Source organism: Mastacembelus armatus, chromosome 10, assembly GCF_900324485.2.
Source record: "Mastacembelus armatus chromosome 10, fMasArm1.2, whole genome shotgun sequence".
NCBI lineage: Eukaryota > Metazoa > Chordata > Actinopteri > Synbranchiformes > Mastacembelidae > Mastacembelus > Mastacembelus armatus.
The window spans coordinates 17,433,896-17,504,178 of record NC_046642.1 but is presented as its reverse complement, the minus strand read 5'-3'; the positions used below and the strand labels follow the sequence as shown (position 1 = coordinate 17,504,178).

Below are 70,283 nucleotides of genomic sequence, written 5' to 3'. Positions count from 1 at the left end.
CCGTCTGGCTATGTCCACTGAGATGGACGGATGGGAAACAGAGGACGAGAAGTAGGGTTCAGTGTGCCAGGTTTCTTTTAACTTCAGGAAGGCCGGCAGCAGAGCAACTTTTTTTCTTCCGCCAACAATGAGGAGGCACATATCTCAAACAGGGACAGTTAATCTTGAGAGCGTCGGACTAAGAGGCTCTGTCTCGTGATTGACTGCCCCTTTCAGTCGGTCCCTGGGTGACCCTCAACACCACAGAGATGAATAAGGACCAATACAGCTCCAACTCGGTAATAACTCATCATATCCCTATACGTTTTCATTTACAGAGCGATATAACCACATTACCAGTTATAAATCAACAGCTAATGAGATATGTGAAGCCTCAAATTGTGATCTTTGATATGTGTACTGACCACTGAAGTGCTAAAACAATTTTCAAGACAGTCTTGCCTCAGGCCACTGTAGTATCTGTGTCTGACCACCTTCTCTGATAGTACTAGTATTAACAGAACAATGTACTCAAAGGAACAGCTTAACATTTTGGGAAATATACTTATTCACTCGCCAAGAGTTAAGGAAGATGATTGATACCACTTTTACATCACGTAAATGCAGCTAACGCCAGCATTTACTTAGGTTAGCTTAGCAGGGAATATTAGACAACATCTTACTTTCTTATCTCAAAGAAAACAAAACCAGCCTATAAACACCTTTCAGTCTTATTCATTATAATATGTTAGATTTGTTTAATTTATGGAAAAACCAAAGTCAGAGCACACAGGTGTTTCCTAAATGGGCCCTTCTCAACATAATGCATGATTAACATCCCTACCAGTGTGGTGCTAGGCTGGGATTCTGACCCTGTTATAACTGTTATTAGTGCATGCAGTTTGATGACATAATTTCCAGCCTATTGTAGTTCCACCTAATTTACACTTGACTAAAGGTCTAATGAGTAATTGAAAAAAAAATCTTGTGGTAGTGGTGGGTGCAGAACTAAGTTCGATTTAATCGATGTTTGCCTGGAAATAAACTTTATCCTGCTGCATTATCCTGTTTAATTCACCTGAGAGGAAAATAATAACAGAAGGTTTTACAGGAAATATAGCACACATAAATTACTTTAATTATCTACTTTCAGTAGAAACATTCACAAATGTTTGAGTTAACATGGAAGGTATGGAATTAATTCCTCATATTAAGCGTAGGTTATGTACACAATTCATTACATTTGAGACAAAGCAATTCATACAATTTCAAGCACAAGTTTAGGTTTAGTGTCTGGTCCCTAGCTGCGATCATGTCTCTCTGCCATGGCACAGAGCTGGCAGGGCTGTTGAAGTACAGGTGCAGGTACTCTCTTTGTCAACGGGGCGAGTAGAACGGGACTTAAATGGCGCCGGTGCCTCCGGTGTTAATGAAGGGGTCATTGGCGGTGGTCCCTCACTCCCAAACTGATACCATCCTGGTCACGCTGTTGGTGATCAATATCACTTAACTTCCGTCCCATTCCCATTTCACTTCCACGCTTCCCAACCCATTCATGCTTTACTGGCACTCTCTAGAGGTCAGGAGCAGCTTTGAGCAGCTCCCAACTATCCCACTCTTGCCAACTGAGGCTGCTCCGTTATCATTCGAAGCTGCCCATTTACCGTTTAGATCCCAACCAAAGCCGCTTTATTCCTGTTCTCTTGGGAATGCCCAAAATTTCAGGGTTGGGATTACAGCAGGGATTTGTGGAATGTTTGCATTAGTGTGGCAATGCAAGAAATGCTGCTCATCTCTGTTTTGATTATGTCGTGCTTTGAGACATGACCCACCAAAAATGGTCATTCTGTTGAGATAAATCAGTAATTTTTCTATTTAATTGCAGATGAAACCTTTTTTGATGGATACATATTTAGAAGTCAACCGAACTGCCACATTTCAAGTGCACACATGACACTCGTTTCACTTTACAGGAAGGCCTAGTAGATTATACTAGATTCCTCAGTGTGTGATACCACTAAACCTGGCTATGTGTCTGTTGAAGAGAATGCAAATCCCACAAATGATGCGATCATTTGTCCCACACAAAAAGTACATGGGAAAAGGAAGTATGATAAAAAACATTACTGCTTATAATGCAGTAAACTGTACTCCAAGATCGCAAGACATCTTGAAAGTGCACACCATGACAAATCTAATGTGGCTAAAGCCATCAGCCTTCCAAAGAATTCCTGAGAGAAAACAACTGATAAAATATAGCAATATAGCAATGACAGGACCGACCACCGCCGGCGCCTGCAAGCCCTGACATGTCGACATCTAATATTGCAATCTCAACATGGGATGTCCATCAAATGTACAAAACTAATGAGAGTATGCCAAATTTCACAGCCTTTAGACACAAGAAGCACTAATTGCTAGCTTGCCACATGGTGGCTCTATGTCAGTCTGCTGTGTTGCACATGTGTATATCATCATAGTCATTCTCAGTAACCACTTAAGTTGACTGTCAAAGAATGAATTTTAAATTTATGACATTTACTGTTTATTTGGTAAAGCATTGAAATTCATAGTAAATTTTGTCACATTACAACATATCAAAACAATTGTTTGCAATATGTTGACATAAGGTACACCAAATTTGACACAAATCTCATAATAGATGTAAGAGAAGTATCTTAAATTCCATTGTGTGTGAAAACACACAAAATCCCAAATATCTCACTTCGTGCTGGGCGTGGCTATAGCAATGTATATGCAGAAAATGAGAGATTAATTGTGATTAATCAGTTCAATTCAGTTCAATTCAGTTTTATTTGTATGGTGCCAAATCACAATTCACTTATCTCAAGGCACTTTACAAAAAAAAAACAACAAAAACCCAACAATCAGTCCATGACTGTGATTAACGCAATTAAATGTTTTAAGCGATTGACAGCACTAATGTAAACTAAAGTTCCCATTACACATTTTTAATGTTTTTGTGTCCCCAGAAAACATGTTCAGAACATCTGCCATCAGAAAGACCAGAATTGTGAGTATTTGAAACTGTGCATGAGCTCTTTGTGCAATGGCAAATTTACCTGATTTTTTTTTAGACCTCTAGGACTTGGAGAAAGGGTAGTCCCACTGCTAGTGATGGTTAAAATAATTCATCCACAGTATGCATGAAAACCCATATGTGTGTGTGGGTGAGAGACGTGTATATACCGCTATATGTGTTTGGAAATCAAGCGAGCACTAAGACTGTCCTGAAGCGATTTCTTTGTCTTGTCAGTATGTCGTTAGCTGTCTTCTGATCTCATCCTGCTGCCAGTGCCAGTCACTCAGACTGAGACAAACGGCCTGAGGGCTGGATAGATGAGAGACATGAGGTGCTACATGCTATTGAGAAGGGTTTTAGTCTTGCAGCATCTCTGTGGGCTGAGTGTGTGTGTGTGTCCTTGAGCTTATGTGCACCCATGTGTGTATGTATGTGTATATGTCTTTGCTCATGTATATGAGCAAAAGAAAACTCCCACACAGAAATGTGCACAGCCACCGCCTGCAGCTGCTTGTGGATGTATGTAACACACAGAGGAATAAGGGACAGGCACAAGAAAGGGGAAAAGGGGAAAAGGTGAATTACACTGACTTGAAAGATAAAAAATAATAAGAGTCTGCATCTATGAGGATACATGTGATTCTGTCCTTTTGCAACAGATTGAGGCAGTTTACTGAAGCAGTTCCAAAAAGGAGCAAGCATTTCCTCCCTGATGGCTGTGAGCCTTTACTCGGCCCCTTTGAAACAAACTGGCAGAAATGTCTTCACCACTATTGATTTCCTTTCCTCCTCTATTTGGAAAAACATTGCTCACCATGCCAGGAGGACACACTGCAACAAAGTTAGACTACATCTCTTCATAACAGCATTGTTGAAATGCAAAGAAAGAAGGAGAGAGTTTGGGAACAGACCTGATTTAGAAAACAAAACGCCTGCAGCAAAAATCAATAGTAAGCTCCACCATGACACATACACACAGGCAATATATTCAGCTAAATTAAAACTGACCAAATTTATGACTTAATGAAAATACTCTAACACTAGCACCTGGGCCCGTATACACACACACACACACACACACACACACACACACACACACACACATAGAGTTATCATGTAAAGGACAACAGGTAGCATCTACAATGTGTTCAGAGGTTCATGGAATACCTGATACCTTCACAGACATCTAAGCTTACACTTCCATCTGTCTAGATGACAACCTGACTAGAGCAAAGAGCAAGATCAAAACCTCCTTGTGCACCATAATCACTATCCCAGATACTGACTCAGTACTCGCTGCATCACATAAATGAATACTGACAAATGTTTTGCAGTTGTTTGATCATAAAGAGGCATCACTTTTGCCATCTCAGGTCACTGGTGCAAGGGATTTTCCCCCAGACAATGACTAGGTTCATTAGCTTAGTTTAATTAGGCATGGCATGTCACGATTTCTGCCCCAGTCCTGTTGTCCTGCATTTATAATGAAGTTTCCACATTCCTCCGTCATTCACCAGATGCCCTTGGGGTGCATCACAGTTCTATTTACGCCATCCATTTTTTTTTCTTGCTTGCTTTTTTCCTTGCATCTCTGCCACTGGAGATGCTAATCAGGATGCAAGGAAAATATGTGAAATGAAAGGAAATATGTTTTTTTAGAGAAATTATATGTCAGTTCTTTATTTACAACATTCAAAACATTTGTTTCCGATGACGGTGACATTACTGGAACAGCTGTAATTTTGATTTTAGCACTCCAGGGCGAATCCTGTTGGTTTACAGATTCAATACTCAATTGTTAATTAGGTTCCAGCATCCAGTATTGGCAGAGCTTTGTTTTTCTTATTTTCTCTTTCTGCGTGATTGGATAGGTTTAAGCTATTTGACAAACATCTGAATATTTATTTAAAGCCTTCATTCTGTATTTAAACTGTCAGGTCTAATGCACATGAACCATATTTATGCATCAACACATTTTAAAATGTAATCAGCATTTACTGATATTGTGTAAACGAATTATTCAATTATCCAGGTTAGAAAGTTTTAATAAGTTTTGCATTTATTTGTGCAAATGTTTTAGACAGACTGTAAGACTGAATTTCTCTCACACACAGGGATTTTGTAGTCTGGCTAGCCAGACTAACTCTTTTCCTTTTCTGTACAAAGAATAAGTCTGGAATGTCTTCGGTTGAGATCGATTTCCAGGGGGCGGAGCAATGGACGCAGAATAAACCAATCAGAGAAATGAATGATAAGCAAAGCAACAGTGAGATCAGCGAATGGTGTGTGGTAGCACAGAGACGCTACCACAATCTAGTTGTTTTTGTTAAAAACATGAGAATATACGGTGTTATCATCACTTCTGTACATATTTCTGAATGGAGTAAACAGCAAAAGCCAGTTGTAGAAAGATTTGTGGACTTGGGACTGACACTGAGAAACGTAATGAACAAGTCATGCATAAAGCCAGTCCCATTGCAGATAAATGGCTGTGATTGGCCCGGATTTTTTGACTCTATGGCAGGGGGTCCAGACCCACATTGGTATCCTTAAGAAAGGAGTGGGTCTGGTTTGCCAGGCTAGGGATTTTGGGCCTCACATAAGACTAAATGGAAATGACAATAGAAGTATTTAAAAAAATACAGATTTTACTCTTTCTGACTAAATATAATTCATTATATTCAGATGTAAATGGAAAATGACCGATCAGAGAAATCATTCACTAAAATTAAGAGAAAAAAATTTCTCTTTATAATATTTAGAATATTATATTCCCTATCATAGAATTCATTTGTCAGTCAGAACCACAGATCTGCTACTTTAAACAAGCAGCTTAATCTGAAAATAAACCAAATTTAAATCTTTGTATCAATCCTTTTAGAGTTTTGTGTTGCAGTTCTATGTCAGTGTCTTCAACTGCAATGTCCAGTCACTATCCCATTTCAAATAAAAGGGATGGTCTGGCTGTTGCCATACTTTCATGAAAAATGGTCTTGTGTATCCTTGCTTAAGGCTCTTTAGCCAAGGAAACTGAACTTGAACTTGAACTTTCCCTCCTTTCCTTGTCTGCTTCTCATTACCTTATTTCCCAGCTCCTCACTCCTCGAGTGACCCAGAAATCACTACAGTCCACAATCATGAAGGGTGGACTGTAGCCTCCTCCCTTCACAGATGGTGGAGGGAGGAGGCTGCCTGGAGGAGTGCACAAAAGGCCATCCTTCTCTGGAGAGTTTTAATGGTTCAGCACACTGTGTTATTAGAAATCTTTTAGTGACTGGACACCTCAGCTGATACGACATCGCTACACTGCCCAAAGATGAAATTTAACTCGGGTGTAATGTCTCCACTCAGGTAAACAGTTAATTTAAAACCAAAAAAAAGTTTTTGGCTGAGGTATTCCTTTTTTAGGTCACATGACACCTCTATAACAGATTCACGTACAAGACTAAAATATTTAGCATTCCTGTGGGAGTAAGCCCACACCTGTGTTTGTCTGGGTGTCTTGGAAACAGGCCCAGCTGCTAATCAACTGTCTCTATCACAGAATCTGTGAATATACTTATTAGTGTGAGTACGTTTGTGTGTGTCCACTTGTGTAGGTATGAGGCTGCTGCTCATCAGCAGCTCTCTAATGAGAGACACAAAGTGTGTGAGAAATCTGCACCTGGACACAATTAACCAGCTTTCACTTTCAATGACTCTCCAGGCTGGAACAAGATACTCCCCCTGTACTTTTATTTTCTTTCTCACTTTCTAATCATTTTGAATGTTTTCTGGTCTCACATCACACCTACACAGGGTTTCTGCTGCCTTCACCATTATCTGCACACCTGACAAGCTTAATTATTTCACTGCCAAATGCACCTTTTTATTATACGTCTGATAACATTATAGTTTCAGAGGACATCGAAATTTTAGGATTTGATTTTCTGGTCTTCAAAGATGCAGGACAGGTAAACCATCCAGATTTAATTTTAGATAAGGACCGATTACTTGGGCACTTAAAAACTGGGGACATAATTATATTATCCTAAGATAAATTACATCAGTGTGTGAGGTTGAAGCATCTTTCTTAAGTCCGGTGGGCAGTCCAATACATGTACCAGACCTATAGCAAGGATGGAAAGTTAGCACAGGCCCATTTGGTGCCACGGAAATCACATCTGAGTGTTTGATACTCTCTTCGTCCACTTTGTTTTTTGGTCAGAAAGGAGAATGTTGGTGAATTGAGGGTGAGAAGTGATAAACAAAAATGCAAAAATCCTGAGACTCTTAGAACACCTAGCTTGGAAAGGAGAAAATAAAAAGAACTACAGAAAGAGAGATGTTAATTATACAGTAGGCCTTTGGCTGTCAGAGCCAGAAAGAGTGGGGCCTCTCTGGCTGTTGATGTCCCTAATCATGGGGTGTGACACAGCAAGACACCCTGCTATCTCTATGTAATGCACAAGCACGCACGTATGTACACAACAAACACTACAGCACACAGTGACATATCCCCTATTTGTATATTTATCATGAAAATAATTTCTTCTTCCAAGCTCAAAAACAATTTAAGATGGGTTTTGCATAAATTGTTCCTTCGTGGTAATGAAAGTACATTTTTTTGTTTTCACCCAAATAGAATGTAGGAAAATTGATGTGTTTGTGATTGTGTTTGCAGACACAGTAAGATGTGTCTACCTCCAGCAGCTTCACTGGCACGTCACAGTCAGTCTTTCAGTCAGTAAGACTGACAGTGCTGTAATGTTTTGACTTGTCATCTGTATTCTAAAATGGCATAAATGTACACTCGATGTTTTGAGCATTGCTGAGGAAAAATTCACAGACACTACTCTTTTTCTAGTTCAGCATCAGTGAAACCTGCAAGCCAGTTCAGGCAGTCAGCTGAAATCTGCCACTACACTCAAATGGCAGATCCCTTGACTGTAACGTATGTTCAACACACCATGTTTGTCATGTCGATGTACTTAAGCTCTCAGTGCTCTACTCTTTTGTTGCCATGCCAGCTGCCACACCACCACATCTGAAAGCTAGAGGTATGCTAATACTTTTACATTTCCCTTGAGGGTAAATTAGTATCATCACTGTCCATTCCCCGCTGTGCTGCTCCTTGTGCGGAGTGATGAGGTCAGATATTAGGTACCAACCATTAATGCTGTACACATTCTTCCATTAGAGTAATAATCTAGGCCACACGAGTTGCCTGACTGAATTAAATAAATTCATACATCACAGCTGAACCGTTTGCAGTACTATATATCTATATTATGTTGTATAGATATATAGAGGACACAAATGTGTGATATATGGTGAAGGTGGGTTGAACATTATAAGGGATGAAATATTTAAAAGAATCATCAAACCAAACAGTTTTCTTAGTCTCAGTTTGACAGTAATGTTTGTTGAAAGGTGAAACAGTTAAAGCTGCTAGACTCAGTATCTTTGTATTAACAATGGAAAAAAAAAATGTGTAAAGTGAAATATGTGTCGCACAGTGATGAGCCCATAGGGAATTACCACCTTACTGCAGTGTTGATTTGCAGTTCAACTGTTTTGATTGAAAAATCAGTGACACAATGTCACTGATTTTCTTCTTCTCCCCATTGTCAGCAAGCTCATTTCCAGCAGCAGGTGGCTGATAAAGGGAGCTCTAGAAATCCAGTGTATTCAAACTTCCAGACTAAGATGTGAACATAGTGGAGAATTTGGCTGCAGGAGCTAGATATTTCCAACAGGAGTGGGTGGAGACCAAAACAAACCTGAAAGGAGAGTGAATGGTGGAAATCTACAATAAAAACTCAATAACTACACATCATTGGCCACTGGTTGCTAACATCTTCACTGTATCAGCGTTACAATATGACAATGCATTGTGTTGTGTTTCCAGCTGGTTGAAATGACCCCAGCATGGCTCAAAAATATGCAGGTTTGCAATAACCAAAATATAAAGCTCTTTGTTTGATGGGAGAACATTGAGAATTAGAAACGAATCGAATTTGTTCTGTCACACCGACTGTGCAAGTCAATGTACCTGTTTTTATATAATGCAAATGATGTATACATATAGATGCAAATGACTTAGAGTGTAGATGAAAGTGACGCCTAATTAAATGTTGTCTGCTCACTAATCTGTAAAACCTTCATAAGGACCATTAAGTCGACACAAGATGGTTCTTTTTAATTGTTTTTCAGCTCATGCAACACTGGCTTTTTCTTCTTCTTCGTTCACATAAGGCAGACTGACTGAGATTATTTTTTTGGATCACTGCCCTCCTTTCAGACCCAGACAGTGTTTTATCCTCCTCTGCTTGTAATATCTAAAGTCACATCCCATCTTCCCAAGGCACAGAGTGAGATACACGACTCCCATTGAAATAAAGCTGAGCAAATGTACATAGTTTATTCTTTTATTCAGTTACAAAAGCATGATGACTTCCTTCCAAGATACTTTGGTTAGAAAAAAAAGGTTATTTCTCAAAAGTCAGATTTCTTATAGCTGTATTCTCTTTTATTTTTTTAAGATGCAAACCCATTTATTGACCATTGACTGTTTTAAATTTTTAAAACTCAATAACACCCTTTTCAAAGTCTAAAAAACAACAATAACGATGTTTCTGGTGAACCAACTGTGATTAGATTCCAGTAGTAACCTAACGTGAAAAAGGAAAGTGACAAAGAAATATTCAAAGGCTGTTAAATTTCAAGCACTTAAAAAACACCAACAGGAAATAATTTTGAAAACTTGCAACAAATCAAAATGAAATGAACTAAAAACTGGCTTTAAACAACATTAGCATCTACAGATTATTCAACATCAGTGTGTGTTTACTTTTTTTTTTTGTTTTTTTTTTTTTACACCCTTTGAAAGTGTATAAGACTTATCCTGGCACCCAGACCATCCTTTGTAATACAAACATTGAGTGTATTTTTTTCCTTTTCTTTTTTTTTTTTTTTTAAGAAATCCGTTATGGCGTATAAAACATCTTTCTGAAGGTAAAGCCTCCATTGAAGAGTGCTGTGCTGTGTGCTAATTAATACAACATCTGCAAAAAAAAAAGCCTCATGAAATAAAGGAAAATTACTCACGCAGTAGGTAACTAATTCAGGTACACTGAGGCATGATTTGTAGTAGAACAAACATTTTCACTGGAGGAGAGAAAAAGCCTTTTACTGTATATACATAATAAATGGAGATATGTATGATTTCAGTAAACTCTGCTCATTGTTCTTGCTTGTATGTCGATGTAGAGAAAGAAGAGGTCATACATTACATTTGGTACTATTTTAAAGCAAAAACTCAGAGGAGATAAAAAAAACAAAAAACAAAACAGATGACCAGTTGTGGAAGCAGAGGGTGAGTGCTGCCTTTGTACAGGCGCTTGACTTTTGATGTGAAATGAGAGGTCAGCTGGAGTGTGCGGTACATACTGTAATCTAAGGCTGACCTCTGGCATCCAACGGTGAGAAAATCCCATTTCGAACAACAACCTTCAAGTCACCTTAAAGTAAAATCACACCAAGCTGTCGACCATGTGCAACGACGATGATGGTGATGTTCTGTGCATTTCAGGACACGTTAGGTCAAAATATTGCAACTTGGCATTCATATAGGCTTATGGATTTCATATATTTTTTCTTCAATTTCTCAAATTGCTCTATTTAGCAATAGAATATTTGTGTAGGTGGAGAGAGCAGAAGTGATAGGTAAGAGGAAAGGAGTGAGATTTTTATGTTTTCAAGAAGACACATAATGTACCCTTTAGCTTCTGGCTGTGATGTGTTGAGAAAAACTGTTATTCTCTCCTGCTCTGACATTTTCAGCTATGATAGCTGTTAAGTTTAAAAGATAAGGCTGGTGATAATGCATGTTTTTCCAAATCCTGTGAAAAGCCAAAACAAGTACTGCCTGTGTAGTCCGTGTTATTAGTCTGTGTAATTTTGTTACTAATAATTAATAAAAACAGCCTAAATTCTCGTTGTTTTTAAGAACTTACTGTTCCTAAGTATGTAAGAGGAGCTCAGATAAGAACAAAAATACAGATGTCTTTCAAATGAAATAATTAAAATGATTAAACTTTGGGGAAATAAAAAACAAAATAAAAGAACAACAGATGTTCATGTAGGTTTCATTGCTCAATTTAAGAAGCTGTTTTAAAAACAGGCCTTCTGGGCCTTTAAGAGATGAACTAATGCAGAACTGTTATGTGCTTTTATGGGATTTGTTGTGGAAAAAAATGATGCTAGCCTTATTCTCTTCGCTGTCCTTCTGCCCGACTGTCCAACAGAATGAAATGCAGAAATGCAAAGTACATCATCAAAAGTCATTTTCATTTCCACCATAGAAACGTTTTGGTGTGGAATTTTCCTTTAAGGCCTACATGCCAAATCAAGGCTGTCCACACTTTGTCATCTCCGCCCTCTACTGTCCAGGGCCTGCCACTCCGATTTCTGTTTACTTGACAAGATCTGCGAGGGAAAACTCTACATCAGAGCTATGCAGTGACCAGCGTAACCTTGACTTCCAATAAACAGACCGTGAATCTTTCTATCATACCACCTCCTTCCTGTCCTACAGCACCAGTGAGAAGCTGCAGACTTTCCTTTTATAGGCTGCTTACAATCTGCACTGCCCATGTTATTAAAAGTGAATACAGCTGAAAATACATGACGAGAGTGAGTGAATTATACAGCAACAGCTCTTACAACAGTTTGAAGGATGTCTTCTCCAGAGTGTCTGAATCTGTCAACCTTTAACGCACACCTCAAATAGACTCTGTAGTACATCAAGATATGCTATGAATGTCACAACAGTAAAATACAGTGTAAGGTCACTCAGTACTGTACATAGCCACAGAGTGTTGTCTGTGTGTTTTCTCTATTGCCCAACCTTTCTAATACAGGGTCAATGTCAGCATTTCTGAATCTGCCCTGTGATGCTTAAGATCATTAAATACTGAAACTATCTATATGTTGGCCAAAGAAATGACCCACTAGCAACAAGTGTATAGTGTATTTGTGTGAATGGTCATATGGCACAAAGACAAGGCATGGCGTGTTAAATGAGGTCTAGTAGCAGCGCATGTTTGTTGTAGCCTGTAACCACTGATTTAAACAGCATCCACCTTCATTCAAGGATAAATTATATCAAACTACTTTTGACAAAGGCCTTTGAGCTATTACAACAGTGTAAACCATGTACTATATCGTAAAAACCGCCTATGCTACACAGACCACTTTGTCCTTCCAAAATGGTGTGTAAATGTGAGAATGAAAAAGAGCAGGAATGTCCCAAAACAATATCGAATCATCACAGCAGTCACAAGTGTTTGTCCTCCCCTGCCACATCTGTGCAAAGACATGTTCCATCAGCCATCAGAAAACATCGAGCTTGTACAAGGTCAGCAGTGGAGGTGAAGATATTGCACACGCAGACTAACGTCAACAGCTCCATCAAAATGGCACAGCGCAGGCGTCACACTGAAGAATAGGGTTCTTTTGTTTTCACATAAATGAACACTGTAAAAAATTCAAAAACACGCCTCACTGACAGCTTCTTTATTGCAGCACATTTCCCTTCTTTTTTTTTCCCCCAACGTCTTTTTTCAAACATCCAGTTATTAAAAAAAAGTTGCGAGTCTGTTTGTAGTTTGCAAGGAGCGGTTTAAGAGTGCATTTTGGCAGTAAGTGAAGTCTTGTACGGGTCTTGTACGAGTTGGGCGCGTTCACAGCCAGGAGAGTAGATGTGGCAAACCAGACAGCCATGATTTTTGAGGCCCTTAGAGTCTTGTGCTCTTCTTCTGCCCCACCCTGCCTGTTCCTCTCCGCCAGCACGGTGACATGGTGATCACATGCCAGAGGCACCCAGTCCCATGCTGGCGGTGTGGCTCATACAGGGCAGCGTCTGAACAGTCTTGGGGAAGTCATGGGTGAGGATTCGTCCATTCTCTCCACCGCTCCCGTTGCCACTCATCCTGGTCAGGGTGGAGCAGTGCATGGCGTCGTTGATGGACTGCTGTAGGCAAACAGATTACAGTTAGTCTGCGGACCACAATTCTGTATTAATTAGTAGACATGATTTACAGTGTAGCTAGCAGCACACAGAAATATTATCAAAAGATCTTAACACTTTAGATGAATGTAAGTAAGTCTGAAAGAATGTTATGCAGTTCCTTTATTACATGAATATATGCACATTTGTAGCTGTTTATATCACTATCTGAATGTGGTGCTGACATGCCAGGAAATTCAGGAACAGAATGAGCTGTCAGGAGTCACAGACTGCTGGTTTTCACCCTCTTTATCTGGGGCTGAGTGATATTCGAGGGTGGTAAACCGTGGTGCCGGCCAATGTGCATCAATGTCCTAATTTGTAACAGGAGGAGCAGAGTGAGGTGTGGGCAGTAAGAAGGTAGCTGATGCTACACTCATTGGTTTAATAGCTCCATTCTCCAGTCTAGCGCAATAAAAGCCACTGGGCTCAAAAGTCAGCCTAATGATGTGTGAGCCATGTGTGTTTGTGTGCACACGTGCTCTTTGGTGGCTGCCCGCATCCCCTATTCTGTAGCTGATTAAACTGGGCAAAGCGAGTGCGATCATAGCAACTGGTGAGTGTTGCATGGGGAGTGGAGATTTACACCGGTCTCTAATTGGAACAGCGTGTTGTTTCTTTCAAACCAAACAGCATAAAGGCGCCCAGGACTAACAGGCTCCTTGTCAATCTCATCAGCATACTGATCAGATGCCTCTTCACAGGCTGATTAAAACACAAGATCCATGTAGAAGATCACATCTTGTCTTGGCCCTGAATTTGCTTGTTTCTAATATTTTTTTTTTTTACTGTTTACATGAAGAGTATATCAATGTGCCCTGAGGGGCTTTGATGTTGGAAGAATGAATCACGGGTTGTTGTAAATTGATCCAAGAGGCAGATGACTAACAGCTACAATATCGCAGGTGCTGGAGGAGAAACCTCCCATCTCCCAACTGAAGTATAAAACAACAAGTCCTTACTTTATGATTTCTGCACATACAACATTTCGAGTTAGACTCTTCTAGGTTGAAACAGTGATGGAACACATGTGAGCCGCACCAGGACTGCCTTATGGTAGACATAAAAAGGATGTTCACCACAATGGGCCCTGCGTTTGCGAGACAGTCAGCAAAAAGAGAAGAAGGAGCAGGGAAGAGATCTGCTCAGAGCGACAGAAGTAGATACATGTACCACTGTGATTCAAATTGCCTTTATACACATGCTGCAAAGTGAAGTTTCTTCATTTGGGAGTATGTATTATGAGAATTGGGGTTAAACCTGAGGCCTGAGATAAACATTCATGTAAAGTGAATTAAGAAAGTGAAATGTGTACTAAACTAGTCAAATATAAATACGCAGCATAAACAAGCGAGAACTTTAGAGGCGAACTAATATAAAATACTATGCGCTAACCAATGGTGCCAAACAATCATATCGTTTTCTAATGATGGGCTAAAAAGACTAAACCTCACATGAACAAAACACAAGAAACAAGTATAAGGGCAATTTAAAATCAAGTGGTTCGACAACACTGGAGGAGATCAGTGACGTAAAGACTGAGCGAGGGAGCGGCAGAGGTAGAGAGAGGTACAGGAGAGCGTTTGCACTGCGGTGGAAGCCTTGAGAGGCCCTACTGTGATCACGGTTAGATGGGCGAGGGGTGAGGAGGTGGATGTCATCATCATCATCATCATCATCATGGCTTGATCACAGCGTTTCCTACCCCGTGGCTGTGCTCTGCCCTTATATCTTAACAGTGTTGTTGGCGTACAGGCCGTAGCTCTGCAGCTCTGTGTAGGGGGCGCTAGCACCACTGTCTAAGGCTGAGCAGTGAAAGGCCTGAGCGGCTGAGGCAGCAGCGGCTCGCGCGGTGGACACCTTCATTCGGCGCGACTCGGTCCTGGACTTGTAGCAGAACTCCACTAGTGCCACCAGCATGGCCAGGCCCAGGCCGCCAATCAGGATGTAGAAGACTCCTGCCACATTGCTGAGGCTCAAAGCACTTGTCTTGTCCTGTGCGAAGCAGGGGGAGGAGAGGGGAGAGCGGTGGGGTGAGGAGTGATAGTGGTGTGGAGCCAAACAAAAAAAGAGACTACAGATATGCATAGAGCACATAAATAACTGGAGACAGACACTGATTCACACACATGTAGTTTTAGACAGTATCACAGTAATCTGGAGGAATCACTCAAATGCATTAGATCAAAATACCACAAATACTCACCCTTTCAAACTACAGTACACACACACACACACACACACACCCTCACACACACACACACACACACACACACACACACACACACACACACACACACACACACACACACACATATACATGACAGTATACAGATGAACCAAACTAATTCAACACACAAAGTGCAGTCACACGTACGTTACGGGATACACAAATAATGCTACACAGAGCAAAACATTAACAGTAAAAACAGATTTTGGAACCTGTCTCACAAAGCAGGATTCATTATGTTTGGCTCTAACTCTGCTCTAACTTTTGTTTGGCTTTTCAGTTTCACAAAAAGAGCTGGAGTCGAAGCTAGTGACTACTAGCACCTACATATCAACTGTGAGAAAAAGTGTAACATCCTTATAGACATTAGAGAAGAAACAGAATATGAGGCAACTTCATGATGACACTAACATATAAACACGAAGTATTCTGACAGTGCCATAGTAATGAAAAACGATCAGCCTTTCAATTTAAAAAGGAAGAACTGAAAAGCAGCTCTCACTGACTTATTCATGCTACAGTTTGGTTACAGGCTTCTCCTGCAGTGCTCCTATCTAAATCGACATTCTCCATTATCTACCATGTAAAGAAGATGACAAACGTATTTATGTCAGTTTGAATCCACCTCTTGCATGTGCGCATGTTCAAGGCTGTGTTGGTTACTCGCTTTATGAGACTCGCTATCCTGAATCACCAGTGCTCAGTTAGTGTAGGTTTGTAAAAATCAGATAACTGCTTAGGACTTTGTGAGACAGGCCCCAGATAATGATTAAAAACTACTCTATAATTTTTCTGACTTACAATATGAATGTTTTACACAACGTCTATAAGTCAAAATACTCATTTTCAACATTACATCGTGTGAGGGAGGGAGCACAGGAAGAGTGAATAAACACCCCACAACACATGCATTCATGCAGTAACTGCACAGGACTTAGTTGACATTGCTTCATATTTAGATCATTATTCTCTGTTACTACATATATTTATGCCTATTTATCGTCTGTAATAAAATGGCACCATTAAATCAATCAACCCAACAAGGTCTCGTGGAACAAAGGGACTAACAAGGATATTATTTCATGTAAATCTGTTTGGGGAATACCTTTGTGTCACCCAATTATATTATTGCCACATAGAAAACTACTCTGTTAGGATGGTTTTCACTTTAATACACCTCAACCTGCATTTGAGCTTCTAGCTAACACAGGATATTAGCCCCAGTGATCTCGAGTAATCAGTGAAATTCCAGCTTTTATTTGTTTGTTCATTTAGATAACTAACCCCATGGGCAAATATGCATTTGAAAAGATTTAGTCTGACTCTAGGTCAAATATTAGCCTACATACTGTATATACGAAGCAGGGAAAAGGAAGGAGATGGAAGGAGTAGACTGTGAGTAGATCACAAGTCCAGCTGACAATTCAAACATATACAGTGGAGCTATAGGGCAAATTCTTTTATGTCAGGAAGAATTTACTTCTTGAGACAGTGGATAACACAAATCACATAAACATGCAAGCACAGTGGCAGACTTGTTGTGACTCTCGGTTGATCTAGGAGATTGACAGGTTTTGCATACAAACATGCACACTCTACAGCGACAGAGATGCGGCAGGATTATTGTATGTCCCAGACTTCAAAAGCTATGCAACATGTTTGAAGGGCTCAGCAAAGTCCAACAGCCTAATGTTATCATCTGTCACCCTTGTGTCCTTTTAGGTTTTATTTTCTTATTTATGTCTCCTTGGGAAAAAGATTTATACAAATTGTTTCCAGAGTGATTCATATTTAATCTACAGTACAAACTCAAGGTTATCATAACACTTAATCTGTATGTATGCCTCGGTGCGTGCGTGTTTGGGGGAGTTAGACAATCTATTTTAAAAGGATTTATCCCACTGATGGAAACTGCAGTCTCTCTCTATATATGTATATTAAAAAAACATTTTGCCAACTAACCTAACCAATCCACCACAGAGTATTTATTTACACACAGCTAATGAACATCAATGGGAAAGAAACAGACACCAGAGTACCACCAGAGTACTGGCCCAGATATAAGATGATCATTACTTTTGAAATTACATTTTTAAAAATTGGGCTCATTTCAGATATATGGACCAGGCATCACAAGAGCAGATGTTCACTTTGAATAGTGAGGGCTTGCATGCTTCAGAGTTAACTTAAGCTAGCCTGTTGTAGTTGTTGCTGAGCAAGCTGTTTTCTAAAAGCCTACCTTCGAGCATTGATCAGTGCCAAAAATTTCAGATGTCTAAATCAAAACTGAAAAACTTTGAAAACATATTTGTCAATCAAACTTTGAATTCGTAAACAACAAAAGCAAGTTTCACAACTCTGCAAATATGACTTACCGGTAAGTTTAACTCATTTAGCTCATGTTCATTTTACCATAATAACAGATAAGACAGGTAGTCCAGTGGTGTCATTTTTGAACATGGCTAGATTGGAAACAAAAGCCCAACACTGATTTTTGAAAATGGGTTTAGTGATATATAATAAAGCAAACACATGCATTCTGAGCAGTAGACTGTAGTAGTCATAACAGCACTATAGTAATCAGTATAGTAAAGACAGTATTAATAATCACAATGGCAGTGGGGAGTTGTTTAGTAGTATTTAATCTGATTATTTGGTATTACTTGATTATGCAACAAATACCTTCATTTATTGACTTTTTGCAGTTTTTGTGTTTTTTAGTCCTTGTTTTATTTATTATTTGAATACATTTTTTAGTAATTGATTGAATCTTTATTTACAAAGAGTATTAAAAACAATATCTCTATCTACTGCATTTTTCATCTTCAGTATTCTAGATCCCAAATCTTTTTTTTTTTTTTTTTCAAAATTGGTCGTCTTATGTTTGGGCCAATATGGTAGTACTGCTAGAGCCACATGGGGAATTTTGTTCAGTGTAATCGGGGCTAGGGGCTGGACCTGGGGCTGATCTAGGATCAGGGCAGGGTTGTACTAGGAGGTGCTGTGAGGTGACAGGTTTAGGTTGAAGACTAACCTTTCTTCCGGAGTCCTTGCTGCCACACTCCCCTTTATCGTACCACCATTTGTTTTTCAGTTTGTCTAAGACGGCTTGCTCATTGAGTTTCAACACCGCTAGGTTTACTGGGATTCTTCCAACCATAAGGAAATAACATAAATAACATATTATACCATGTTATTTTATGTTATTAATTCAGAAACACAGAGCAGTAAATACAAACACACGGTAATGCTTGAGCTTGCTTATAGGTCAAAAAAATAAAGAAGTACAGAAAGTAAACAACTTATCACACACACACCACACACACACACACACACACACACAGATATGTGTCTATATATATATAGCATAAACATCATTAGAAACATCAGAGTCAAAGTGATATGAATTAATACTCCATCTAACTTGACTGGCTTGAACCCTAATGCAGTAGATGTGTATTACTATATCACTTTGGGTAACCAGCACACTGCTTACCCTCACTTACGCAACACGGATGTCTCCGTTGTATCTTTTGTTAAAAGAACAGGTTAAATAGCAACATTTAATTAACTAAACTTGACTAAACGATGCATCTGCTAAAGGGATGCATTTAGGTTATAAATATCACTGAGCACAAGGGACCCAGATGGTTTAATTAGACAACATTGATCAATTTTAAATCATTTTCAATTTTGTTTAAGCAGAAAAAATTTCACCCTCAGTGGTTTTTAAATGCTGCTGCTGATGGAGGCCAAATGCATCCCCAACCTTTGCCCCCCCCCCCCTTTTTTAGCTTTTACTAAAGAGAGATTAAGTGTTGCTGGAGTGTTAATGCAGCGTGGGCTTGCTGGTTACCCCCCTCCCCACAACTCCCCCACACCCACTAGTGGTGGGTTACCCGCAGGGTTTATCAAACTGGCTCTGACCTTGGAGTCCCCGCCCCCGCTGCCGCACTCTCCCTTGTCGTACCACCACTTGTTTTTCAATTTGTCCAAGAGGCCCTGCTCGTTCAGTTTTAACACTGCCAGGTTTACTGGGTTTCTTGAAAATAATATAAAACAATAGCCATTAGGAGACACTCTATGGGACAGATATAAATAAATTGGTCGCATGGTGGTGGTGATTATGACAACATTCACTTGCTGTTAGAAACTCCTGCATATAACTATTGATATGAAGCAGGAATACTGGCTTTAGATGCAAATGTTAGTTGTATATCTGCAATGGGCTAAAAGGCTCAGAGCCCATACAGTAGTAGCATCAGGTTTTACCAAGCAGGGGCCTCAGAGGGAGGCAGAGCACACACTATAAATGGAGATGCCTTGGATGCAGAAGTCTGTCTACAGATGGTAATTTCTTTTCAGTAACACCAGCATACAGATTGCTATGGAAACGAACCTATCAATATTCAACCCAGAACGGCATCCTGGTGAATAGAAGCCCATGTTGATTAATTTAAAATGATCGGCAGAGACAAATGCAGTGAGAAGCTTTGAATGTTTTGACTGTCAGGTTCACTTTCATAACTAGCTGATGTCTTAAACAGGCTGAAAGGAAACTGTGTGAACAACTGTAGACATAACTCTGGACTTAAAGCATCTCCTCAAAGGTTACTCTCTCTCTCTGTTGAGTGTGTGTGTGTATTTCCTATAGCTGATAGGCCATGGACATAGACTCTCTCCAGCCACAAATCACAGAAAGGCAGAATCTGTAATCAGCATTTGGGTAAAAAAAAAAAAGAAGAGATCACAGCCTTTGCAAGATTATCTTTTCTTTGCAATCAGTGTCAGTTCTTCTGTGCAGCAACAGTTTGGTTTGGTTAAATTCTGCCTTTCTCACCAGCAGACGCAAAAGAGTCTTTATCCCAAGCCTTGAGTGCACAATACAGCTGTAGGGAACACAGGTGTCCTCAGAGCTGGTAAAACCTCTGAATTCTTTCTCAGCCCAGGGGATTCAGACAGAAAGAAGTCAAAGTGTGTGGACATGGATGATCCGGAGACCTGCAGGCCTTGGGTTAGTTTGGTCAGTTGGTTTGAAGCGAGCAAATGTCAGGGAGGCTGAGGTATGTTATGTAGGATGGGTTTACCAGTCAGGCATGCAGGTACGTGGGATAAGATTTCATACATGTAAGGAATGAAGCAGGGGGTGCAGAATATATCCAGAACATTAAACAGACAGAGCATAAACAGTTCTTTGAAGACAGACCTGTAAAAATGAAGAGTTATGCCATCTGAGCAACTCTGTTTTCAAAGTGCTGCTTTCAATTAGGTCTGCACTGCATGATGAACAATAGAACTAATATATATTTTTTCATATACCCAACAGGATCAACAAGCCTGCTGGTATAGTAACAGGTCTGGTATTACCTCATTAAAACTACTGGGTATCAGCCAGACAAGAAAAATGTATAATAAATACTTAATTCAACACCACCATATTGTCTTGTCTAAACAGTACATTTGCTGTGAGCTAATTTTGATGTGTTAACCTATTACAGTTTCCTCTTCATATTTGAAGCATTTGCATCGTAATAAATGCATTTTAGCAATGAAGCCTGTGGTATGCTTTTACTGTGGAAGAGGAATAAAAATAAAATACCCTGAGGAATAAAATACCCTGAAATTAGATATCAGACTCTGGAGAGAGCAAGATGGATTGGTGCATCCTTAATATCTGGTATCTGTGTAAACTGATGCAGTGCAGGGCTAATTGAAGTCAATTCATTGGACTCATTCGGCTTTCACTTATGTCTGATTCCAGGTGAGCAGCATAATTAGCAGCCAATTTCTACTTAATCAACATTGAACATACTTGAATGATTCAAAATTTCCACCCACGCAATATTTTTGCTATCTGTTATTGAAACTCAGTATCAGACTTCTGTGAACAGCCAGAGTGGCAAACTGAGAAAAACAGACGTCAGTTGGCTAATAATTATGACAAAGAGAGGGAGATAATGGGGGGCATCGTCAGCATTACCACATTGTCTGGTAGCTTTGGACCAATCTGATGACTTGACTTGGGAGCAGATTCATTTCACCACTTGCCTTAGTGTTAATACAGCACTTACTTGCTGTATGAAATGTAATTTGTATGAATTTTAAAAGAAGTCTGTGAGTAAGGAATAGGAAAGATTTCTAGTCAGCATGCTCTGACCTTTGGCTGTCAACCAAGGTGGAACCCTGAATGAATCCTGAGCGAGTTTGAATGAAATTCCCCCATATGGCTCTTTTCATTAAAATGAATGAGGCCTATTAGAGATAGATTAAAAGCCTCAGATGCCACCAGCTTCTGCACCCTCTCTGTAGTTGCAGGAGAAATATGACTGGGAAGTTGGTTAAGGTGTTAATGTAATGTAAAATGACAGCTGCTGCTCTTGCATACTGATGGTAGAAGGACATCCAGTATGAATTATCATTCATTACATCAATTATCACATTGAATGTGGCAAATATATATTTAACTGTGAGCCCTGGCATAAGTAGAAAAAGTAGCCATATGGGATGTGGTCCTTGTAGCTGTGATCCTGCTTCAAGGCCCCTCTTGCTTTGTTAGACGTACATTTAGATTTTGTATGTGCTTGAAATCATTAAATCATTGTAATGATTAAAGGGCAGCAGGAAAACACATGTTGCTTAAAGAGGATCAGACAGCTCATAGTCTCACTTCACACTTCTGCTAGTGCTCATCAGTCAGCTGTGTTGCTACGTTATAGGTTAGTTGCATAAAAGCAGGTACAAACAATGAAAAGATGTGAAGATGAGCATGATCAAATAGTAAATATCTGTGTCGTGTGCAAACAATGAACAAAAGAGAAAAAGAAATTGATGGAGTGCTATTAAAAAACAATGAAATGTCTTAGAACAGAATACTGACATGTTGTGTTATGATAGAAAAAAAATACATGAAATAATTTCAACTAATCAGTACAATTGCATGTACAGTATCCTGTATGTTCACATATGACCACATGCTGCAAGAACTTAGCTTGATGAAGAAATCAACAGGTGACAGATTATGCTCATGCACAAGCTTCAATAAAAGCTCATTAAAGCTTTTATCCAGCCACCCTGCAGTGGTAAGGGTTTACCTGAGAGGGGAGCCCTTGGGTGTAGCGATGCCATAACCTTTCGAATCCAGGTTACCTCCCACCTTCATAGTGTCGCAGGGTTTTCTTTGCTCTATGTACTCGTTCATAGTGGACTCCAGCAGGTAGGCGTACTTGCCCTTAGACTTCCTGACTCTTATTACGCCTTCGTCCGTCGTCTTGACAAACACGGAGGGGTCAGCCGCCTTCATGTAGGACCACATCTTCTCAAACACAGCAATTTTAGACCTCTGATAGCCGGAATTGTAAATGAAAGAAATAAAAAAAATTGGTTGAACAGAGGACACTGTGTCACTGTAAAAACATTATTATCTATCTTTAAGTTTCATGCTGTATTAAAAATTAAATCAATCAAACCCAAATCAATCACATTTTTAATTAATCATGAAATCAAACTCCATTTACATTATTTATTTAAAATTTCAGCAAAAGCCATTCAGTGCAATGACAGAACTAAAAACATACATGTTTGTCAATGTTTGAATCCTGGTTTCTTACCCTGAAGAATTCTTTGGTGGAGCCAGCGTCCAAAGTCCCATAAGCAATCTCTGTCTGCTTTGCCAAATCCTCAGCACTCTCTATAGGAGACACCATTCTTTCCACTGTCAAGAAGGCAGCCAGGTTGGCAGTATAGGATGAGATGATGATGAGGGTGAAGAACCACCACACACCCCCAACTATGCGTCCTGACAGAGAGCTAAAAAACAGAGAGGATGTTTGGTTGGTCAAAAATACAGTACACGATCCTGTATATCTATCCTGATTTCATCAATGTTGTTTCATTTTTGCAATTAATTTTCAATTATATGTGAATGTGGTGACTTGGAAAATAAATTGGACCAGTCTTTCTCTTCCAGGCACACAATCAAAAAATGCAGTCTAAAAACCTTGTCATGTTCACACCATCCAAATAACCTACATTGCATCACACTCGCATGTTCTTCGTTCCACTGGGCTTGGACAGCTTAGCCCAGCGTGCTAAGGAAAGATAACCAAGTACAACAAAGGCCCACTCAGTTTCTTGCCTGCCAAATTAATCTCTACTTCAAGAAACTTGCCAATATGTTTCATGAACCACACACATTTATTGCTGTGGATTAATGGCTAGAGGGTAACACTGCTCTAATTTAACTTAACAAACTGGATGATTTAGAAGAAAAATCCCTGGAATCAAATCTTTTCTCCCTGTGCATCTCCATCTCAACACCACCTTGAGCAACAACAGAAATCATGTTGCGTTACATTTTGGGCCCCCGACAAGAGCAGAGGCACGGAGTGTGCAAAGCTTATGCAATGAAAATCACACAAATCTAAAACAAAAAAGGCTTTCATGATTCACCTTTGTGCTGTCAAGCCAAATGGAGCGTGAACATGAAGGCAAGATTAAGTACGGAAAAAAAAAAAAAGAAAAAAAAAGAAGCTAACACATAATCATTTAAGATGCTTTTCAGATGACGAGTGGATGATGAAAGAGCAGCCGGAGAGTGAGCAGAGAGCAAACAGAATAGATGCCGAGCCTTTGAAATTCAGTCGGTAGAATGCAGAGCTGTCTGCAGGGCATGTGTATTTTGACTTGTTCAATGATCACTGGGTGTTGGTAAGGTTAAGCTTCGACTATGTGGAAAAGCAACATGCATTTCCAAAATATTTACTTTTCTGAATATTTAGCATTGCAGCAACACATTCAGAGGATGGTGTCTCGAGAAGTGATAGTTTCAGGTTATAGAAGCAAAAACTTCTGCAACCTGTCAATCATTTACTTATTTTCAACATTTCATCCTTGGATCTTCTTCAAATAAAATCAGTACAAGCAATCAGCACTAGTATCATATCTGCATATCTGCCTTCTCGAAAGTAAACAAGGCTGGGGAAAACCTCACTAATTAAAGGGTGTCAGCAGCATATTACAGCATCTATACGGTCAGTGAGGTCTATTACTTGTAAACTAAACTTCATACTGAGTTTTTCAAATTATAAACAAAAATGGCATCTGATATACAAAAGGTTACACAAGGCATGTCTACTAGGTAATTCAAAGGATGGATCTAGTGTATAAGTATGACACAACCAGAGATGGTCTGGTTCCACTTTGAATTCAGTTCCAATTTGGTAAATAAACCAGATTCATTAGCTCCAAAGCTGTTTGTTTCTTTTGCCTTTGTCAAACACCACAGAAATCTGCAAAGAAGCAAAACAGTGCCACATGCACGTGCTAACTCAAAGACATCGTTATTAACAAGACTGACTAAATGAACATACCAGATCATTCATTAATCCATCCATCCATCCATCATCTATACCCGCTTATTCCTAACCAGGGTCACGTGGATCAGCTGGAGCCTATCCCAGCTCTCTTTGGGTGAAAGGCAGGGGTACACCCTGGACAGGTCACCAGTCCATTGCAGGCCATGCCAGATCTGTTTTTTTTTTTCTGCCATTCATCATTTTACAACAGAACGTGTGGCATATTTGATCATTTTTTTTATCTGCAGCCCACAGTTCTCAAGTGAAGAGCATACACTATTTTTCTTAACAGCTCAAACAAACAAAAACAAAATGAAATAAATATGGTTATAACAAAAGCATCATCCTTTTCCACAAAACAGGTGAAAGGATTTGAAAGAATGTGAATACACTAAAAGTCAAATAAACATAATAGCCACAGTTAGTGACTAATGCTTATTAAAAACCAATGAAGATGTTACAATATAATTATAAAAGTGTGTCATGCTTGACTGAAACAAAGATACAAGTGAGAGCAAGACAGGGAGAAATGGCAGAGATAAAAAGTAAACTGGACAGTGCCACCAGAGGCTGACAAACTCCTTAGCTTTGACAGCTGCTGGCCTCCAGAGAAGGCAGTAAACAGCTGTCTAATCCTTCTCCTTCAATTGCCCGTTTTTCTTTATTTCTTTCTCTGTTTCTCCTCTTTCTCTTTCCTTTGCCCTCCTTCGTCTCTGCTGTGCACCCTGCCTGTCTCTTCATGTGCTGGGGGGCTGACAGGGGTTTGTTTTGGACCAAGACAACAATGGCCAACACCTTGGCACTGACACTGACGCATTCAAGTATGCACACACATACACAGACAACAAAATGCATACTTCCTGAGGACAATGTTAGTGTGTGTGTGTGTGTGTATGTATGTGTCAACAACCGGGTCACCATTGGCTGTGAGGAAAAAGAATAGGGACTGTGTGTGTGTTGGTTCTCCTGCAGCAGTCCTCCTCCCTAGTTGAGCAGAGCGACTGGCAAACACAGACCTGTTTGTCTGTGTTTGTTTCCTTTTGAACTGGCTTCCTTTGAGATGCCTTTCCACTGTGCATACATTATTGCACAGCAGTCAATCCTGGCTCCCCAGTAAAACATTAACCAAGTTGTCTCATTACAGTGAGGGAAATTTTCCAAGTAGCACCGTAGTCATAGTCTTGTTAAGGCAATCACTAATCAATTATTCACTATGCCTGTTTCATTGCAACGGTAATGGAAGCAGCAAAATCCCTAGCTCAGCATCAGTGATGTATACAGACATACAGTATACCAAAAAGCTACCAGCTGAAGCTTCTCAAATTCAAAAATCCATCTGTTTTACTCTTTTTTAGTAAAAGACAACACTCTGGACTCTGGAAATGTGGACAGAGGACATTTTTAGAATAGTTATCAATCAAAAACTGATAATTAGCTGATTAACTGATTTGTAAATGTCAGCATATTCAAACCCCCAATGTAATTAATTTACATTTACTGTAGCTGTTAATTTGTGGTAAAACAAGTTAGACATACCTAAACACTAGCAAGTGTTGGTACACTGTTTTCCTATTTACACATTCAGCACACACACAGGTCAGTGGAGAAACATGATGAGTGTAAGTCCAATATTCACTTTCCTTTATGTTCTGGTCTGGTCTCCATTAATTCTTAGGGAAGTAGACAGCTTTCTAGACACTATGTGCTAAACTCTGTTCACCTGCTGGTTGTCTTGTAACTGGACAGGTACAGTAAAGTGACTTTATCAGAACTTTTTTTCATTGGAACTTTTTTCTAAAAATGTTGAGGATAACTGTCTGTTGTCCTGCAGATGCTGCTGTTGCATTTGGAAACAGCAATGTTGCTCGCAGTAAAACAAAACCGATGAGCTGAAAGATGGTAAAAATACTCTGCAAAGTTGAGTGAAGCTGCATAGTCGGGTGATAATTCTCTTTGGAGGTGTCACGATGAGCAAATGCTTTACTTATACATATGAATTTCATAGGTTGTTAGTATAAAAAGATCACTTATAACAACTTTAATGAATCCAGTCAATTTACCAACTTGATACACAAATCCAACCCTAGTAGTGTTAAGTGAGTGTTAAGTATGTTTTATAGGTACAGTATATATAACCATTATCAGTTGGGCATGCATCCAGGTTCGCAGTCATTTACAGTGTGATGGACAGCAAAATGAATTGGACCATCTGTCTAAGTCAGAGCCAGATCTTCAGCCCTTTGCTATATGATCTCCACTTACAGCTTCCAGAGATTGTGCTGTAGCACTAAACTCTCATTAGAATTCCCCTGACTGGCCCTTCTCTCTTCGATATGGTAATTAGCAATGACTAATGACTTAAGCAAGTGTAAAAAATGAGCCAGTAATGGCCACATTACAATGGATTAGGAATTACAGAGGTTTAAATGAGAAAGAAAATGGTCTCTAATTATGGTGTGATTCTAAGACAAATCAGGGATAGAAAAGGAGTTTTCTGCTACATTGCTTTTTTTTGCTTTTTTTTTTTTTTTTTTTTTTGCTTCTTAAAAATTAGCAAGACAGCTGCATGTTCTTAATAACTAGGCACAGTCCCTCCCAATTTGTTCGGACAAGACTTGTTTTGTTCAAGTCAGTAGAAAAGACAAAATGTTACTTGCTAGTAAACTGGAGCCTGCAAGTAAAGAAACATGCATAGTAGTATAAAATCCTACAGATAGCAGCAGACAGAAAGACACATGCACGCTAGTGTAATTGCGGAGTTTATGGTATTAGTTAGTAGGTAATGACTAATTAGTTACTGCTGTGAAGTGCAGGGAATGTTTTCAACACAACTCAGTAAATGTGCCAAATATATACAAGTCTGGGTGAATAAATGGATCTGGCCTTGCTGGTCTCACCAAACTGAAATATAATGACAACCAAGTTAGCTCCCACCCCATTGTTTATTTTTGGATCGATATGCCCGTACAGCTCTGGAATACCTAAACATATCTCATATTTTTTCTGACACAGATCAGCTGGATTTTACTGTTTTAACAGCCTTTATTCTTTTATCACAAAGCTTTTGTTAATTAATATTTCCTCTACTATGCCTTTGATGCTTTTAAATGTTATGAGTTGATAAAACTTTTATTAAGCTCACGATTCCCAAAAGCCTCCTTGGTGAAAATCAGCCTGTTATGGGTATGTCAGGATAACTATCCAGAATAATGTATTTACCTTTTTTTTTCAATTCTGTCTCAATATAGGTCAATGTGGCTCCTAAAACCACATGCAAAAGAGCAGTTTTGGTTCTCCATTGTGGCTCCAAAATTGAACTAATCTCAGTGCAGACACTTCAGATTGGTTTAATGTGCAACTCACAATGCTTTTAGTGCTCACCAGGCCAAAAATCCACTTCTGACATTGTGTTTATAGTTTTCCATCACTTCATTCTGCCTCTCTCTCTCTCTCTATTGCTAAAAGATGCTCTGGAGGACAGAAATGCGTTATGGTCAATATTGTTGCAAAGTGGTAGGTTTACTTTACATTGTGCTTGCTTGTGCTTTTGTTTTCCGAGGCTCATCATTGTTAGATTGTTTATTTTCAGTGCGTTTTCATCTTCAAGGCCAAGCTAAAATACAGGCTTTAAGCAGGGAGCAGAAAATAATGATTTATAAAAACACCCCCTCCCCCCTTCTCTCTCTCCATAGAAAGGTCAGTATTACCATGCCTTTGAGTTGAAAAGAGAATATGATAATGTTGCTAACAGCCTGCAGCAACCACACCAAAAACTGATAATTACACTCATACAAGTACGCTATGGAAGATTTAATAAAAGCACTATGATTCAAAATGCTATGTAATTGTTTAATGCGTGTTCGTTTCATTAAGAGGAAGCTGGGTTAAGTGGCTGCTTTGCAACATATGCTTTGTTGAGTGGTGGAGCACGAACATAAAACACTGTAGCTCCCAGCTATTCCAGGTATTAGTTCAGAAGAATCAGTACGATTGAGATATGACCGTAATCATCAGGTCTGTGGCTGTACACGTGCTCGCAGGATGACATCATGGATGCTGTCTTAGCCTCATGTAACCTGAGATAAGTCAGTGCCGGCGAGCTGTGAGAGCACTCGCTATGCGCCCACACACATACGCACAAACTCTTAGTCACTCCAGCAAGAAAACAGGAATCCAGACACAGATACATCCCAACTGTTCACTGAAAATCAATACCATACACACATAAAAACGGGCTGCGTCTGCACTTAATCTGGCTGTGTCATGTCATGCGTGTGCTCTCATGTGCAGTTTCACAGACCAGAGACACTTGATGAGAAGCTGCATTGCTCCAAAAGAAAAATCTGTATCTTTATGGTTGCCATAGCAACACACACTGCACTCAAAACAGTACAGCTGAGCTGAGAGAGACTTTAGTCATCTCACTCCTCCTCTCCCGGTCTTTCTCTCTATAAGGGCAGCCACCCCTATAATAGGATAGAATTGCCATTAAAGCGGGAAAGCTCTCATTAGGTCTGCTTTCAGCTCACGGCTGGCAGACACAGGCCTGACTGATAAGCCCTAAGCATCACAGTGCACATCTTGCCAGTCAGACTGTTGGCAATGTTTCCTCTGGTCCAGTTAGATTTCCTATGTGGCCTCATGCCTGGTGTATAATTTATAGCTGCATTAAAGACATTCTTATACTGCTACAGCTTGATTACGGCAGAAACACCTCTCTGCAGCTGGAAACATATGTGCGCCTCTGTGTGATTGTTTCAAATGCAGATTTGACAGAGTATATGCCTCTGAGGGGATGGTGACTTTGTCTGTGTACAAAGTGTGATACCCTAGTGGGGGTGTAAGTGTGTGTTTGGGCATGAGGCTCACTAGTTTCTTACAGTGTGCATGCATGTATGATCAAAAGTTGCCTTCATGTGATTTCCAGATTAATAAAACATTATTTATGCCATGAACTAAACTGAACCATCTCTTTATGAATAAACCATTTCCTCCTATCAAGTTTTCCCCAACTGCTTTGACAGCAACTCCACAATTATGTAACTTGGTGGTGTGTAACACTATAACAACAATAACTGTACAGTATGTTATACCTAACCAATTTCTGTGCAAGATCAATAATTAGATCAATCATTTCTTTAATCACAAGGAATCACTTGGTTCCTCCCTCATGGCTTGATTACTAACCAAACAGCCTCTGATCATAAAACATACAAGGCAACATTACATTTATGATTTCATGCACTCTGCATTGCAGCATTTCACTGTGCTATAGTAGCATGAATGGGAGCATTTTCTCTGTGTGCATACTCCATAAAGTACAGCATGTGATGTAAAACTTGAATAAAAGGGAGAAAGTGCTGTGCAACAAAGTGGGTATCTTAAAATAAACAAGCACATACAGCATCAACAAGAAAAATCTGCAAATAGAAAATAGAAAATACTATCAGCAATAGCAGTGCTATGGTAAGTTAAATCTTATGAGACAAAAAAGCATTTTGCATTTCTAGTCCATTAACTATATATTATGTACAATTGAGTGTAACGAGTCAACTTTTTTTTTTTTTTTTTTTTTGATTTGCTACTCGACAGCAGCTTCCATTCATGTTAGGTACATAACAAATATGGGGGTGAGGAAAATTGAAAACTTTGTTAAGAGAGATACAGTTTGTTGCCTTTTAATATTTGCCAAAGTTCCATTATCACCCTGTGCTAATGCAGTTGCCGGTAATGTTGCCAACTTTGTGATTTTCTCACTAGATCTGGCAACTCTTAAAAGCTCTTTAGGGACTTTATTCCAGAAAGCGACTATTGTAAAATCTAGCAACTTTTTGGCCAGACATGAACTACTTTCCCTTGAGGACAGTAGTTTTGTCATGATGGCACTAATATGGTGCTTGTGATGTCATCTAGCAGCATTTAGTGACTTTGAGCTTTACATTAAACATAGTTGGCAACAGTGCAAACGTTCTCTGGTGGGTTGTTTAAGGACTTCCTGACATCTAAAATGTCACAATTTTAAAATCAGCCTCAGTTCAGTAAATATGTAATGCTAGGATAACATCAGGAGTGGTTTCTCTTGTGACCTTTCCCATATCCAGATGAACAGAGCAGCTAACATTAGACTAAGCTCTGACAGCACATGTTGGAAAATTACTACACAGTGGATGTCCTAGTTATATAATAGTTTTAAATGGAATCTGTAACCCCACACTAAAGCCTTTTGAATTTGTGTTGTGCTGGGCCTTGGAAGTGTGGTTGCCACTGTGGACATGATTCCATTTTATGTTAGAGCCACAAACACACTGCTTTAACTTGTGAAACTGCAAGCTTGACAGACCTGTGGTTAGTTATGGTTGCTAAACTATGACTGGGAAATCAGTTTGGATTGGATACTCAAAGAAGTATCCATTTAGTTAAATATGTGAACATGGAGGCTGCAATGTACCTGCTTAAAGAGCAAAACAAGTATTACAGTATAACAAAAAACTTAGTTTGAAAAATACTTTCCAGGTTACTGTAATATGCCACATACAAGATATGTTATTGAACAATTCTGACTGCCAAGCTGAGAAATTGCTGTTGTGGCAGGCAGGGTGTGAGTGACAGCAGATTTTTTTCAGTCTACAATCATCTAACAGCAGCAGAGAGGAGACAACTCCACGGGACGATGCACTTCAGACACATACACAGCTATGCGCACACACATGCACACACACACACACGTAGACACACACACATACACAGATCTCAAAACACATTGAATGGTGGAACAGCATGAACCCACATTCTTTTACTCAGGTTTTCTTTCGGCCAAAAGCTCCCACCTGACAGGCTTCATATGGACATTGTGAGCCAAGTCAAAATCAACAATGTCATGTATGATAGAGATCCTGCTGCGTATGCGACTGCTTTTTCTACCCTTTTATTACAGCTAATAAATAGTAAATAGTTCCTCCACCTTGCAGTGGTTTGTTGATGCTCTAATAATATAGAAAGACAAATCCTTCCTTGCTGTATTGTTGAGTAAGCTCAAAAAAAGTCCAATTTGAAATCAGATTCATACCACATTCTGTCCTGCAGCTGCTTCATAATGAAAACATTTCATTAGTGTGTCCAAAAGCAATGCTCCACTTAGTCTTAGTGATTATATATATATATATATATATATATATATATATATATATATATAAAACACAAATCCATGTGACAAAAACTCTTGTCTTCTTTAAACATAGCACATTCTTATGAACTCCAGTGCACAACAATTTAAAGACAGCCTAGAAATACTAAAGCATATTATTATAGATGTGAAACAATCTTCTTGCATCTGCCAGTGTGTGCGTGTATTTTTGTGTGTACAGCTGCTTGGCACAGGAGGCGTGTCAGGTGAAAACAGGAAGCACAAGTGAAGCCATGACATACGAGTAAGTAACTGCCACCAAAAAGCCATTGGAAGAGGCAGAGAGATTTATAAAGGAGAGAAGAGCAGAGCAGAGAAGGGAGTGGCTGAAAAGAAGTGCTGGGTAAAGAAGTAAATGGATGGATGGATAGAATGGTGTATGTATGTGAGGGGGGGTATAGAGGGGGTCACTCTCAGAGTCCACCTGTCTGCAGAGATAAACACGGGGAGGGCCCAACAGCACGGACTGGGGCTTATGGGAGGGCTTGACTGACAGTGCTGACATTTCGAAAGAGCACAGTACACAAGGTCTCACAAAGAATAAATAGCAGGGGGGAGCAGAGTGGATAATACCCACACATACACACACACACACACACACACACACACATATGTACTGTACACAATAATGCATCACATCATTATATGAATACATACCTAAAAGCATGTAAGAACACACACGCACACAGAGAATAAACCTTGATGAAGGAATCTGAAAAAATATCTTTAGACTGGTCCAGTCAGATACTGTTAGGCAGCAGACAAAGAAAATGGCAGTGAGTGCTTTTAATAGAGCCAGTGTATATGTGCACAGACACACACACTTGCTGATACAAACATAAAGGGAAATTAAACACGATTATTCCAGCACAGAGTGGATCGTCAGTGTTGTTCCTTGGCCTTTTGTCTCTGATTAAATGGAGAAGCATAAAGAGTGAAGTGCTCCAAGCTGCCTACCTCAGAGCTGAATGCATCTCTAGAACATTTTGTTCTCACCTATTAGTGATAAAAGCACAGTGACAAGTGGTTTGTAAGCACCTGCTCAAAAATGCCAGCAAATTCAGAAACTAAATTCTTTACATGTTTTTGTTTTCTACGCTTCTGTAACAAAAAGGCAATAATCAGCTATCAGTAGTTGTCAGACACATATATTCCATATATTCAATATTAAATTAAAAGAAAATGAAATAATGATTCACGTGACTGACATGCATAATATATAAGTAACCAGTTATTGTTTTACTACGTAAATATAGAAATATATTCACCATGACACTTTTACATCACGTCACATTTTATTTCAAAGGGATACTTTTGTGTTAACTTTTTAATTTCATGTCACTTGTCATGCCAGTGTGGTTGTCACAAGCCACCACCTCCTTACTTTTCAGCCAATCACACGCTCTCTGGTTTATTAGCACGCTCAATAACTTTTACCAAATCTAAGTCAACCCCTTTTAGCTCGAACTCTAGTTTAGTCTCAGATATATAAACAGTCACTGTCCATTACAGCGATGCGTCACCTTGCCATCCATGTTGGACAGGTTGTGACCTGACAGGATCACTCCTTTCTTTGAACATGTTATAACACATTTGAAAATATTTTAGTTTAGTTTTCATTAGTGACATTATTGTCAATTTTTTTAGCTTATAAGCTTATAGTGATTTTATGCAATTTATTCATGAATACAGATACTAAAAAATATTGTTCTCACAAGAGCCTTTGTAGATGAAAAAAAAAAAAAGAATTCTCTCAAATTCCAGGTGCCCAGTGAAATGGTACACCGCGTTAATGTGAAATATACAGTATGAGATTAGGGGCACTAGCTCTGTTACATGTTCTTTTGTGTCTAGCAGAGCAGCTCATACTGCTTTAGGAGATACATCAACATGCGCCTCTGTGTGTGAATGTGCGCTGTGCTAAGTAGAGCAAGTAGGTCACCCAAATTTTCAAGGGGAAGATGTTTTCCTTCAGGGCAGTTTTCAGTAGGGTGAAACATTCACTGTGCTGGTTTTCAAGACACCAAGCAGACGCCACCATGCTGATCTGCACAGCGCGGACTGTTGCACACGCTACCAAACTTAAGAGGTTTTTGTTTTGATGTTGTTTGTTATTTTAGACACTGGCATGCTGACTTCCCAACAGTGTTTCATTAACAACACAAAATTTACAATGACCTTGGTAGGGCAAGATATTTGACTCAAGTCCTTAGAGCATATGAGTTCTTAAAGCTGCTGTCCTGGCAGGTGACATTATGGAAATGGGTTCTACCTAAAACCTATTTAAATGAGAACATACAAAACTGCCAGCACACTTCTGTGCTTGTTTTAATGTGGGTTAAATATCACAAGATACTTAAAATGAAAAGTGTTCCCGTTATCTAACAGATAAAACTCAGTATTTTTCTCACTACAATGTCACTTCTCTGTTTATTGGTTGGTAAATGAAATGTCAGGCCAATATTCTTGTTATAGTTATTACCACTCTATGATGAAATGTGTCTTATAACAGGCCTTTTGCAATTTGCAGTCAGAGATGGCAGTGGCAGAAATGCCACAAGCACATGCTGGATCTGTTTTATGCACTCAGGTCTTGCATCAGCATAGACTGCATTTCCCCAAGCAAAACTGATGCAAATACTTTACAAATATGCATGAACCCATGTATGGTCAAACATACAGTATACACAGAAATTCCCACACATACACAAACAATCAAGAGAGAAACTACAGGGGCAATTTGAAAAAGCATGGGTCTTGAAAGCACACACACAATAAATAAATAAATAAATAAATAAATGAATTAGTGGTTACTGCATATGCATTTTCTGTCTGTAAGATAAGAATGTACGGACAATAGGCTTCAAGTATAGTGAAGTCTCCAGGCTAAAAATGATAAATGTCAGGTGAAGGCCTGTGGGAGTGGAGATCCAGGGCCTACCTCATGTACAGTACCTCTAGGTGCTGCATGGAGGCCTGTAGGTGTAGACATTTTTTCCCTTACAATATTCGTGTATGGTAAGAGCGAAGTGGACATTTTGTAAATGTCACAAGATGGAAGCCAGGATAAATAAGTAGCGTTGCACATGCTGCTCTGACTCTCAAAAAGGGAAGGCTGACTGAACAGAAACACGCCTATAAACAAATAATTGCATTCAGACCCGGGCGCCTTGCAACACAACATGCCTGCTATTGTTGGTCATCGATCAGCTTAGATGAAGCCAGGGTTGGTTCACTCAAATTACAAACATGTTTTCTAACCTGCCTCTAGTCTTATTTAGCCATGCAGACAGTTCTGGCTCAGATGTTAAAATATCCCTAGTACAATAAAAACTCCTAGTATATATCATTTCCTATCCTATTGGCATCACAATGCAAATTGCAAATGTTATTCACTTGCTTGTTATGGGTAACTATTTTGATTTGTTTATTTATTGATTTATTTATTTTTTATGGTGGCCAAAAAGGGCAAACGCGCCGCAACAGCCAAAACACATGCAAGAGGGAAACACCCCCGAACTGAGGGATGCTGTGAACAAAGTTTGGCTAACTTTTAGACAGGCGCCATAATAAAGGTATGTTTTCCATTTATTTCTTTTTAAACACTTGGTCATCATGTTTTACAGTATTATAAAAGTACAGTATTGTAAAAGATGATGGCCAAGTGTTTAAAAAGAAATAAACGGAAAACGTACCTTCAGACATCCCACACTGCAGAAACTCATTTCAGGGAGGTAGTCCCCCTACAGGCCTGGCGCACTTCCGTTGCAGCGTTTCTCTCTTGTGTGTGTTTTGGCCGTTGAGCCTGTTTGCCCTCGTCAGCCATCATTATTTTTTGTGTTTTGAACAAACATTTAAAGGCACATTGTCAAAATGTACATGTGAAGATCAATACCATTTGCTTATCTACCCCAAGCCACAACTTTGTGTTATTATTTTTTAAACTTTCATTTTTTGTACATATTAAATAAATAAAGTATAACGGGTTATTAGTGCTAGTGTGTGGACTTTTTTAAAATTTTAGACCAAGTCTTGCAAGTTGTTTTTAGTCTTCATGCTAACCTAAGCTAAATTGTCTCCTGACTTCAGCTGTTTCCTTCAAGTTGTTCAAATAGTTTGCTTGAGCACACATCAGGATTTATGAGGGTTTGGTGACAATCAGCTTTTCAGCTTCTAATCCAAACCAAAGCCTCAACCTTTTCAGTCTCACAGTATAGCAACAGTAAAAATACACCTTCATATGTGCACCACCAATATGTAATGTGCACAGGTTTAACATGGCAAGAAACTCTGTGTCTACGCATGACCTAACCTCCCTCCGCTGTTCCACAGCTTACTGATAATACTGACATTATCTGCTCATCTCCTCCTGTTAGTCCCTCTGGAAAGCTCAGAAAGTCGACCTCAGTGTCTCTAATTTCAGACACTTAATGAGATTTTTAATTGGTGACCTTTTGAGAATGGTTTCATACCACAGCTCATGAGAGCACTCGAGGGGAGTCAGCACATAACACTCAATGCTCACGCCAGGATCCTTCATAACGCTCTTCAAGGGCTTAATATTTATCTTTGCCCACAAATAGACAGACAGATAGATTGATAGGTAGGTAGATATGGATTATAAATTTTGAAAAGATGTGAGTCATGATGGCATGTTGATACCACCACGGAAAACATCTGGACACTGGAGAATGAAAACCCAACACTCTGCAACATGACCACATCACAAAATCCCTCTGTTGCTCTTCATCATGCTTAACAAATATGACAAGTGACTGGCAAAGAACAAAGCCCAACTGATTCAAACAAAAAACAACACAGCATGCTGAAGCGTTGGTGTAGCATACATATTGAACGTAGGTGGCACTGAGTGTCTCTTTGTGTACCAACAATGGATTGTGACTGCAGTGCATCACAATTTGTGGCCTCAGTTTCTTACCGTGGTGAGATATCACATCCCTGTTGCATGAAGGCACCGAGTGAAAACCAAAGGGAGTTGAAGATGCCAAACTCATTGGTCTGCTCAGGACTCTGCTGGTTGGTGTTCTGCTGTGTTGGTGTCTGGCCCTGCTGCACCCCGTTAGAGGCTGCAGCTTGGGTGGGAGTCTGCGGCTCACCTCCCTCCTCATAGTCCTCAGCGTGCCACTCGTATGGGCTGAACCGACTGACAAGGAAGAGGACGACGCTGACACCAATATAGGCAAACACTATGCACATCCAGATCTCGTAAGCCAGTGGGTCCAGGAATGAAAACACACCAGGTTTGGATTTGGTGGGTTTCTTGATCATAATGGAGATACCAAGGGACATGAAGGGCTTGGAGAAGTCGATAACTTCTTCACGGACCAGGGTGATGGTCAAAGGAGCCACAGCCACATCTGCTTTCTGTATAAACAAATGAGAGACAGTTAGGAATTTAATCTAATTTGGTATCTCACTGTTAAAACACGGAGCTCGAGTAATTTATGTCTATTTTCCTGCTGTAATAATCCAACACAAAACTCACCCCATACACCAGTTCTCCCACCATGCCGTTCCACATCTTGGTATCGGGATCTCTGGCTCCATACTTGCCATCTGAGACGATCTTCAGTTTGTACTGGTAACCCACATGTTTGGCTATCTCTGCAGCCAGCTCGACAATGTAGCCCTCATACTTATCATTTCCATTAAGCTGTTCATGATTCTTCTTCAGCATCACATATGGAGACTCCTGTCATATTTAAAGACACAGTGAGTAAAATCATTTTCCCACAATTTTACTGCAGGTCCGAAAAATCACATAGAGGAAACAAGTTAACTGTTTTTGAAGTAACTGAGAATTTCACTGATTTGAAACAAAATGTGCATTGATAACGCATTTGGCACATGCTGACGTGACTGTAAGTCACACTTTTACAGCAAGACAACTTGATAAGGTAATTAAGTCATGATCATGACATGATACATGATCACTGATAATAAAGTTGTTATGTTATGTTATGTTGTTAAGTTTAATAATACTATATTAAAATTTGGGAAGGATGTTAACGGATGCATTCTATGCTTCATTGCAATTCATGCTTATAGCTGAGACTTTGGGGAAAAAAAAAAATACATGACTGCACCAAAAATATAATTGTTACTGTAAAAGGTTTGCAAGAAAAGATAATTACATGGAATTACCAGGTATTATTTTGGCTTTGTCTCTTGAAGGTATGGTGTGTAATTCAAACACAAAAGGTGCCTAAATATGATCATTACCACAGCATTGACACGTTGAAAGGAGTGTTGATAACATGGATCAAGTTGTGAGGAAGTGAAAGAATTGGTGAGTGTGTGCGTGTGTTTGTCAGGCTGTTCTTGTTATGTCATACTGAGATTTGTACATCTCATACCGATTGGGGACCTTGAGAAATAACAGCTGACATGACACCTGGGGCCTTGCTTTACTTTAAGAAGAATGTATTTCATATAAAATTACAGTCAGTCTGGATTGTCCACCAGCATTGGCAGGGCCTCAATTCCCACAAGTTGTTATGTGTGCCTGCTTTTAGCTAAAGCTGTGCTGAGCAGAGCAAATCCTGCCACCTCCTCTGTGTGTTACAGTTATCTGGGTTCTCCTGCTCTTTATGGTTGAGGTGCAGGCAATCACTGTTACACATGGAAACCCGCAGCCCACTGGTCGAAAAATGGCACCTCAGGGAGACAGTGGTGAGAAAGGCCTGACATGCAGGGCTTTGACAATGTATGCACTTGCACTCACTAAGACACACACTTCACTGTGCACATGGCAGGGTCTCTCGCTTTCCCTCTCTCTCTTGTGCGCACACACACGTGTGCGCACACACACACAAAGAGAGAGAGAGAGAGAGCGAGAGAGAGAGAGACAGACATGGGTGCACAAAGAGACATGGTATGGCATACAGAAAGTCTTCTACTACTCAGTCTGACTGATGTTCCAATACAATCTACTGTCATTCAGTCATATTAAATGTAATACACACACTCACAACACACATGTGCACGCAAGAACATATGTCAGTGGATATTTACAAATTATGCAAAATGGATGAATTAGTATGTTTGATTACTTTCAAATGTGAAGCATCTTTACGACAAAGTCAAGTGGACCTCAAGGGAATTTTGAAAATTACATGTTCTGCTCTTTCATGCTGCCATTTCTTGCTGAAAGCTTATTTAAATAATGTAAGCCTACTTATTGTAATAGTTGCACACAATACGTGTCATTAATAACAAGCTACTAGCATTCAAAAAGTAAACCTTAAAATTACAGGCATGCTTTTAGCGTAAAACCATGATTGTGAGGGCATCAAGCCTGAGTGCTCCATAAAACCTGCTCTGCTTCACTCCTTCTGGTCTGCTTGCACAGGCTGGGACAGCAGGGATTTTAGGGGCCAGCACAAAGGTATCACTTCGTGCTGGCAAAACAACACCCACTCAAGCAACAAGTCAGTGGGCACAAAAGTTATAAGGTGTAAAAACTCTACTGTTACCCTGCAACCCAATAACTGTCCACACCTTATCTCTTCTCTTAGCTTCCAAGAGAGAAAACCAATTTATCTTCCTAGAAAAGGGGACACTGATAGGAGATTATGTCAGAGAGAGTTATTTTAGGTCTGTACTCCAGGGAGGCTGCAACCTTCAGGTTTAAATGAGAATTTTCATGTTTTTTAATTAGATGCCAACAGACATGTTAAGATTTTCATAGTATACCTGCTCTACATCTATGGCCACTGACTTTCATGTTTGAAATGTAGTAATTTGAAATGATCTTAAACTGGATATTATTTGACAATATAACACAATATAAAATGGATATTGTTGTAATAAAACTTTCAAACAATTGAATTGTCAACAGTAGGTTGATTTGCACAGACCTGTTACTTAAACCTCTGACTTTCAAAAATATTCCATTACCAAACCTGTTCATGCAATGTGCAAAATTCACTATAACAAACTCCAACCCTTAGGCAGTGGTTCAATTAAAATAAAACCTATATGCCTGTTTAGGCCTGTGTTTAGCAATAATATAAGAAATGTAATTAAAAGTGTTGACACATTTGCAGAATGAGAATATATTTTCCACTACTGTCCAGACTTCTGCACATTTCCAGTTTTCATTCATCTGCAAACTCAACATCAGAAATAAACCCCTTCCCCATAATTATCTTTGAATCAACTTGTTAACTGTAATATGACTAGATGGCTGGGCAGTACTGTAGGGGCACACGATGTGCAGCTACATAAATATTAGTATAAACAAATATAAACACGCACACACACACACACACACATATATATATATATACACATACACATACACATGTATATGTGTATGTATATATATATATATATATATATATATATATATATATATATAAAAACAAGACAGGCAGAAGAATTCCACAGGTTTTCAATAAATGATGCCCACTTCATGTTTGCTCAGACTAACTCAATGGGATGGACAGACATACACACACACACACACAAACACACACACATTGCACACAGCAGATTCCATTAATTACTGAAATCTTCTGAATTACACCAGGACTTAAGTGTTAAATGAACTTGTGTGCTTTTCTGACACCTGGGAGCTTTTCTGAAAGTTTCTTAGTTCATACAGAGAGATTGTTTGTAAAAACAGCAGCAACATCAGCAGGCTAGCAAAACTTTTAAATTGTAGTTTATTAGAACGTTTTGTCATTGCATAGAAAAAGAAATATATAATAAAAAATAATGTTTATGTCTTAACCCCCCCCATCATTTGCACACTTATTTAAACCATCATCAGACATTATGGTTCCATTAAATTTAAACATTACAACCATTTATCCATTTCATTTATATAGATATTTAAATGTTTATACATTTATTTTAACTTTCTGGGTTAACCAGTTATCCACCACTTTAAGCTAGCAGTTTTAAATTTCTCTACTCGTTTCTTATTTCTACACAGTCACATGGTACATTTGTTGCAGCGCTGTCAATGTGGTTTTAGGCCAGTACTTAGGCTTTTTCAAAAAATCTACCCAAGTGACAATTGGTGTAATTACATTTTTAAATTGCACAGGATGTTGAGCATGAATGAATGTATGTGAGGAGTATTCATAAAGACAGTAGCCCTGTAACGACAAATAACAGAAAAAAATAGCCTAAATAAGCTCATTTTGTTGTGTAACATATCTCTAGGCCTTTGTTATCAAGTTAAATCAGGTATACACGGACTGTGTAAGCGCCTTTCTTAATTAGCTAAACCAATTGTATTAGCACAAATGGTGGGGTTTATTTACATTTAATGTCTCTGCCGTTTTGGCACTAATTTGTTGAAACTTAAGCAATTCCTGTCACCAGCTGGGATACAGTTGCAGTGAGAAGTTCCCCATAACTTAATTACAATTAGGAGGCTGACATGAAGAGTTTTTCTCACTTAGGTGCTATATTTACGATCTGTATGATGTCACATGTATACAGCACTGTCAGATGATTCTCACTGGTAATGTCAGCATGTATTGTTGTGTTCAGCTGCTGTTCAGTACATGGTCTCAGACTGAGAGCTTGCCTCTATAAAATCAGGCTGCACAGACTGAAGTGTGCCAATGCTTTTTCCTCTTTTTCTACATCGTCAATTTCATCATCTCCACTATGCCTTTACCTGGTGAGGACTGATTTCCCTTTAAAAAAATTCTTTACCCCATTAACCCTCACAGTGGATACCAGCTGCACTGCTAGGCCTCAAGTCCTTTGCTTAGTCTCCTGCTAAAGTTGGTGCTTAAAATCAGCTAGTGAGATTTTTTGCATGTCTCATTAGATAGTTATACCTGCACTCATTCAAACAAAATTAAATGACGGCAGTGATGCTTATGGACAAACTACATTCTCACTTGAAAAATACACTAAGGGGAAGGCAGTTGGTTTCAGACATTTTCAGACTTGGAATATACTCCGATTCTAAGTTTTCAACAGTGAGAACATCCTGTACCTGCAGAGATAAGCTACCATCTTCATAATCCCCTATTATATATTGGCTAGATAACAACTTTGTTTCTTGCTTTTAAGAAAATGTCAGAATAACCTAGGTACAATGGGAGTTAGTGAGATGGAATCTCCTATGCCCTATTTTCAAAGTCAACCCCCTTCACGGCCCCCGACAGCTCCATCTCTGTGATATAGGACACAGCACTTAACACAACCTGGCCAAACTATGTTCAGCAGCCAGTTGTTGACATCTGAGCCAAATAAAGAACATTGGATGAGAGAGGAATAAAGGACAGACTGAAACTTCACAACCTCAGAGGTAAGTTGTCATCTCTTGTAAACATACTGTAAGTATGTTCGATGAACAGTCACCGAGACAAAATCCTGCAAGTGCACTCTACTTGGCAAATAAAGTGATTCTGATTCTGGGCAGGCACCACTCAGACAGAGAGAGACGTTAAGAAACGTGTTGGGAAGAGAAGGAAGAGGAAGAGACACTAACAAATGTCTGCTGAATTTTTTCAAGTGCCTGAACTGTAATAAAATAAAATCAAAACTGTTACCCTGACTGAGTCTTGGTCTCTCATCTCACCTGCCACATCCTTTCCCAGTTTCCAAACCTGCTTGTTTTACTCAGACTCACCAAGATAGTTGTGACTATGTAAGTTCTGTTCTGCAGGCCGTAAGTCTCATTGCTGCCTCTCATGAAGCTGCCGGTGGTCACATACTTCTCATCTTCGTTCCAGTAACCGACCTAAGACGAGGAGAATATTTAACTGCTAAAAAGAATAACGCAATGAATGAGGAATAACACATGACCTGAAGCATACAGCATAATGTGTTACCTGACCTGACTGTATGTATAGTTCAGAATAGAAAAGTTTATCCACTTTTTGCATTTAATTTAACATTGGATAGGGTGTTTATCACTTTCTTGCAACTGCACACAGTGTACTTGACAATGTTGTATAAATTATCTTATTATAAGAATGGCTATAATAAGTCATGAAATAAGCCTCTACCTATATTACCATATACAAGCCAGGGTATATAGATTACATAGTTTCAATACCCACATCTTAATTGCTACTGAATTAAGGATTTTGCACAAATACAAACAAAAGTGATCTTTTTAAAAAATTAAACTTGAAATCTGTAATAGAATGAACAATAATGAAAATGAAGGATGAATCTTTCTTGCTGATTGGAAGTCTGATAAGACCTTTCTCGGACTTACTGAGTGCTGTGTCTGAATACTGATTCTAAAATGAGCCTGCAGCCACAGTTTTTAAACAGGGTTCTTGAACAAGAATAAATATCTTGAATTGGAGCCTCGGGGTACAGGGTTACCTTCTTGGGCCCAGATGGAGCCAGTTCCATGACGCTAACGGTGTAATTGGTTCTGCGGCCTTTCTCGTTGAACTGAATGTGACCAGTCAGCCCATCTATACGGACCTGTAATAGAACCAAAGATACTGAATAAGTACCTCACAGGACCTGACTCTCTATGTGCGTAAATAACGGCTGCTACAAAGCAAGATATTTGTACAGTGATTGTATGTTACGCACAGATGCGATGTATAGGTTGTGAAAGTCCGCAGTGCAGTGTGCGTGCGCACAGGTGTACAGTTTGTCTTGGCTGTGTGAGGGAGTTAATTGAGCGAACAGGGCTTCAATCTCTAGTCTATCTGTAGGCAGATGGTTAGATTGACTCTGAGCAGGTCTCCGCACAGCCACTTTGCAGACAGAGCCTCAGGCTACACACGCAATTACGCACATGCTCTCACGAACACACTGCATTGTTCTAACTTCACACTCACTGTAGATAGGGCTCCAGAGTAAATAAAACACATATTTGACTTTTGAAATTGTGCTTTTAATTTGCATTTCAGATAAATCTTAGAGTTTTAAATATAATAAAATAATTGCCCTCATTCATTGAAATATGTGGTTTTGCATGCACAAGTATTTGGGTGTCCATGAGATCAAGCAGCTAGGCCAACATTTCCATTTCCACCACCAAATATTTCATTTCTAAACTCAATTGCTGATGTCATATTCCATGATGATCACAGCGGAGCGTTAGTGCCTGAAGGTTTTGTTTACTGGCCATGATGTCACATTTGATACTGGAGAGCTCTCCTACGACTTAATGTGAACTTTACACGACAGAATGAGACCTAATTTGTTCAGCCAGCCCCATCTCAGGAGCTATTAGCCAATGTGCCATTCAAGAACTTGCACAACTGTGTGCACGGGTCCTTGTATGTACGTGTGTGTAGTGGCGTATTTCTATAGCAGACCTGTTGCAGGGCTCTCTGGATATCTATGCCCTGTCCCCAGGGAGCTGGTGGGTTTGCAAGACACTCTCCAGCATTGCCCCTGCGAGATATATCTATCCTCTGTCTCCTTAAGTTCTGAAAGGCTGTGGCCATGACTTTCACCCCATCATACGTTAGAGCACCTGTATACTACAGAGAGAGAGAGAGAGAGCACACATATCAAACAGAAGCATTACCAACTAAAAGTGATAAGGTTTGTGGCTGGAGAGCCAAGGCATTTTGAGAAAGTTTCTGGACTCTATAAACACACAAATGTTTGGATTTTAGTTAGTACTCCATCTCAGCTGTTTGGACAGTTGTTACAGCTAAAACAATAATCCTTTAATAAATAAATTAAATCCCAGATCTGAGCTCAGATAAGATCAACAATTATCTGTCCACTGAATTTTGGTAGAAAACTTTTCAATATTTTTTGCAATATGCTGCTGACAAAAACACAAAACAACAAACAAACCAACTGACAGGGGAAATAACAACCTTCTTGGCAACCCAAACCTTAAACAGAGAATAGTCAAACTCCTGATCATCATGATTTAGTTTGCACTGAACATGACAGAGAACTTCACTTCATGATTCCTTACATGAACATTTTTACATACAAAAGAAGGAAAAATCAAAAAGTAGTAGGAGAAAATTAAGTGAGAGGTAAATACTTTGAGTCCACTCTTGGGCACTTTGGAGTCTTTATTGTCAAACTCCATCCACTGTTGGACAACGCGGCTGACACTGGGCTCTGAGTTGTTGACAAGCTGAAAGCCGGTGATGTTTGCACCACCCTTCCTCAGGTCTGTCAGGTCAATATCCAGGAAACCCTGAAAAAGGGAGAAGGATGAGCAGGGATGTAATACACAAAGGCAGGTAAGGAGGTACATGGTATAACACAAATTGATTTGCACGACGGCAGCAGATGCTTAAAATAAATTATGAAAATGCCTGGCAGAAGAATGAACCATGCCCATCACAAAAAGAAACACCAAGACCATCCATTTGTGCAAATAAGGATTACTGGGAATACAAGATGTTTTTTCATCTGAGAATCTTGCATAAAAATTGCATAACCTTGATGAGCCTGCTTTTTGGCCTGTGACTCCTTATAACAAAATGAATGAACCAACCTCTTGTCACAGGTTAGTTCTTAAAGTGGACTTCAACTGTGAGCAGTTTCAAGATCCAAAAAGATATTATTTCCTTACAGATTAATTTTTAATTAGCAGTTTTCAGAGGGGGTCAAATGAAAGCATCAAATTATCAAGTATTTCACAAAAAATGGCAAATGAAGATAATTTTTGGTTTTAGTTTCTTTCTTATCCACTGAATTTAATTTAATCTTATGACCCTTCTGATTTTTCACTGAATGGCTTAGTAGTTTCCAGTGCCCAGGTTGGGAACCACCACACTTGCCGATTAACAGGATAGAAAAGTAGGAAAAAAACTTTGGGTACAGACAGTAGTTTGTTTTGAAACTCTCCTTTAACCTTTGGTGTTGTTTCTTATGAAATACTGGTTATCATTACTGTACGTATAAATTTTTTTTTTTTTTTTTAAATCGGGGTAAAATCAGCCTTGAGCTGGTCTGCATAAGGAAAGAATGCAAACTGTACAGACTTCTTAATTCTGTTATCAAAGGTGCAAGGGTTAATTGCATAATGACAATGATGCATTCTTCTTTTTCCCAGAGAGGTTATCCCATTGAACAGACCCTCATCCCTGTCTTTCCTCAGGGACAAGAGTAGTGAGAAAGAAAATAGAAAACCTCATTTCATGGCAGGAGCAGTGCGCAGCTAATCTCTGATAGACTGAGTCCTCATAGGCTACTGTTAACAATGGCAGGATCAAAACCTTATAGACTACTGTGAACAATGCAAGGGATGCCTCAGGCAGAGCAGAATGGAGAAAAAAGTGATTTAGTGTAATGGTATCTACTTGTATTTTTCCCCTGACTATTATGTGGAGAAGGCTGTTTTTCAGAGAGGGAGAAAGGCAGTGGAGTGGGAGAGGCAGTTTCAGTCTCTCAGCAGGCTGCCTGTCAGCGTGGGGAGAAGAGGCAGACAAGTGAGAGTGGGTGGGATAAGAGACGGAGTAGGAGAAGGGGAGAAAAGATTTGTCTGTGATTTGTCTAAGATTTAAGAGCAAAGTTTTTGATTGAGGAGAGGAAAAAGTGGCTTACTAGATTCCTGCTTAGCAAGCAGGAATCTAACAACATACACCGTCGTATCTTTTTTCTCTTTTCTCTTATTTGTTTCAGGCTATTTGAAGCCTCAACTGTCTTTTGGCCATATATCAGTCTCAAACTCTGCCTTGTTTATGTTCTGTGTTGTTCTTTTCCATGGAGTATAGGCTGTTATGGCTGTTAAGTTAAAATTGATTCTTTATTTTTTGGGGAAGATCGGCACAGTATCAAATGAAGGTTAGTGCAAGCTTCACGAGATGAATGCAAGAGATGGCTGTTTTTAATCTCCCCCCTCTGCTCCTCTCACCACTGTCTTCCTAATGTACCAGGGAGTGTTGTCAGGTGTCCATATTTCTCAGCTCAACAGACAGAGCTGCCTTTTTTCTGCTCCATGTATGAGCTAATGCAGTGCAGCGAGCTGAAGAGGTTACTATAGAAACTAGCCTTTGGTAACAGTAGATACGGAGGAGGGTATTTCCAACAGATATTTTAACCACTTTTAAAAATTTACTAAAATTCTTCTCTTTTCTCTCTTACGCTGTTGTACAGTCTCCGAAACACACACACACACAGTTGCACCTACACAAAAGTAAGTAAATTAACCAAATTGTGAAAAGGCTCTAGGACATAGAAAAGGTAATTTCAATGGGTCCATTATAAATGACTGTGGCTACTTTGTGAATCAGCCATTATTACCGTCCAAGCCTTATCATTTAAAATTAAATCTGGCAAACTCGTCTGACAAGAGAGATTGAGCCAATCTAAAACCCCAGCAGTGAGAAATTGTTCGAGCCAGCAGCTGCATATTAATGCTGTTATTACTAGAGCTTTGGTTCATGTCAATTTTCTCTTCATTTGGTTGCATTTAGTGAGTCTGAACAGGGCTGTCTACAAACCATTTGCACTGAGAAAATGGCAGCAAACAAAGAGAGCTAATGGCTATAAAGTTGTATACATTGGCTGCCTGACCTTTTTTTTTTTTGTCCTATTGAGTCTGTTCAGATTTCTGTCTCTGGCTTTTCACAAGTAACCCTCACTGTAAACATACAACTGTGCTGCTGTAAAAGAATATGTGATGTAGCTGAAGAAGAAAAGAGAATGAGGGACATAAAACCAGATAGTCTGAGGCTAAATGATTAGGAACATGCAAGTCTATTAAATTGGCAATAAAGCACTGAAAGCCTGGAATCCTGTTAAAAGCTACAATAAACAGCAATGCAGATTTAATTGAGATATGAAAATACGCAAAGAGGTATGTAGAAATAAAGCAGCCCAAATGAATAAATGATGCAGTGATATAATCAGCCCTTACCAGGTTAGCCAGGATGTAATGATAGCTCTTCGCATTCTTCCCTTGCTCAACGATCTGGAAAACGACAACGAAGAAGAAAAAGTGCATAAAACACCTATGACACAAACAGAAGCCTAGCTTGTGTGTGTTTATGTGCAATAAGAAAGCAAGGACACATTTCTAACAGGGCCTCAGCAGTATACCTGGTGCAGTGTACAGTGTATGACCTTGTGGAGGGCAGACAGAAAGTAGGTTAACAGAAAATAAGTACAAAGGGACTGGCTTCATAACTTCACGAATATCTGCCTTTTTGGTGTTTAAAATGCTGAAATATATATTTACAGATCCACCTCCATGTAATAAAAGTCAACAAAGTAGCTTAGAAAAATGACAGTTCTAAAGTCAGAAAGAAATAACTATGACTAAAATGCCCTCTCCTCTCCTTCCTCAGTGATGAATGGCATTGCTGTGACAAGGGATGATTTTTCTGTACTGCAGGGTTGTTTCTTACAACTTTGCTGCCTTCGGCCAGACACCCACTCCCACAATGACAAAAAACATACCATCTACCATGATGAAACACACGACTGAATCATATATAAAAGACTCTTATGTGTAACAAATTGTGCCCTAAACCAACCTGAGTTTAACAGGATTTTTAAAAAATAATAATTATATGCAAATAGGAAATACAGTCAGATGACTTAATAATTGTTGTAGAAAATTAATGAATAAAAATGAAAAACTCTACATAATATCATAAAGATACTGTAAAATCCCTTAGGCTTTTACCAGGCATCAAAAATGCCAGCATTCACTAATTTGTGAACATAATACTGTATACTATATTTGTTTCCTTCCTCCTGATACTCATGGCTCTATTTAAGAGTATTCCCCCATTAACTCATAATTCAATCTTTGATGTAATATTTAAATAATTTACAATATTATATTTCCTTGGAACTCTATCTTGGTCTAATAATATCATCAAATAATGAAGTCTGTCAGCGCACAAGCCCCCTCTCCCATGCATACTGTACACTCAATCTCTCTCCTGCCTGCGGTGCTGTCATTCTGTAAGTGCGGGCGGCACAGGTCAGCCGAGCATCAGGGGTTAGAGCGGTTTGAAGATCACAATGAGAGGTGTGTAATGTAGTGCCAGAGCTCGTTTATTTATAAACGAAGGAACAATGGACACCACTTTGACTGACAGATGCTTAGCTGTTTGCGAAACACTAGTTCATCTAATATGACTCAATGTAGTGCCTGTTGTAATGTACAACTAAAGTACAAGCCCATACTGAGCAGTCGTGATGTGTAAGGCTGAGCGGCCAGCAATAATGCAGCAGTTAATTGCCTTAGCACAGAGGATTAATAAGCTCATTTCACTGTGTCTGATCAGGCGCTATGCATGACCTAACTCTTATTCCTCCCTGTTCTTTTCCCGTTGTATATACTTTAAGGAGTGTACTCATTTGTTAGTGTGTTATGTGTGTGTGTCTAATGATGCTGTAGGTCATGACAGAAGGTGGCATTTGTTATTAATGGTGACCCCTAGCACAAGGCAGTCCCTGTGGTCAAGCCTGGAGCAAGGAAAAACTAGAGGGAAGGAGGAGAGACACAGAAGTGCAGACACCAATACGCACCCGAGACTGGGGGAAAACACACATTACTGTCCCTGTGAACTGTCAAATGGAAATGTTTTGGATGTGTGCAGCTCTTTAACACAGACATTGGACGAGTTATTCAGAATTTATCCCCAGGAGGATGGGTCACTTTTTGTCTCTCTGAAGGAAAATATACTCAGAAACGTTTCTGAGAAAGCTTTTCTGTCACAATAAATGTTCTCAGAGGAGACGACAACATTCAGCTTTTACGAGAAGTCACCCTCAGGATACTACCAGTGACATTATCATAGAAGAATCTGTGTACTGTATGAAATGAATGAGATGAACACAGGCGTGAGTTTAAAGGGCAACAGAGGAAGAAGTGTCCTCTGTAGGTGTATGTGTGTGTGTGTGTGTGTGTGTGTGTGTGTTTGTGTAGGAGTGCATGTGCCATCATTTGTGTGCACAGCCAGGGGAGTGTGGAGGCAGGGAGCAGATGGTGGTGATTGATGGTGGCCGTCTGAATGTAGAACTTCTCAGGCACAGCTCCTGTAAACTGGTGAGAACTGATGCAATAACCTTAACATTAGACACCGTGCCATCAATAACACTCACACAGACTTGCCATAGTCTACACATACAGATGGGGACTGTCTGCGTGTGTGTGTGTGTGTGTGTGTGTGTGCATGCTTTTTTCTTAAAATAATAACGTACTGAAAAAAAATCCTTCAAGTAACACGACAATCAAAACCAACAATAACAATTATGTGGCTATTTTTGAAGATACAAATGCCTACAAGCATTTTTGATTGCAAATGACACATATATACATGTGCGAGTGTCATTACTTGACCAGCCTCCTTTTGGTAGTGTTGATACTTTATAGCTGTCAAGTTTTCTGTTCTCACACTGCACATGTGCAGCTTAGAAGACCATGTTCTGGCAGATTTGTTGGCATGTGAGCGGAAAAAAAAACCACAGGTGAAATGAATAACATTAACAAACATTTAGCATTAGCAAATTAACAGCTGGAAATAAAAATAAAAAAAAATTCTAAATACTAGCTACACAATATGGTTGAAAGCACATTCCACTGTAGTTTTATTGTTTGCTTTAAAAGCTGATTATAATGCTTACCAGGGCCACATGTGCTCTTCTTCAATATGCAGTGAAATCCAGAGCTTGACAGACCTGCCATGCCATGCTACAGTGGCTTTGAATTGAGCAATCTCTATTTGATGGAGGGGGTTAGTGAAGAGTCAATTGTGATGCCAAGATCCTTTAACAGTACAGAGGTGAGTAAGTGATGATCCTATCACAAAATCATTGCCTGCTACAAATGGCAGTGGTGTGTTATCTCTTCTGTTTGCAGTGCACCAGGAAACACCGCATCAGGTCAACAACAAACCCCCACTTTCCATTCATATCTGTTTTTATCTACTTTGCTTATCTGATTAAAACATGTACACCACAGTTTTGAAGCGTGTTTTTACCAGCTTTCAATGTATTTTTCTGAAAAAATCTTAATTTATAATAAGCTTGACATGTGTCCAAAAGGAAATTTCACCGATCATGTTAAAACTTCTGCTCTTATTATTATTTTGGAGGTAATGCCAAATAGTGTATGACTTTATTGTTTCATGAGGTTACAGTCAGAGATGAAATTTCATTACAATGGAGAGTTGGACATAATAACATAATCCCGTATCAATGTAAAAACAGAGGAAAGCTTTTTACCTTTTTAAGGATTCCAGTGAGCCTCTCTGTCTCACAGTCAATGATAATCTGGCCCTCCTTCCTCTTGTCCAAATCCTGGAACACTTTCAAGAATGAGGCTTCCGTCATGGTTTCCACATTGACTGAGGTCACCAGCCAGTTCCTCTCAGCTGCTGTGTCCAGTACCTTCTGCAGCACTGACAGGCCTGGATGAAAGAGTGGAAAGACGTAAAACTCAACATTCTGGGCCAACTGTGAGCCAAATGTGTGGGCATTTACAGCAAAAAATGAAGATGAAGTAATGAATGCATTTACTGTGTTACATTATATTATGCAGCGTGAGATGTAAATTATAGACAGGTTAATCTTATATTGAAAGATAAATTAAAATAAATAACTTGAGAACAAAACAGAAACTGCCCAAAACCAAAACATATCCATCAGAATCTCCCCTGGACCTTCAGTGATAAAGTGCATCAAGTGGGACCGTCCATTAAGCACACAGACACATACATGTGTGCTTTTGCAGCTTGTACAGAGCAGGGCTAAATAATCACTACTTTACAAGTAATCAGCCCATGTATCATTGCAGACGGCACATTCGCAGCCAGTTTTGCATCCTCCGAATGCCAATTACAGGTGGTGCTACGCAGTTACACTGTCAACAATAGGCTGCTGAGACACTTGAGCATCATAGAGGAAGAGGTAAAGCAGCCAATGAGCTGGGGGCTTTTACTAAGACAGGAAATAAAAGGCGTTTAGAGAACACATTGATCTTGAGCTCTGATTTACAATCTGACTCACTGTTGTACTCCTTTGCTGCTGGCAGTAGACCAATCAGATTCCTATCGAGCTGGCAGTCGCAGTTGTTCCACAGAGTAAATAAAGTAATTCCACTCGCAGCAAACTGGCAGCTATTCCCCAAATGAATTATAGCAATTACAAAATTTTGAAATGTGAACTAATACATGATGTAGCTTTATTTGTTTTCTTCTACTAAGCTGGCAAACACTATTAAAGCCACCATGGGCCTACACATGATGTACTTTGCATACAGGTATTTTATACATTTTGGCAAATGTAAAATGACTTATCCACAACAACACAGCCCCTGTCAAAAGAAGAATGAGAAATGCAGTCACAGCCCCTGAAAGATGATTCCCAGACCTTATTAGAATGCACACCAGCTGCTTCCCAAGCTATTCAAGCTTCATATTTGACACCAGGTCATTAAGAGATAAAAAGATGGATGGAATTTCACCTCCACATATGACCACAGTACGGTACACAATAAATTAGACAACAAAAAAAAAATTTGCAGGCATATTGAATGGAAATGATGAAGAGAGATTTGTGACGCATTACATGGGAACCTATGGTAAGTCTCTATCTTTGAACGTGGTTAAGTCCTTTGTTGGAGCAAGGTTTCAGCACCATGGACAGCAGCATACAGTATTATGTTCTGAAAATGAGGTGTCCCACCAAAGCAGTTCACTCTATTTCTTATCTTTTTATTCTTGTGCTCCTTCTTTTTTATGGTCTTGCTGCGCTTCTAAACAGCCATATGTGGTTATGTATTTGTTAATCTGGTTTTACATTATGTATATTGTGCTCCAGTACTTGGACATACAGCTGGGCAGTAGTCAAGACACACTAAAATTAGTGCTTGAATCTCATTAACGCTCAGTGTTGAGAATGTTCTGTACTGTAATGCATTACACAGACACCTGGTGTCAACTTTCTTTCAGTATTATCAATGTGAGTGAACTACTGCAATTATTATGTCTTTATATTTTCCACTGATTCATCATTCTTCCCCGGCTTCCTTCCCTTTTTTTTTTGTCTCTGGACTATCCTCTCGCCTCTGTAAATGTAGCTATGTGCCTGATGCTCCCCTATAAATCAGAGCCAGTCTGACAGAGAGACTTGTAAGGATAGCCAAGGTAGAAATGGTCCTCCAAAGGCATCCTGGAAGAGAATAATATCATAATGGAATCTGGCTGTCATAAGCACCCTTTTGGCGAAAGGTAATACACAGAGACCTGGGCACCAGGCAATCGAGAGGAAAAAAAATGATGCTTAGGGAAACCATTTTCTGAATATTGTTTATGATAGGTTTAATGGGCTATCAAATTTGTTTTCCCATTCTTCGCTTTTGAAAATAAAAACGATTTATTAGCAGACATAGCATGGTAAGACAGCAAGACAGATGTTAACTGGAGAAAGGGAAAAACAAAGCACCTGAGATGGCAGGACAGTGATAATGTTGGATGTGCACATTCTTGTTTACTTCAGATAATTCCCTAAAATACTGGATAAATGAGAAATAAAAATACTTTGATAAAACATGTGGAAGATTCACACATAATCAGAAAATTCCATGTATGCACACACACACACACACACACACACACATATATATATATATATATATAAATCATATCTAAATAAATTCCTCACAACTAAGTGAGATTTTCTTAAAGGCTTAAAATAACCCTGTAGGAAGGGCGACTGCAGTGTAGTATCCAGGCAACAGAGGACTACTGATATGGATGGCAGTGGCTCCATCCCACCACTCAATCACACAGAGGTGACCCTGCATGCATGCACGCACGCATATGCACATGCGCGCGCGTGCGCACACACACACACACACACACACACACACACACACACACACCGTAGCAAACAGTATACAAGTGTATAATGAAGAGATCACTGAAGATTAAAAAAAAAAAAACAAAAACTGTGGGACATGTGGGGCGATAAAGCCTTGATACATCAGACGGCTAAAAGGCTAAAAACCACTGTGAAATCTCTTCTTTCAACTTTCAAGAGACTTTTTAAAGTGACATGATGGCATCTGTCTCTCAAAACCTGTTTATTGCTCTCATACAAATCAAAACCATGAGCAGAAAAAGGTTACAATAAACCTTCACACTGTATACATGCAAATTTGAAACTACAAGGGTGCATGCTTATGGGCACACACCCACACACATCATGGTCATGCTCCAAAACCCACAACACCTGGGACAGATGGCACGGCATTATGGGAATGGTATAGCTGACTGGCTAGAAAGGTGAGGAAGAGGAGGAAGCAGGAGGCTGACAGGTGGGGTTTATTTCTGTCTCCTGCAGGACTATTATTGAGATGTTGAAATTGAAAACTACAGCAGTTTCTGTGTTGTGTTTTTCTTCATCTTCTTTTGTTGCCATGCTAAGGGCAAAAGAACTGTTGCAACACAGGTCGGTGTTGAGGAGTACTCAATAAAAAGCTTTATCTTTTTTTCGAATGTGAGATTTATCTGCTATTTAGTGCAAGTCAGTGTTTCTTTTTTGTGTTTTCTGTCTGAACAAAGATGGTAGTCTAAACTAAATCTTCTGATGTGGCTGCTCCTTGCTGCACAATGGCTAGGAATGACTGCATTGCTGTCACCATGGCAATGTGAAGATGACTGGAGGTGATTGGTTTAACAACTCATTGTTCCTCAGACCTCAGTCTCCATGGGCATCTAGTGCAACTTCACGTTACTTGTTTTTACCCAGTGTTTTTGTGGTATTTCATATTCCTCTGGTGCTCAAAGATGAATGAAGGATGATAATTATTTTTAGTTGGAATGTAATAAGTATATTAATAAAGATGATTATTACCACAGTAATACAGGGTTATTTACTTACCTGAGTCAGAACTGTACATGTAGACAAACTTGGTCCATCCATAGTGATCAATCACTCCAACCAGAGCGTCCTGGAGCTCAGGCCTCAGCTGAATGACAAACTGGTTGGCCGTCTCAATGGGGAAGGACGGCGTGACAAAGCAGACATGCAGCGCTCCGCAAAAGGACATCAGCATGTTGACAGTCTTCCTGTCGTAAAGACCAATGATGGCATACACACCTTTGGAGAACTGGGAGCAAACTGAGAGGGAAGAAAGAGAAAATAACAGGGATAATGAGGGATATTAGAGTAAATCTTTTGTGACAATATCACATATGATGATCAGCCATATTAGACTACTTACAAACCCTTTGTTGCCCCGGCACATGGCAAACTGTTACAACAGTTTGTACATGTCTTTTATACAGGACACCTGTTTTTGGTATAGGTTTGTAATAATTGTACTTTTCACATTCAATCCTACTGGCATAGATTTTCTTGTGTCAGGGACTCAAAAATGTATTGAAATACAGATATAACGATTTTTCAGGTCATCAGTCTGTCAATTCTGCAATTTAGTTCAGTTTAGTTTATTTAGTCTTATATTACAGTAAACTGAACATTGCTGGGTTCTGGATATTTGATCAATGAAAAAATGCCATTTGTTCATGTTCACCATTTTCTGATGTTAACCAATCAACTAATCAATTACTTGAGGGAATAATTATCAGATCAATCAATCATGGAAGTAGATTAATTGCAATCCTATGCTTAACTACACTGAACTGATCTGGATTGAGCTAAATAGTATTTTACAGTTTAAAAATCTAGATATTATCTAGATAATAACATTTATTAAAAAAGAAGCTACCTTCGGTGTGAAAGAGGGACAGAATTTGAAAACCTTTCACTGGTCAAAATTGAAGCCTTTTCAATTATAACCCAAGGAATCACAAAGTGCTTTTGAATTTTTAGATGAAAATCACTTTAGTAGCTTTGTCCGTTCAACTACTCTGCGGTATGTTTATGCGATGCTGGCCACTTGGTATACCACCAGTCTGTGTGTGTTTGCCTTCAGTGAGAGGTTGAGGAGGTGAAGGCAGATTAGGAGTAGAGAGGTTAATCAATGCATCCCCAGGGTTCCACTGGCATTTTACTGGCAGCAGGAGGTGGTTTCCATCTCCCATTTGATTTTCTTCCTCCGTCTCTCCATTTCTCTTCCTTCCATTGTCTGCCTGTCACTTTGCCTTCCTTCACGTCCTCTATTATGTGAAAACAGCTAATTTATGTTCACAGTATTCTCACTGGAAGGTATGTATACCCACTCTGTGCTTTCAATGTATCGTGCTATCTTTGCACATTCAGGTCTAGCCTGGGCTATTTTCTGCCATGGCAATGGGTGGGCCTTACTTATCTCAGTATTTACCAAACAGATTGAAGTCCCCACACGAGAGCCAGCTCACTGCGAGCAGCCTTGGGAAAGACAGAGAGAGGATGGCCCACACCCAAAATGCCTAACCTGCCACAGACCTGCACCCGCCAGGCAGGCACGTGTGTGTGTTTGCGTATGTGTGACGGAGAGAAAGGAGGAGAGGGCAAAATTCAGCGGAATCACACAAAATTACATGTACACACACACGCATGACCACGCTCTCACATATACAGCCTCTAGTGCTCCAAAAGCCTGGTGACTCACCCTACTTAAAGCAGGCCCTGAAATAGACATTTTGCGCCTCGCCACACTGACTCAATAACAGAACTATCTTTCCTTCATGGTCTGCACATGCTCTTGCTGGTAAATGGACACTCTCTCAGCTATTGCTTTCCACCAGCACACATAATTTCCCCTTACAATTTTCTAGGACCAATTTCTCTAGTGGCCTCCAATGTTCTGCCTGGATAAAAGGTAATGAGCGCTTGTTTGACTTTTTGTGCAGTGTCCCATTACTCTGCCCTACAGCAGGTTACCATGTTTCTCTGTATATGAGTCATTTCTCATACCTGCAGTATGTCTGACTGACAAAAAAAGATGAAAAAAAACACAAAAAAAAAACATGCAGCCATGTGGCATGGACCTCCTGCTCCAAACTGGCAAGCAGACCATGTGCTCGTCTAATTCGACATGAGCATGACACAGAACATTAGTGTAACTCAGCAGTCCCAGTTCAGATGATAGTATACAGGAACAGCATATTGAGTGTGCTTGTGAGTGCGGCTTGTTAGAGCTGCTCCACATGTGTAACAACATTGGAGGTGGCACTGATAGACATAAAGTGATCTTGAAGACCCCAGCAACACCTGTCCACCCTGGCACTCCATGTCTCTTCACCACAGTTACAGCTGCCATGACGGCAGGACTGAGGTTGCCTGGGCAACGGTTTCTCAGGCAGGGATTACAGTAGCTTAGAGCTGCTAAAGGACTTTTGGATGATCGAGTGGGAATTGTGAGTGTTTGGACATTTTGTCATAATTAGGTTTCCCCTCAAGGAATTAGTGAACTTACAAATCTGACTTGGCTTTGCAAAGTCCTTAGATAAATTCTGAAATCATGGAAGTTTTGCATCACACTTCCACTGCATCCCATTTTTATTAACACTGAGATCAAACCACTGCTTCCAGAATATTAACAGAATCTTTCATCATATGCATACAGATGTAGGAATGACCAGTGGAAATGTCTTTTGACGTGAAGGTTTTAGCCATTCCAAACTTTTCCTGTGAATGAACAAGAAGTTGATTTGCCTTTGCTGTGGCCAAAGAGTTTTGGGCTGCAGGAAATGATTGAAAAGACCCAAATCCTAAAGGGCCAGATACTAGCACAACAGGAGGAGCTGTCAGAAACAACTCATGCAGCTACTGTCTTCCCTGTTCTCTGTTTCCTGTGCCCTGCAGCTGTTCCTGTGCTTAGCATGAGACAAATATCAAATGACAGATGTGTCTGTGCCGGCTGCACAAAGAGGGCGTGTTTGTGACAGTTGTTCCTGCATCTGAAGTTGTGGATGATGGGATGGCTGCTAGAGGCTGGTAAGCAATGCAGCAGCCTTAATACTGGCCCTAAATATTTAAAGCCCAGTACAATATTCTTAAATATTACTGGTACAACCTTATAAATTCAAAGGTTTTGAAGTTTTGAAGAGTTTGACTTGATGATTACATTAATAATGTGGCTGTTTAAAAACAAAACAAACAAACAAACAAAAAGTCTTACAGATTCATAACAAACTTGAAACCTGAGTGCTTGACCCCCCGCGTGGAGGAGATCCAGTGGCTCTGTTTTGCTGTGGGGACATTTTACTTGTTGTTCTCACGCTCATTCTATGATCAAACATTTCTATTTTGATGGGAATGGTATCTTTCAGGATAAAAATGTCCCCATCCATGGGACCTGATTTGTCACTGAAGGGTTTGAATATGAAACGGCTGTGAACCAAATACTTCAACATTCACAGTCATCAAATCTCAGCCCAAATGAACAGTGTTAATTTCATTAACGAAGATGATGACTCCAACCCAAATGTTCATTAATCTTTCCTTCAATGACCAGGACTAGACACTGAGGAGCTAAAACTGATATCTGATGATAGAAACTAGGACTAACTGTTTTGTCTTTATTGATGAGATGAGATGGTACTAGAATTTTATTTGCCAGACAATGATCAATTCAAGATACGCTACATGTCTACTCTTAAGAGGTGTGTCCATGTCACTGGATTGTGTAAGAGACATGCAGATAGAATGTCAGGAAGTTGATGGTATCGTTAACGATGAAACTGCAAGCATGGCTTCTGCACCTGCAGGATTTGTAAGGAAGAAAATTGCTATTTGGAAACACTTCTCTTAAAATTCGACTGAATGGAGAACATTATAATGGACCACTGCAAAGGGCCCTGGGGTTATAAATTAGGTGGGAAGAATACCACCAACTAAAACTATGAAAGATAAAAATGATGGAATTGTGACTAAACCCAATAACCTGATTTAAGTCCAAATCTAAAATAGCTAAATTAACACTGGTAATTGCATTCTGACTAAAAGTAATGATTAATAGTTGACAAAAACTAAGACTGTAACTACAAACGATGAAAATAAAAATGCAAAAATTAAAAAACTCTAAAATAGAGTTAGTTGTTTTTAACCTTTTGTTTGCCATATGTATTTTTGAATATGATCCATTTTTGATACAATATGAAGGGCTGGGCAGCACAGTGGATTAGTTGTTAGCACTGTTACCTCACAGCGAGAAAGGCCTGGGTTCACAACCCATCAGGGACCTTTCTGTTTGGAGTTTGCATGTTCTCCCTGTGCTTGTGTGGGTTTTCTCCAGGTACTCTGGTTTCCTCCCACAGTCCAAAAACATGTATGTCAGGTTGATTGGTGACTCTAAATTGCCCATAGGAGTGAGTGTGAGTGTGTGAGGTTGTTTGTCTCTATGTGGCCCTGTGATGGACTGGTGACCTGTCCAGGGTGGACCCCTGCCTTTCACCCAAAGAGAGCTGGGATAGGCTCCAGCAGATCCCTGGGACCCTAATTAGGAATAACTGGGTATAGACGATGGATGGATATGAAGGGCTTATTTTTCAGTTTGAACTTTAAATTAAATTTATATATTGCTTGATATGTCAAAGCAATTGAATTAAATGGTACCTGGTAACTACAAAACAATTTTTCATGTATGTTTGTGAGAGACACAACTAGGTTTGTGTGTTGACACATGTATCCAGGACTTATGATTTTCCAGTCACCACATACAAACCAAAACTTCTGATATGTTATATTCATTATGTGCCTCCACAAAAACACACACATACACAATGTTTCCACTATTTTCCTCCTCTGGGACTTTCATGCTGGCAGCATTGAGGTCAGCAGTATATAGGGATTTTCACAGTAGCTGAAAGTTGGGTTCAGCTGGAGGGAGCGTACTGATTGGAGGATTCTTGCTCAGCCACCCATAAAGGTCTGTTTTTTTAAACAGAGCCCCATTACTTTGGACTGACATGTCAAGCGACTCCACAAAATAGGACATTTTACTAGGTTTCTCATCTTATCCACTATACAACTATACACAATTCTCTATGTTGTGTATGTATTTTTAAAGCGAAAGAAGTTTGTTTTCCATGAGTAAAAGTTTCCTAAAGAAACCCTGTTACAATCTACTACAGTCTAATGCAATTACTTCAAATGTCTTGTTTCAGTCATGCTCAACAAACCAAAACCCAAAATCATTTAAATGATCGTGAGAGGAAATCAACAAATCTTTCTATCATGCTAGTGCTGTGGCTCCAGGGAAGGAACTGTTGGTTGATCATGCTGGACAAAACTGAAATATTTCTGTTATAATATTACTTTTAGATGGATTTCCATGAATGTTGTCTGTAAGTACAGCCCCACACACCATCTGCCATAGATGCAAACTCTGAGTCTTGCGTGGAAATTGGCTTAATTGATTCCTCTGTTATCAGAATTTTCTGTCAATCTGCTACACAAATGATCAACCTCTTCAGTTTTAATCAACTTTTCAAGCTCTAGTATTTTACAGGAATTACATTATCTTGTGGACAGAGGACTGTGACACTATAAATCTAACAGTACAGAAGAGCTTAAAGCCAAACTTATGTAACCTTCAGTCATGAAGTGGAACATGGCTTGATCATGTCTAGTTAGGGACCTTTGTAGCATGTCATTCCCTGTTTTCTCTCCATTCATTTCTGGACATTTATAAATTCTGTAATACTGGTATTAAAAAATTGCATATAAACACTGGTATTCACTTCACTTGGGCTAGATTATTTTGAATTACTTTGGCCGAGACTCATATTTGCAAGAAATGTTACTGCATCTTTTCTATATTTAGTTTAAGATGTGCTGCTGAGAAAGGAGAAGGATGACAGGGGCAGGGAGGTTGCTGTCACATCAGGCAGTAATATACACCACCTCCACAAGGGTGAAGGGTCGCTCAATCAACCACAGAGCACTTTGACGGGATATAAACATCTGACACCAGACACTAGAAGATGCACAGACTGATCCTCCACTCAGTCATCCATGGCTAATAACTGTCAGATGATCTGTGTAATAAAAACAGAGAGCATGTTGTGGTCCCTCTGGTCCCATCCATCTTCCAGAGAGCTGATCAGCTTTGTTAATGAAAGGCAGGGCAAAAGAAGAAGACGTCAATACTGATTTACACAGGCTCTCATTCTCTCTAGGTAACTAAGGGTGAACACACTTGATTTTCCTATCATAAACCCACCTCCATCAACACACCACTCAAAAAAAAAAAAAAAAAAAATGTCTCTGGTTTTGACACGTGTGAGTGTCACACATAGCTTGTGCTTGTGAAGAATCTCTCAGGTGATGGGTGGGGGAGGCCTACTCCGTGAGCCCTCCAACACAACATGACTCACACAGTGCAATCAATCTCTTCCTGTGCAGAGGACAGGGACCCAGGGGACCGAAATGCAACACTAATGTGGATCTGCAAGAATGTCTCCAGACAAGACAAAGTAGGAGGGTTTTACTGTGAGAGCAGTTTTCTCTGGGATCTCCTGCAAACTTGAATATACAGACTTGAAATGTATTCTGAGGACAGTGCAATCCAACGCCAATCAATGTACTTCAAAGAGGTTATTTCATCTATGCATATTCTGTAAGAAATGCAAATCAGGTTTTAGAGGTTTTTAGAAGGGGGCCGGGCTTCGCCTCACTGCCTTCCCATCTCTCTAGAGTATCCATATACCCCATGGCGTGTTGAGCTCCAGAGAGGTGTGCTCGCTGTTCCCTGGTATAAACAGCTTTAGCTCCTTGAGCTCAAGGGAGATTTAGTGTCTGTGCAAGAGCAATAAAACTGTGTTTATGTCACTGCTGCCACTGGTTCTGTGTGGCAAAAAAAAGAGACAATAACAGAGAAAAGGGAGTAAAAAAACAGGAGAAAAAGTAATAGGTGAATGAAGAAAAATAGAAAAAAAGAGAAGAGCAGGCAGACAGGAAGACAATAAATTCTTAAGCTTCCACCACGGAGAATAGCAGTGATCAGAGCAGCTGACCAGCCAAACAGTTCTTAGATTAATGTCAGGAGCATTGGATACTCACAAGAGATTACATTAGTTGAAACAAGGGTAATGGAAGGTTAATAAGGATGAGCCAAAAAGCAAGCCTGTCTTAAAAATGTAGGTGAGTGCGGACAGAAGGCAAAGCTGATTGTTAGAGAGGAAAAGAAACAGAAGCATTAGTGACAGTGAGAGGAGATGATAGGCAGACTGCTGCGAACAAAGGGAACAGATGCCAGACTAGCAGTGGGAAACACAGGGACCACACAGCGAAATCTAGATTTCTTCTATTCCCTCTAAGTAATAAAACAATGGCACCGCATCGCCTCATTAAATGGGTAATCGAGGGTGTGAGAACACTTCCCCTGGCTTCGAACATCTCTTTCTCTCTTCCTGTGTCTTACTCCCTAACCCTCTCTTGCTAGGCCATTGTCTCTCCTCCTCACAGTTCCTCACCATCTTTCCAACCTGGTTTGCTGCAGAGCCCAGTCACCTGCCGGATAAATGCTTACCTGGGCAGCGGGTCAGAGCCCAGGCCCAGACCAACTCCTGTCAGGTGATATGGAAACTCCAATTACCTCCTTAACAATCATCCCTTCACAATTATCTCCCCATCTGTGTATCAGTGTCGACAGGTGCAGAGGGACATTCCCACTCATTCACTTCTATGACAGAGGAAGTGATGGAGGTGGATATGCAGGGTAAGAAGAGGTGAACACACAACCTGCATGCTAATCATAGAAATTACCAACTCTCTTCAACCAATTTTAGCAGAGCCATTGGGAAATAAATGGAGATGAAGTGTTTTTAAAAACACCTGGACAGAATTTGTGAGTGCAGCCAGAAATTCTCTTACAACTGAAGCTGCAAATAGCATGTACTGTTATTTGGATCAAAAGTCTTTTTTCCCAAAACCTTTGTCTGAAATTAGGGATGCTTTATTTCATAAATTAGTAAGAATTTCAAGCAGTGACTCTGCCACTATTATTACTGCAAACTACATTCCCAAACTGCAATGTGTCCCATGCAAGAATGAGGTTTGACATAGTAAAGTGATATGACAGAGCAAGGTCTTGTGAACAATCAATCAACATTCATTGAACAAATCCACTAATACAACAGGGTAATCTTGCTCACTGCTTTTATAATTTTAGCCCCAGAATTTAATTTACCCACAGATATAGAAGAATACATACCTACTGTATATGTCAAATGATGTGGAAATAGACTTTCTTTTATTTTGTATAAGGTGATATATGAAAATATCACCTTATTGTCCACCTTTAATCCCTGATCTAATCTATCAACTATTACAGATCTGCTGTCATGGCCAGACAATCATTTAGTGCTGCAAGCATCTGCAAGGCTGCACACATCAAGAGCAGTCTTTTGCTGTCACTGTAGAACAGTTGCACTATGTCATGCTGTTTAATATGCTTGTACGCTTTGTTCCTCATTAAAGTACACAGAAGCTCCTAAGATGTACTGTATGACAAAAGAGAGACTCTGATTCTGTCTTTGCTGCAAAAACATGACAGCTGCCATCATCCGGCACCCATCCCCACACCCTGCAACACAAATCCTACTCTTCATCCCCGAACACGTTGTTTTCTAATTGCCAGCCCCGTGCGTCTCAGCTCAGACCTCTACATCGCAGCTGCCATTACCTCCAGAGACAACAGATTTGTTTTAAATACTTTGTGTGCTTGTATGAATATAGAGAGGGATGCAGAGCAGACTTAGAAAGCCAATGAGTAGAACAAATATAATCAGAGTGGACACAGCCATCAATAATTTGTGTGTGTTTAGGACTGAAGGAGATGTGAACGTGTGGTAAAGACTGTTTTTTAGTCTTCACAGCTGAATCATCAACCCCAAGGCCCTGGACGGCCATTGAGGTTATTTTTAAGTGGTCTTAGAAAAATGGTCATATCAAAGGCTGAGGATATTATTTGACAGTTTGCTTATTTTCTCCTTTCGACTCATAAACCTTTTTCTTCACCTCTACCCCATGTGCATACCCTACATGCCTTTCTTTTGCAAAGCAATGCAAGCACACACAAGGCACAGAAACAATCTCGATCCCCCCTTCTGCTCTACAACTCTGCTGCTCTGGGAGCAGTTTTGGCTGATCTACATTGATTGCTATGGGCCATTCTCCGTCCCTGGTGCGCCAGAGCAAAAAATAAATAAATAAAATTCAACCCTTCTCATTCATCAAACTGGCACCTGCCAGACTCCAGCCCAAGAGTCTAAAACTACAGTCAGTTTCTTTTCTTTTTTTCTCCCATATTGACTTTGTTCTCTCCTCGACAAATAACTGTCATGTCCCGATCAGTCAGAAGGGAGCCATGATCTGCTATTTGTCTGCCTTTTGTGAAATCACACTGAATACTCCCTCTGAACATGCATGAACAGTGAAAGTCAGTCACCACAGACAAACCTCAATAACTGACAGTAGTAATACAATAAAATACAGCACCCCAGAGCTTCACTGACACCAGGCACCAGGTCAGAAATTGCAGCTTAACCTCCACCCTACCACCTTCACACTTACACCCCAGCTGAGACATTCCCTTCTGTGGTGTTTGCTCCTGCGGGGGATACAGACTGGAGCAAAAGTGGTGTATAGATAGAAATGGAGAAATAAAGGTCTCCAGCAGACATTTTTTTAAGATTCTCCAGGCAGAAGCACACTATAGGTCTTAACAGTCTCAGTTCAGTTCTCTGTTTTTTTTCTCAGAGGTTATTATTACATATTTATGCTCATAACTCCATGGAGTGATAGCTTTAGATGTGGTGCACTGAATAATACATTAAATGCATCTGCTCACACTCTGTGTCTTCTTCGCTATTGTGTGTGTGTGTGTGCAAGTATGTGACAACAGAATTTCACGAATCCGTTTCACATGCTCGCACATTTCAATTTAGCAGTCAGACCATGATGCTACACTGATGAGGAAACTTCAGCCAGGTAAATGTTCCAATAGGCAGACACATGAGACATAACATAATTGATTTTTCATGTTAAATGATGGCTCCAGTTTATTATTATTTAGCTTGAACTTTTATAGTTTTGGACCATCCACCTACTGTGAAATTTCTAAAAGCACAACGAGACCTGTTTCTCTGAGGATTAAATAATGACAAGTGGCTTATCGTTGTCTATTGAAAACCCTATGCATCTCAAGCAGACCATCCTTTAGCATCTGTATGAAACACAACATGTACTTGACAATATTTGATGTGTTGGTATTGATAATGAGATTAGTGAATGGAATTAGTGGAAAAAAAAATATCCCTGTGACAATGAATCACAAGTAGACATTATTTGATATTGAGGAATCACAACCTAGTTGGGAACTGCTAATTTGAAATACATTTTGAGATAAACCTAAACCGTAGTACTGTCAAAGTTGAATTAGAAAGTCAAGTTGTTGTTTATAAATTTACATTTATCCTTCATCTCCTTTGGCAAATCAGTTTGATTACCATGATGGTGTGGTTAAAACCTGTCATTGACTGCCAGTGTCTCTTTTTAAAGGATGATGCAGCATTAAAAAATCTCAGCATATAACTTTGGACAAAACTTTAAAATGAAGTTCTAATAACCCGGAATTATACTTTCATGTTGAGCATTGCAGCAGTCTGAAAATTCACTCTGCCTCTAAATCACTTCCACTGCAGCCACTGAGGGTGAAGAATTCAATGTGCTTCACAAACTCTAGTACGTGGAACGAAGTTGAAGCATTCACACACTTATCTCCACTGCAAACACCCAACTTTGTCTCTTTCTTTTTGAGAAGGTGTAGTTGCCATCACTGTATACAATGAAAAAATTATCACAATACCAGCATCGCTCTCAGTGTTTTTTTTAATGAGCTGCACTGAACCTGTGACATCACATTGTGTTGCAAAGAATGGGTGCTCTGTGCTCTGAAAGCAAATCTGACAGCAGTCTAAAACTTTCACTTATCAAGTACTTATTAAATACATCCAAAATCTCAGTAGTATAGTTACAGCTATAAGGTTTCTAAACATTAACACGTTATTATATTGCGAGGAATCACAGAGGCATCACCAACATTACAGCCTACACCAACATTCGCCCACGCCTGTGACTTGACCTCTTGACAGTAATTCATATAGTCTCTGCCTTCTAGGCTTGCTGGAAGAAAAGCCTCCCCCACCACCTTCACCTCAATCAACCTTCCGCTGTGCCGTATTGATCGCCTGGACAGGCCTATGTTCAGTGTTCGGTTCATTGATCATGGCTGCCAGGAACCTGAGGAAATACTATTGCTTACATCGCAGCAACAACACAAGTCGTCTTTTTCGTGAACCCTAATTAGTCTCAATAAAAGGCTTATTATTCAGGATGGATGTGACAGACACAATGAGAAATGAAATTAAATGTGAAATGAGAGTTACTGGCTTATAAAGCTCTACATCCATTTAATTTAATGAAATTGTACATTTTGTTTCTAGGTGCAATAATTTCAAATATACTTTTTTGCAAAAGCTCACCACACACATTCATAGCATCATAGAGACAAGTAGATGAAGCTGTGAGCTTGCTGGGGATTTGACATAAAGCTAGCGATTCAGTAACATCGTTATTATAAACCAAGTCAACAGCAGATTACAGCAATCCCATATCTATCTGAGTGCAACAGTGACTAATATTCTCCACATACAGTACAGAGGGCAGCTGTTTAACCAGTGTAAACATGGAAAAAGAGCCAGTTCAGCTAGTGCGTTCATTGAAAATATATACATGAAGAAAAAGAGCCATGATTCATAATGATAAAAGCTAAATCATGTGTTCTACCATGTTTTCACTTTTTATTTGTGAAAATAAGAAAAAAAGAAAAATGCAAATCAGTTCAACTACCTGACATGTCTCATATTATTGCCAACGGTCATTATGGCCCTTATGACTCCACTAGAGAGATGAAATGAATCACTGTCACTTCTCCAGCAGTCTTCCAGTGTTTCTTTTTATTGTGTTTTCCTTCTTACTGCCCTTTGTGTTTACTTTCACCTTTGCCCTAGTCCACCCAATCACCCCCTATTCTTCTGCTCTTTAGGCAGGTGCCAGTAAGTGTGTGTGTGTGTGTGGGTGGGTGCGTGGTAGGAGGGCCTGCTGCTAGAGGAAGTTAGCTAGTCATATGAGACAGCTGACGAGTATCACCCTCATCCGGAGCGCCATTCATCCCCATGCACAAGGGCCCATTCACCCGCTGCTTTTCACACTCATGGACCCCAAGAGCCCAGGGCACATTCCCACACTCACACACACTTACAAAGGTGAACTGTCACTCATGCAACGTATCCTACACAAATGCCTGACTGGGCACCCAGTTGCAGACGCACACACACATACACACATACATACATACACACACCTCCGTACAGACATGCTAAATAGAATACCCGGGAATAGGTTGCTTTTCTCATCTGACTCATAAACAAGCCCCAGAGCCCTTCTTTTTTCTTCACAAACACGTCTCTATAGCCTCTGCATCCAAATACTCTTTTAGAATGAGTGACACACAGCAGGAAGAGGTGTCATATTCATTTTTGCCATCTCTCTTCACTGTAAATCTTTCTGGCATGCTTGTACCACAGCCCACCAGCATACCCATGGACTGCAGTGATATGCGTGACACAACGGAGAATAGATGTCAATCGTGTTAAAGAGGAAAAGGCATGACTTGACGCTGAGAATATCCTATAGTGCTGACAGTAAGTGGCTCTAGTAAAACCTGAATATTGGCAGCGATAATGATCGAATAATCATTAAAATGTATTTACCTGAACACTCAGATATGGATAATCAGTTGACTACAAATTGCCATATTGTTCTTTAAAAGCCTTCTTTATATATGCTGCTGTCTCACCATTGAGTGCATTGAGTGCACGCCATACCCTCCATCCCTCCACCCCCCTTCCTGCTGCCTGTAGTCTCCATGTTTGATCCCCCAGCAGCACTTCTGACCCTCATATTTCCATCACATTCCCTTCTGAGCAGAGGAGCATCTCATGAATGAGGGCATCTTGGGTGTGTTTACATTTCATTACACTGCTCCGCTTGGCTCCCTGGCTTAAATGGCTAAAGGGAGGCTGGTGATGGTTGGGGTGTCGGCTGGGGATGGCCTGGGTTTCCAAATATTTTCCACAGCTCTTATTATATTATTAGTCATCCTTGCAAAATAACAAGCAAGCTATGAGGCCAACTCCTGACAGGACGAACTTCATAAAGTGTGTGGTTTTATGGACAGGTAGGACAATGATGCTAAATAATCTAAAAACATGAGGATATCTGTGCTATACTCTGATAGACCAGAGTCAATTTCACTTAGTAATAGTGTTCAGCATGTTGTGTCAGCCCATCCTGAATGTCTATAAACATACATGGCTACTGTTGCACATAATGCTTTATTTCCAGTCCAACTCTTAGCTCATAACTGAATCTTATAAGAACTGCTACAACCACATTACATTAAACCTCTGAGTCAGAATATCATTACACTACGTTTTTTTTTTTTTTTTGTTCTTATTAAACTAATGTTCCTTTTTTCAAGCCTGTGTTTATTCAGTGAGCTAAGACTGACAGGCTACACGAGACTCAATGTAAGCAGGCAGGAATGAAATAAAGACCAATTTCTAAATTCCAAGCAGGTTTCAAAATGGAAATGCCACTACTGATGTCTGAAAGAAATAATCAAATGTATGTCACTGAGGTAATGTCAGTGTCTGATGGTATTTCCTGCAAGTATGCGGCTGCACTGGCGCGCCACGGGTACATTCAAAGCACTGGAGGATGGGAAAAAAGCGTGAAAAACCTCAAGAATGACAAGATCTTGTCAGAGTACAAAAGAGGGAAACGTACAGGGCTAACAGTGAAGAAACTATTCGGACTGACATTTCCTTTATGAATCTCAGACATGGCGTGATTGTTTGGCTGGTATTATGGCACACATCATCACCCACAAGAGAACTGCGTCTCTACTTCTCTTCGACTCAGAATAAGAATTTTTAAACCTTTACACTTTTTTTTTTTTTTACCATAAATCATGTAGCCCCGTTGCCAAAGGGCTATTACCTTAATTTCATTTAAACGTGCAACAGCACATAAATTAACTATAGGTGCTCTAGTTAGATTTAGATTAATAAACAGTCCGGGGATCCTAAAGTCCTAAAAAGTTGAAAAATGTATTGTGCGCGCATGCGTGCATGTGCGCGTGTGAAGGTTACGGGGGGGGGGGGGGGGGGGGGGTGACAGTGTGTGTTCTGCCGGAAAAAGAAAACCGGATTGTGGTCCGTGGCTACTTAGAAATGCATTTTGAATCGTTTGTCCTCTTTGTTCACATCGACTCACAGACCCGATCTGCGCTCTGCGTCTTTTGTTTTCTACCTCGACGTAAAGAAGTGAAGGCGCACTGGGCAGATCGTTTTAAAATTCATAAGCACGTACCTCCAAAACCTAATGTTATGTGACATTAGGTTCTTTATTGCTGCTGCGGATGTTGGTTTTAAATCCCCATGCCGTCCCCGGGGCGCAAAATCGGGCTGCAATCACGCAGAGGTAGGCAGAGAAAATAATTCCTTCAGGGATCCCACGCAACAGTTAATAAGATAACCTACTAACACACGAGTCTTTGCAGTACGCCTATAACATATGTGATTATAGCTTGCGCAGGATTTGTCCTATCCGTGGAGTTCTCAGCGCTCTTTACCAAGTCGACCAACAGATAAAGGTGAATAGACAGAGTGTGGCAAATAGAGGGGTAACACTTACAGGCATATGTCATGGAGAAGCTATTCCCCATCTTGACCATATCCACCTGCGGCACCAGTTTAGGGATGTCCTGGTGGTGCGAGAGGGCGAACCGAAAAACCTCATATTCGTGCGATTCGGTTGGGAACAATCCTCCTGTTGAGCAGCAAAGAATCAGGAGTTCATGTTAGACACACCGGACCCGAAAATACACACACATAAAGACAGACATGAGCTAAAGTTGACTATAGATGTTTTAATGCTGATACAAGAAGGTCTGCTGCGTGTGCGCCATTCTCACCTATATTGATGTTACTTGGAAAACTTGAGCTTGAACCCAAGCACATCCCCAGTAAACTGGTGTAGAGGATGGCGAAGCTTCGCTGCATATTTCCTTTTGCATTGGCGAAGGGATAAAGAGTCGAAATCCAAGCATATGTTTGTCCGTGTGTGAAGTTAAATCCCCCGCTTCTCCTCCGCTCCTACCGCCGCCAGTTAGAGCAGCATTTACACCGACACCGACTCAACTGCGATACAATTATCGCAATGGCGAGAGGAGGCACCTTTCTCTCTCCTCTTTTCCCTCTCTCTGCCGATGCTCTCTTGTCCTTGGCTGCTGTTGTACGAGACGGAGAATGACTTCAGCATTAACTGCACTGCAAAAAATAAGACCGTCTTGAAAAGCGGCCGAGTCTCGAGGTCAATTTTAAAATCACGTTGTTCTCTCTGAAAACTGCGGATTTTTTCCCACAGCGCGAAGAGTCTTGTTTCTTGCTTGAAGGAAAATCCCGGCTCTTTTAAAAAAAAAAAAAATCTGGAAACAAGTGTCCCTGCAACAAGGTTGA

General features: G+C 39.8%; 1 protein-coding gene across 9 annotated transcripts; it reads right to left on the bottom strand.

Moving 5' to 3' along the window:
- Positions 1–12,805: 12,805 nt before the first annotated feature.
- On the bottom strand, positions 12,806–69,870 carry gria1a (glutamate receptor, ionotropic, AMPA 1a). 9 transcript variants are annotated; one of them, XM_026329918.1, is made up of 16 exons: positions 69,740–69,870; positions 69,460–69,594; positions 50,968–51,152; positions 47,645–47,698; positions 44,816–44,974; positions 44,124–44,291; positions 43,171–43,275; positions 42,464–42,574; positions 37,346–37,552; positions 36,934–37,224; positions 36,779–36,858; positions 22,911–23,109; positions 22,395–22,642; positions 19,231–19,345; positions 14,930–15,068; positions 12,806–13,048 (listed from the first exon to the last, which is right to left on the bottom strand). In XM_026329918.1, the coding sequence occupies exons 1-16, from the start codon at positions 69,825–69,827 to the stop codon at positions 12,870–12,872; spliced, it is 2,463 nt and encodes an 820-aa protein (XP_026185703.1). In that variant the 5' UTR covers positions 69,828–69,870; the 3' UTR covers positions 12,806–12,869. The 9 variants fall into 9 exon arrangements, with proteins under 9 accessions (XP_026185703.1, XP_026185696.1, XP_026185698.1 ...); XM_026329911.1 differs by lacking the exons at positions 69,460–69,594; positions 69,740–69,870 and adding an exon at positions 54,628–54,817 and having other exon boundaries at positions 12,806–13,037; positions 14,934–15,068; positions 36,779–36,861; XM_026329913.1 differs by lacking the exons at positions 69,460–69,594; positions 69,740–69,870 and adding an exon at positions 54,628–54,817.
- Positions 69,871–70,283: the final 413 nt, after the last annotated feature.

What these genes read in the sequence shown, in the direction of transcription:
- gria1a (XM_026329910.1), bottom strand. Translation starts at nt 54,802, where the DNA reads ATGCTGATGTCCTTTTGCGGAGCGCTGCATGTCTGCTTTGTCACGCCG. An exon ending in GGATGTGATATCTCACCACG is followed by an intron (nt 23,110 to 36,778) that starts GTAAGAAACTGA and finishes TCTGTTTTTTAG; the next exon opens with CTCTCTGTCAGGACGCATAG. An exon ending in CCACCAAAGAATTCTTCAGG is followed by an intron (nt 22,643 to 22,910) that starts GTAAGAAACCAG and finishes TCCGGCTATCAG; the next exon opens with AGGTCTAAAATTGCTGTGTT.